The sequence below is a fragment of the Pyxicephalus adspersus genome, chromosome 1 (assembly GCF_032062135.1).
Source record: "Pyxicephalus adspersus chromosome 1, UCB_Pads_2.0, whole genome shotgun sequence".
NCBI classification, from domain to species: Eukaryota; Metazoa; Chordata; class Amphibia; order Anura; family Pyxicephalidae; genus Pyxicephalus; species Pyxicephalus adspersus.
The window spans coordinates 44,593,362-44,665,450 of NC_092858.1; the positions used below are offsets into that span (position 1 = coordinate 44,593,362).

A 72,089-nucleotide genomic window follows, 5' to 3' on the forward strand; every position below is an offset into this window, starting at 1 on the left:
CTATGTGTTCTTTAAGTAGACTGACTCAGAATGGACTATTTCTATGTACTTGTATTTTTGTATAGTGTTATATAGGACATGGATATGATTTATATCTATAAGAAACTCAAATCACTGCTCGCATGGACTCCATTAGATAGATTAATAAAGATGAGTCTGGGTTTGAGCTTAACTTGTTCTCAGAATAATTGAAAAAGGCAGTGCCTGCCATTGAAATGAAGTTGACTTCTATTAAAAGGATGATCTCCCTTCTCTTCCTCTTTTATTCTCCTATCTTATAGCAGATTACTGTAACAAGATTGTGCAGTCATCCAAATGTGGGCTGAAATAAAGAAGGGGTGGGAGTCTTACATACATCTTTCCGGCTCAGGTTTAACTTCAGCCTCCCCAATCCTAGTCAATGAAAAGAGCCACTCTGAATCTGTTAATCTGTTTCTAATTAAAGCCAGGGGAGGGAGTCCTGTAAATATGACTTGATGTCCTTGTCCATTCAGGGTGATCGCTGGGAAAGTGCATCTCCTATTCTGTATGTGTGGGAAGAGACACCACCTTAATAAGAGGAGATCAACACTATTTTGAACCATTTAATGTGTACTAATACATGGGTCAAGTCTTTAAATGAAAGGAAGTTTAACAAACACAATACATTTATTACAGAAATTAGAAACATTTTGTTTTAATGGAAAAAAATAATAATACAAGTTTTAAAAAGTTGAAAAAAGGTTTATCACTGTTTTGAATAAAATTATGAATACATATTGCAGTATGAATGATGCTTTTTAAATTAGCTATTATCTGCACATTAGCAATGATGTATGAAAATAAGAGATGATTGTTGCAAGCAGACACTGACGGGTAGGTACAGAGGTAGGTATGGAAGGGACAGTCAATGGTCACCACCGATTGGCAGAAATGGACTTCACAATATACACACTGTGCCACTCGAACTAAAAATTAGAGTACTATCTCTCTTGGTTTGCTAGTTTCAAAGTACCTTGTGGAACCCAATTGACATGGCATTCCAAACCACACATAGCTTTCTTGTTAGCAATAAAATAGACTTTTTTTTAATCAATGTATTCCACCAGTTGGGGGGGGGGGAATAGGTATTTACGATCGCGGAGTTTTGGCTTAACCTAGCGGGGCTTACAATGGCTGTGGAAAGGTGGATATGTCTATAATGTGGGATCGCCCGTAGCAACGGGTGGGGGTCATAATGTAGCAGTGAACAGACAGCAGGCTTGAAAATAGGGTTTAAAACAGGCTCGGGCCTGACTGTTTAATAACACAAATAAACCCAAAAAAAACTAATGGCTCGGCTGGTAGTCCCTCTCTGACTAACACAAGTACAGAGGTTTCCAGGAAACAATACGTGGCTGTCTTTATGGAAAAACAAAGAAACGTGTTCCACTCACATGAAACGCTTGTTTGTACATGGCAGGGCTCTATTCCCTCACATCTCTGGGAACCAACTGAGCAGCCTCCAGCTTTTTGCTGGCTTGCTAAATAATACACCTCTGCACCTTACACGGGTGAAAAACCTGGACGTGAATCTACTGGCTAAAGAAACCCATCCTTCCTTTTTCTTTGGCCCGGCTCCAGGACCCTTAAACGGTCTTTCACAAAGCCCTTTATACAAAATGCCTTAGTCTGGGTGCTACATATATCCCACCCAACACCTTCCCTGACAGGCACTGCAAGACCCTGTCACAATATATATATATATATATATATATATATATATATTGCCTCCCCCTTCTGCCGGAATGAGTTCTACGGCACAAGCCGTAAAATGATCAGCATTTTTGATGCACTCTGTGTGAGATGCCGACGTCTAAGGGCCCGAATTCATGTGGGTCGGGCAGCACAAGAGTGTCCTGTGGCTGTTCCTCTCATCCATAGATATTGGCCATAAATCAGAAAGGATAGAACCCCCTCTTGCGTATTCTCCTCTTCCTGATTAACAGACCCCTTTATCCCCAGCACACACATCTTGGGATTCTAGCCATGTCTCATGGGTGAAGTAGACAAAGAGTGTCTGTGATCTCCATATTTTCGATCACATGGTCCAGAACAGATCTCTTTCGAGTCAATACATAGCCCATGTGATTTTCTACCCATTGGCCATCAGATTCACTCTTACTCTGTTATGGATATGTGCCACCCCTACTCAGCATGACAGCAGGGAGCAGGGTAGGACAGCAGGTCTGTTTGCTGGGCCAAGTTTTATCCTCTACAGAACTGGTGAGGTCCTGGTCCTGGGGGGTTGCAGCTGTTCCTGACTTCTTTTTCTGACAGATGAGAACCTCCTGATACAACGGCTAACTAATGGCCACTATAATGGACTCTTGATTTCGGGCACCATGCTCCCTGTCCCAGAAGGTTGCTGTTGTGAAACTTCCTCTTCTTTTTTCTTGTCCTACAGTTCACTTTGCCATCCGTGACTTTATTCTGCGTTGGACCACAGATATCATATTCTACTGACTCGTTCCCCTGCCTAGACTCAATTGCACAGTGCCTGTCAGTGTCAGCTCTGCTTCTTGCTTAGGATGGACAGCATCATGTTTATGAAATGTAATCTTGCAAACTAAAAAGCCATAATAAAGCTTGTTGTGTTGAAGCTTATTGAGAAACCAATTCCCCCAATCCCCCACCAACTTCTTTGCCCATGTTTTACTTATACATTTTATTAATATAGGATGGCCACCAAGAATTGTGTTCTTTAATGTTTTATTTCACACAATGGTAATACAAAGTGGTTGTGACAAGTGACAAAGTAAATAAAACTTTTATAACTATACAAACTGTGTAAGTACGTTAGAACACACATAAAGCACAAAGTTGTGTATTTTTATTTTTTCTACAATGATGACATAATAGGGCTGATTTATTAATGTTCTCCAAGGCTAGAGAGGGTGCATCATCAGTGAGGCTGAGTGATCCAGAAAACCTGGAATGGATCTGGTCCAGGATTGAAAACATTTGCTAACCCCCCTGACAGTGATCCAGGGTGTGGTTCGGAGTGAATTTTACATACCAAAAGTGGTAACCCTAAACTACACTTGGGGTAGCATAAAAAAATACTACCTGCTCCCCTCGATCCAGCGGCGTCCTCTAGCGAACCCCGGCTGGCTTCTGCATCGCATCCTCGGCTCGATCGATGTGATCCGTGAAGAGTTAGTATGCTGGGCAGGCGTGGCCCGGCGGGAAATTTAAAAGCAGAATACATTGTAATCTGCTTTTAAAACATTGATGACAGTGCTAAAGTTATAAAAGATAAATCCAAATTATAAACAATAAATCCAAAAGTTTATCTATTATTGTACCCTTGTTTGGACAAATTAAAAAAAATATGTTTTTCCAAAAAATTATTTAATTATTTTTTATAATTATTATTTATAATTATTTATTATATTATAATTTATGATTTGTGTTTCAAATTTATCATACCCAGGAGTTATTCCTAAGAATTACAGGACTAAAATATTAAACAACAAATTTCCACGCAAAACAATGTACTACTTTTGACATAAAAATATGGACATAATCAGACAGTCAGGGAGGCTAACAAATAGCAAAAGACATTTTAAAAATCCATTCCAGGTTTGCTGGATCACCCAGCTTCACTGACTAAAGTGTATCCTCTCCAGCCTTGGAGAGCTTTAAAAAATCAGGGCCATTGTCGGAGGTGTTGATAACATTTTTTCAGGCTTGCATTTGCTTGATTACAATTTATATTGCCTCCTAACTAGCGCAACAAGTGTTCATGATCTGTTTTATGATTGAATGTCATCCTTTGCAGCACCAAACACTTTACAATTTGCTTCCAATATTCTTGGAATGAAATATGGCTACAGCTGGAGAAAATTGTGTCCGGCAGCTTTAGGAATGGTCTGGTGAATATACAGGAGGACTGACATTCTGAAATGTGTGTATCCAGCAATGTGCAGGGGGATCTCTAATAGAAGTTGTCACGCAAGGTGATCATAGAGAATAGATGGAATGATTCTCTCCTCCTCCGGTGTCACTGTCTGTCAATTACAACCCCAATTTAATGTACAGCGCTACGTAATATGTTGGCACTATATACTGTTTATTGATATTCATTTCATCCAGCAATGCACTGCCCCGATTATGTTATATAAAATGATACAAATCGGATCTCCAATGAAATGACAATGCACACTTTAATCTTTTTTGATGTTAATTGACAATTTCTGGATATAAGAATATTTATGTCCTGATATTTGTTTCATATTCCATAACTGGCTGTCAGGAGGTTTTCAGTTGCTGTAGGACATTCCCCCGAAATGCTGATGTACAGCACATGTAGGTTAATAAGAATACATTAGCTCTCCTCCCTCATGGATGTGTGGGTGACTGCTAGAGATCAGGGCTTCATGTGAGGACCAGGCCTCCTGCCCACTCATCCCTGCAGCAGAATGGAAGGAGAGCTGCTGCATCCGTTGCCGTGGAAACCAGGTCAAGTCTCGCGAGTCTGTCCCGCATCCCATAGAAAAGACTTGATGCGAGCAAGGAGATCCCGCGAGGTTTGAGCCGGGTGCTTCCGGTCGGAGAGGACAGAGGAGTCGCTGCGGTAGGCGAGGAAGAAGAAGAAGAAGAAGAAGAAGAAGAAGGTGAAGGTAGGTGAGAGAATTGATGGAGCTGAGAACTCGGCGGGTGCTCGGCGATATCATGTCCTCCTCGCTTCCATTACTCCCAATAGAAGCTGTTATCCATCCCGCCCACACATAAGTCACAAGCACCAACCTCCATCTTACGTTGGAATGAGGAGCACCTACCCCCACTCCATACTACATGGCTGAATGGAATGACTACCTCCATTACAGGGCACCCAGCATCAGGGAAACCAACCGAGTGTAGCATTACATCGAGTGATAGAGACGGCTCAGCTGGGGGTGACCGGCCCTTCACATCCCTCTGCCCCTCTCTATGATAATTCCCTTCCATCAAATACATCCACATATCATAGAGATCACAGCAAGGATGGACATCACTCACCTGGTGACACCAAAATACATACTGTCACATTGTAACATGCAATCATCCAAAGACATCCCATTTACATTGTAAACTCATACTGACACTGACACATTCACATTGTAACAGGCTGCCCACATGGTGACATTCACATTGTAACAGGCTGCCCACATGGTGACATTCACATTGTAACAGGCTGCCAATACTGATCTGACAACATCTGTTGTACATTGTGACATTTACATTGTCACACTGCCAACACTCATCTGATTACTTCAGTTGTACATTGTGATATTTACATGGCAGCAGGTTGCCAACATGGTGACAGTCACATTGTCACATTCTTCCAGCAATGACTGGGTGACACCATCTGTGCATAGTGACACTCACATTGTAACATGCTACCTAAGCTGGCCTGGTGATAAGACCCGTACAGTGACATTCATATTGTAACATGCTTCCAGCACTAGGACATCCACTGTACATAGGGAGCTCACAGTGTGACATCCTACCAGCACTGACCTGCTGACAATCACATTGTAACAAGCTGCCAATACTGTTTTGATAAAATTAATTGTACTTGGAGTGACATTCACCTTGTAACCTACTACTAATGCTAACCTAGTGACAACCTCTGTACAAGTAACAGTAACAAACAGCCAACACTGATCTTATAACATCAGTGGTATTAGTGACTGTCGCATTGTAATGAGCTGCCATACTGACATCGGTTGTGGATTCTGACGGTCACGTTGTAACATGCTGCCATCACTGACCTTGTGACACCACCTGTACATAGTAACATTAGACTTGCTGCAACCATGGAGCAGACTGACCTGAGGTGTTTCTCTGACATTTTGGTACCCGCTATTTTATCTAGATAACACAGATCAGACCATATGTACAGGGACACAATCACAACCTGTAGATTATGAAACTTACCTGCCATTGATATTGTTGGTAATATTTCCCATTATTTACTCCTACTATTAGCTCCTACTGTTGCCCCCCCTCTATTGCATCTTTGTACCTATATTCTGCCCGGTGCAGGAACAGTACGCCCATACACAACTTATAACAATGGTCGCCTTTCCCCCACGTGGCCAGTTAGCAGCCCCATGTAGAGTTGCTGAACGCACACTGACATGAGACACTTACTTCACTCTCAGACTCGCAGCTTTGTGGCCAAAAAGTTTCTGGAATTTTGATGAGGTGTTTAATTCATTCACATAGCAGACATCAGATTTCCAATCCATCCATGTGTCATAAAGTTACATAACTGTGAGTTAAACGCTGCTAATCCAGCCCAGGTCTGCTGCATGCCTGCATCACTTCCCAAGGACAGGAATGCCTCCTTGGAACGCCATGGCTTGTGTGATTCACTGGTCCTGCTGAATGAATGTGACTTTGATTGTGTGTACACAATGTAATGCCATGTGCGTGTTTCTCATTACAATGACAGATGTGGTAAGTGGAGTGCTTACCGAATAGTAACAGTCAGGATCATAGATATGGTATGTATGTATGGAAGAAAAGAGCATATATTGAACAAATGTAATATACAATGTATATCCCATTGAAAATCTTTGGTTTGTCCTGCAGAAGATGTTACATAGCAGTCTGATTCTCCCATCATCAAAACAAGATTTGGGCAAAAAATTATTCTAATTTTGTATGGAAATGAATGTGACATTATATAGGTTCCATAGTTTGTGAGTTTAGTGTGTATAACACAAGCTTTAGGTGACATTAGCTGCGTGTTGATTCAGTAATGTGTATTTTTCCTTTCCTATTCTAGCCAGTGACGGAAGCTGTCAGACAGGTGCTGCAGGTCATTCAGCCCCGCCCCTTATTGGTTCAACTCGTATGAATTACAAGTTAAATAAACATACCGCAATAGAAAACAGGGCAACCTGACATACAATTCAAATACTATTGTACACAGAAGGGCTCTGTAATTTGTGGATTATTCCATTGTAGGAAAATTCATATTTACTGTTACAAATTTTCTTATTTGATTTGTTCATTCTTCCAACCATGTAGAAGCACCTAAGGTTTGGGATATATGCTCATACAACTGTCAGATCATTAGGGGCTCCTTCACACCAAGATGTGGCCCTGCTCAGCTGGCAAACTGCTACTGTGTGACTGGGATTGGCAATCCACACAGCGGGTAACCGGATCAGCGTGCCACTCTGGTCTCATGTATGTCCTCAAACAACAACTTGGCCAAAAGCGACTTTTTGTAATCTTGATGCAATCTCCCACATGTAGCCATATGCAAAGAATAGAATAAAGAAGGTTGGGATTGCTGAGCTCATAGCAAAAGCTGCATCTCACTGTGGTTCTGGAATGACCATACCATTTTCTGTACTGTAGGATGTTTCAGGCCCCATACCCACTTCTGTATGTTTTTGTATATATAAACATAAGTAAACATAAACATAAGTATTTGCTGCTCTCTCAAACCACCCATCTACCAGCATAAAACATGTCAATTTCTTATCCCTCCCTGGCCTGTGACTGGACAATGAAAGTAGAAGCAGCTGAAGGATGAGCTCGCCTGTCTTTCACTGTACATAATAATATGCTCTTCATTGCTCCATATATCTAAACCAGTAATTGTTGAGTGGATTAGATTATGGAGTAGTAAAGGGCATCAGATTTTCTTTATATGAAAGACTTTATATAAAGTTCAGTGGGCCAATTAATATTTGGCATTGAATCTCTCCTATGATCACCTTGTCCCTTGTTAGCCTATGAACACTGGCTGCTTTGCCAATGTACCTTTTTCCATTTCCAAGGGGGTTCTGCTTTCCAATAAGTCTTTAAATTTAGTTTACATTTTTGAAAAGTGTTGTTTCCTATCATGCCATTCATTTGGCTTTAGTCTTTTCTGAGTCTTTGATCTAGAGCAATTATTCAGCCATAAAGTTGATCTGCATGTATTCAGCCAGTGATCTGCATATTTGTTCTGAGTCAATGATTTAGAAAGCAATAGGCCAATTGTATTTGTATGACAGCTGATTTCATAAGGAAGATTTAGTAGTTGCAGGTTATTCAATATGCTGTTTATTGTACTTTATAAAGGATTTCAACTCTTAAAATATATGTTGTTTTTTTGACAGATTCTTGTTTTTTGTTTTCTATCCTATGGATGTCTTCCAGCTTTCTAAACTGTGCATTGCAGGGCCGCTTGGCATGACAAAGCTTGCAGGTTGCAAGTGTCATTCATAGGAGCACAGCAGACATTGTTCAATGAATTCAGCATCTGAAAATAATGCTTCCCTCTTTATTCAGGTCCATACATAATTGAACACATGCCTAGATCTTTCTGGATCAGGGCACAATTCACACCATCTGTGCCAGAGCGTCATACATTAATAAGATACTGACCAACGAAGAAACTGTTTTCTAGAATTAAACTGCCACAGCGTTTTTGTCAGTTAAACAGCCAACTCAGAATAAGAATACAATTCCAAGGTAAGAGAGTTTTGTCACAATTATCAGATAAAGCAGCAAATAATTATTAAAAAATAGCAGTTAAATAGAAAAAAAGGAAATAGACGTTGGAATAAAAAATGAAATAAATTACTGTATACTAATTAGTTAGAAAGACAGATGCTGTGGAAAACGTAAAAGGAAGGAAGTTGGCAGCAGAGACAAAGCAATGTGATGTCCATGTGGCATCAAGAGACAACGGAGTAATGGCGCAGATGTTGAAGTTTACATCTGTACTGATAACCAACAATCAATGAGTATTTGCAAAACCTTATGAAACAGAATCTGATTATGTTTCGGGTTGGCATGGACTATATGGTATCAAGAGACAATGGAGTAATGGCATAGATTTTGCAGTTGACATCTATAACGGTAATCAGTGAATAATGGATATTCAAAAAAACCTATAGAAATAGTGACGTCATGGCAGGGAATAGTGAAAAAAAAATATCCCCAAGAGAAATATTTGGCATGAAATATGTATTTATTAAAATTATGCTTTTAGAACATTGCAAGCGTACTTGAACAGAAATGATATATAATTAGGGTAATTTTTTATTCATTCTTCTGTTCATTCAATCCTGAGATTCATACAGCTTTTCTGCACAGCACAGTCTTTCTTGGCAGGGAAGGAGACCTTTTTTCTCTGCTGTAATTTTATATTTACATACAGGTCTCCATTTCACTCCAAACCTGTAACTGGACAGTAAAAGGAGGAGCAGTAGAGTGATGAGCTCATTGCTCTGTCACTCTGCACTTTCCACTCTTTGAACAGCAATGCACCTGATCAGCTCCATGTGCTGCAAAATGCTGATGCCAGGTAAAATTCCGGTACTTGAAGAAATCATTAAGGGGTCTTTTTAGAAAGCTCTGACAAACTTTCTCTGGTGGAGAATTAATTACTGCCAATTAAAACACATTCATCTGGAAGATTTTCTGCCTTGAGTTTAGTTTAAAAAAAAAAAAAAATCCAATTAGGTAAAAAAACATTTTTCTTCTTCATTGTATCTAATTATTAAATTATTACACAGCTTGAAGCTTTCGGAAGAAGGAGGGTTCTTAAATACTGTGCATAGTGTAATAAATATATATCTATATTTATAAAATTGGATGTATGTGTGTATGTTCCACCATCACTCGATAGCGCATGGAGACATTTCAATCAAACTTGCCATACATAATGACTGCGTCTCGTGAGTGCACCAGTCATCTTTGTACAGTGCTGAGCTATATTTGGATGTATGTGTGTATGTCATCACTAGGAAACGCATGGAGACATTTAAACTAAAATTGCTAGACATATGACACCGCTGATCTTTGTACAGCTCTGTGGTTTATGTCAGAGATACATAAATGTATAATAAGTGTGTGACTGTGGGGGGACAATAGAGTGTAAGCTCCTCTGTACAGAGACTGATGGGTCTAGCTCAGTGTTTCATTGTACAGCACTATGGTATATGTCAGCGCTATATAAAATCTATATATATAAAATTGGATGTGTGTGTGTCTGTGTGTATGTATGTGAGTATGTTCCACCATCACTTGAAAACGCATGGAGACAATCTAACCAAACTTGCTATACATATGACTGAGACTTATGTGAGTGCACCAGTCATCTTTGTACAGCGCAGTGCTATATGTCAGAGCTATTTTTGGATGTATGTATATATCTGTGTATGTCATCACTAGGAAACGCATGGAGACATTTCAAACCAAACTTGCTATGTTCCACCATCATGTGAGTGCACTGCTGATCTTTGTACAGCGCTGTGGTATATGTCAGAGGTATATTTGCATGTATGTGTGTATGTATTGCTCAGTGATGCCTTTTGCTCATATTTTTACATACTTATTTTTGGACCCTTTACAAATTTCTGGCCTGTAATAATGCCTTTGTGAAAACGTAAGACAATTGGACGAGTGCAATCAAAGGCAAAAAAAATGAAACAACACCATGGACAAGAGAATCACTATAGCTTTATGTGATTCCTTTTCCTGTATAATATAGGATTGCAATGAATAAATATCCAGGCAACGCCGGGTTATCAGCTAGTATATAATATATATATATTTATTTAAAACATGAAGTCACAGAACATAAACAGTTAGTAGCAGTCACATATGTAGAAAAAACTGTATGTAAGGCATATGAGAATGGAAAAAGGTTGTCAGAAAATTAGGCCAAATAGAGAGAAATTGGGAATCGTGTAAATTACTAGTACTAATTGCTTAAGAGATGGAAATTTGGAAAGAGAGTGGAAAAGAAGGCAATAGGGGGTTGTGGTATAAGGAAGAAAAAAGGAAATGGGAATTGGGGATATCCTGCCTGTCAGTCACATAGAAATGAGGCTAGATGGAGGATTTTCAATAGGTTTTGGATGTCAAAAGAGTCAAAACAGAGACCAAGTCTGAATAAAAGTATCTTAGGCTTAAAGAATTTCCATTTTGCCAAGGTAGGTTCTATTTACAAGGGTGGGTGTATGTTGGGAGTGCCAGTGGCATTCACCTATTGTTGTAGTATTGTGGAGAAGATGTTACAGGATTCCTTTTCAAATATGATTTGAAGAGCAATATGAATGGCATTCCCAGTGATGGTTGATTTTTTTTAATGAAGAGCAGGGTTTTTGTACCCAGTTGATCAAAGCTAATAAAAGGTAGATATGATGGAACACACTGGGGGATTTGGACCGAGGGAGAAACTTTAAACTGGTTTCTTGGGCTTTAAGGGTTGAAAATGATCAATGGTGAAGAAGAAAGGCTTATTCTCATTCCTCCAGTGACAGTGGGATACCTAATTCTATAGACCATTGGTTTATTTAAACAGGGAGTAAAGCGTCATTATAAAATAGAGGAGAAATGATATGTTTGGGGAAAACCTTGGAGAAGCAAGTGAGGTAGAGCAACTTACCTGAATTTTTTGTGTTGTACCTTGAAAAAGACACCACATACCTGGGAATCGTGCCTGCATGCTTTTTCCCAGCATTCCTCTGCTTTTTATAAATTTGTGTCATTTACAGTTGTTCACGGTTGAGTTTCCAAAGCTAACACGAGACATCCCTGCTATGCCCTGGTCAGCCCATGGCATCATAGTTGTGACCCGCTGTCAGTAATTAGAGTAGATGAAGGTGCCCTTTGCCACAACAAATCTCAGCTTCTACCCCTTAATCTGGTTGATAATGTCCTTAGTATCAGTCACATTATCTATTGGCAAATATTATACAAATGATTTTGTACTGTGTAGTTAAGGTATTGTACAACTTAGAGGGTCCACAAACACTTTAACAGTTTTTGATGCTTCTAAAACTGTATAGAAAAGGCATTTTGTGAGACTGCGTGAGAAAACGCAAACAGTGTAAATTACTTTATTCATGCATTTTGCTTGTAATTTCACATGCATTTACCTGCATTATAAATGCACACGCTTGACCCAGCCCTAAACATTGCTGAGATTTAAATGTTACATGTATGCCAGTTTTTATTTTATTTCAAGAATTACAAGAATATATGGCATGGTTGGTGCCTTGCAGCATCTATATGGAATTACAAAAAGTGTAATTTTAACAACCATTATCAAGTAGTAGGGCGCCAACATATGTACACCAAGATTACACCTTCATTATAGACCCAGTTTACTTCTTATCCCAGTGATGTGGCAATGCAGTATTCAGTTTCTGTCAATTTTAGGGGCTTTGGATTCTGCTAAAGGCATAAATGAGCTTCAATGATGCCACCTTGCCTTGGCACTTACAGCTTGAAGCAGAAGCAGATCAAAAGAAATGGACATGGAAACAAACAATGAAAACTATTGACACTGTTACAGATAAGAATTATTCAATTAATTAAGCCGTGAAATATTGAATGGTTGTAAGTTATGTACATGATTTTCTAACCAGCGGGGGATCAGTTTTTGGATTATTTGACCACTTGACTGATCAAAAATGGCGGTATGAGTATATTGTAGGCTCATATTTACATGTGATCCAGTCATTGTATTTATAAAGACTAAATCTTAACATATTAGAGATATTATGGTTTTGTAGCAGTGTTGACACAGAGACACAGAACTTAGTGACACAAAACTCAGAACTCTAATTGTATGATACGACGTAGCATTATGAGATTCTGCCTTCTCTAGGTATGGCATGTCTGTAAGCATTGCATCAGGTTACTGTTGTCTGGGTGCCAAACTGTAAGTGCTGACTGGCTTATCTGACATCTTAAAGAACATTCTGTGCACCAACTTGTTCTATACATTGGGTTTGCATGCCAGACCACAGTTGCCTTAATAAAGACAAGTTGGAAATACTTATTTTGCCATATTATGAAATCTTTTTTTATGCTTACTGGATGATCTGTTTGCTGAGTGGATAATGATGCACACAAAGTAATACCATGTGGTCTGTTTGGCAAAAATGGGTGTCCGGTGTGTTCCTCTGTGTGCTTTGTTCCTTGTGGTATATGCCAAGTTTGATGTACCATTCCTTGTGTTCTGGTTATGAAATGTGTGTAGAGAAAAGTCTGCATTTGTGCCCACTTTGTTGGATATGGGTTGAAATTGTTTCTTCTGCCTTAAGGATGATATCCAAACCTATGTCCATCCACAACTAGGTCTACAGTTTTAAATATTGTATCTACAGCCATGTTCAGTGTTTTGGGTGTCGTGTTTGTGGTCTTGTCTAAAGTGTTTATTAGACTGGGTGTTGTAAATTCTGCTCTGTTCTCTGTCCATCATTTTGCTTTCACTGTTTTGCTGTGTCCATAGTGCTAGGTATTTGTTAAGCTGCTTGCCAGATGCAATGGTCCTGATTTATTAAGGATCTCCAAGACTGGAGAAGGTGGACAGATAGACAGATAGACAGATAGACAGATAGACAGATAGACAGATAGATAGATAGATAGATAGATAGATAGATAGATAGTAAACCTGATTTTTTCACACTAACTCTTATTGTATTTTCCTATATCTTGTAGAGATAAGAGCACAAGTTAACCATTTGCTACCCTAATTCACAAAGAACATCCAGAAAAGAAAGCAGCCATGGGAAACATCTTTGGAAATCTGTTGAAAAGTCTAATTGGGAAGAAGGAAATGCGGATACTCATGGTGGGGCTTGATGCTGCTGGAAAGACCACCATCTTGTACAAACTGAAACTTGGAGAAATCGTGACCACTATCCCCACAATAGGTATTTGAACACAACACCTTGTTGCTAACTCCCAATTTCTCCCTCTTTACTTTGCATAGTTCCTATTTCATAAACACTACAACATTTATGTTTAGGGCGCAGGTCAGGTTTTATCACATACTTTTTGCTAATTTTCTTCCTTCCTTCTTCCCTCTGCTTTTGTAGGTTGTTCTAACATTTTTTTACACAAGAGTCAGGGTAGAGTTGATTTGGTCCTCATGTCCAACATGTCCCATGGACCTCTACAAAAATGCTGGTGACATAGACAATTCTCTCTATCATAGCTATGTGCCAATTGGTGCTCTTTTAGTATACTTTAATCTTTAATAAAACCTTGCTCACTAGTATACATATAAGGATAATTGTTAATCCTTGTAGGCTCATACCATATTTGTAGACAGCATGGTAATACTGGAATATATCAAAAAATAACACAACGCTAGATCTTAAATCATACATAAAACAATACATTGTTCTTTCATAGAAATAATTTGAAAAAACTTGTTTAGGTTGATATCCAGCCTTTGCAGCACTGGGTCCTAGGTTCGAATCCCAGCCAGGACAGTATCTGCATGGAGTTTGCAGGTTCTCCCCGTGTCTGCGTGGGTTTCCTCCGGGTACTCCGGTTTCCTCCCACATCCCAAAAACATGCAGTTAAGTTAATTTTCTTCCCCCTAAATTGACCTTAGACTACATTAATGACATATGACTATAGTGGGGACATTAGATTGTGAGCTCCTTTGAGGGACAGTTAGTGACACAACTATGGACTTTGTACAGCGCTGCGTAATTTGATGGCGCTATATAAATACTGTATAATAATAATAATATCCAATAAATAGTAAGCATAGCTTTCTTTTATGCTTTCCACTTAACTTCCTTAGAGTTCAGTGTGGTACTAACATTTAAAATCTGTTTAAAATTTAACATATATCATATTATATCATAGGTAGCTTTTTGTTGTTTCTGTTACAGTGGAATACCTGTGACAAGCTTTGCTTGTGAAAGAACGTTCTAGGACAGTAATTGTGTTACTGACAGGATCAACAGGTGAAAATAAAGAGGGAGGGGGAAGAAAATATTTCTTCCTCTTTATCTTAGGGCTAGCAGGCTGCAATATATAATATTGCTACTGTTGGGTTTATAAACTTTAAGGTTTGAGCAGAAAAATCTTCTTTAGGGTAAATTCAGACTTCTGGTAAATAAACGCAGCACTTACTTCTCCTGGGCACTACCACTACAGGTAGCTACTAGGCATGTGCAAAGGCTTTTGCAAGTGTTGCATTTTTTCTTTAACTTCTACATGAAATGAAATAATTTTTGTGGTTTACTGCTCTTGGACATTGCTTGTAGAGCCTGAAAAATCTTGCGTGGATTCTTCTGCAAGCAAAGGCCTGAAATAAAAATAGGTGAATGAACAAATGTATTGGTTCCAATGTTAACTGTCTTAGGGGGCAACTAAATCTTCAACATTATCTTCAACAGTACCTCTTGACGAAAAGGCTAGTGTGAACTTGTTCTTAAATTATTATTATTATTATTTCATTTTATATTTTAGTCACCAGGATTTTCTGAAATGCAGTGTAGCTCTGTGCTACGATGGCTATAAACATTCATCTAAATGTCATTGCTGCTTACTGTGCTAGAAATGTCAACTCTATGTCATCACTGTGTTTAAAATGCTTCAATTATGTTCTGTTTATTTAAAGACCATCTTCTAAAAAATAGCAGTGTCAGAGTGTTTAGGAATCAGGAAAACCATTTATTAAGGGAACATAGCATCAGACTATAACTCTACAAACAATTGTTAATATGTCATAACCAGCTAAGATGGGTTAATATTTAATGTTTTGGAGAAATAGGGTGCAATGTGTTAATGTCTAACTGTAGTCAAAATGACAGCACATTTTATTGGCCCGGTTGTTATCCTGGTGAAAGGATCTAATGCTCTGGAAACTTGCTATCATTTCCTTTACAGCTGGCTGTCAACAAAACTGTCCTCAGTTACTTTCTCCAAATGTATGATTCTTGATCCATGTCTTTACAGTATTCTTACATTTGACTTATGACTGTATTATCTTCAGCAGGGTTCTCCCCAGGCCCTTTTAGCTGGGTGCACCACCCGGCACTTTTCAGCACCCACCCGGCTGTTTTTGGGTGGTTACTAAAGAGTTTGGTCACAATACAGAGGCTGCCACCCACCTACAATTTCTTCCCACCCGGCTTAAAAAGATTTCTGGGTTGAGCACTGTTCAGGTTTACATACACAGGCTGATAAAGTCAAGACAGCCAGCTTATGTTCATATGATTCCAGTTTGAGTTATGCTTCCAATATCTTTAAATTTACACTGACTTATAAGATTGTTTCCATCATTCTCACAGGCTTTAATGTAGAGACAGTAGAATACAAGAACATCAGCTTTACTGTGTGGGATGTTGGTGGCCAAGACAAGATCCGACCACTGTGGAGGCACTACTTTCAGAACACTCAGGGTACGTGTCTGCATTTTTAATGCATGGATTTTAATTGTATTTAATTCAAAAACATGTATATGTTCATGAATTTTAATATTCTATAATGGTCAGATTCACTCCACACCTAAGTTATCGGTTTTGATTGTGTTTGGTAAATGTTTAATGTTCACTGGTCTGGTTCTAAAGCTGAACATCAAAAAAAAAACACCCTTGCAGAGAGGCTCCCACATATACAGCAAGGTTAAATAGGTGTTTGTCAACCTTTTAGCATGGGGGGACCCCTTAAAATTACTCTCAGGTCTTCAGGGAACCCCTTCTATAATTATTATATCCACAGCGCACAGTATATTACTGTGGTGGTCAGTGGGAAGAATGCTTCTTACATGGCTGGACAGTGTAAAGAATGTCACCCTAACATATGGCCAAAAAGATCAATGGAGTCAGTTAAACCTACCTGAGAGTCACAAACTCCCACCAACCTCTGGAGGAAACTCTTGTTGGAAAACACTGGGTGAAATTCTCATTGTTGGTTATAGTACCAGTAAAAAGCGCTTTTATGTCTTCCTGTATGCTTTGCTTCCCTTAGAATTCAGAGCTCTCCTTTTCCTTTTTCATTGTGGGTTGTCAGTGGGCCTTTGGTGTCCTCACTTACTATGCAGGACTGCCGGTCCTTCATTGTACATGATGACATCTGAACCTGCAACCTTAGGACAGACTGAGTACCTTAGAAAAATAGGCGTTGGGTGACTGGTTGCTTAAGAGAATGTTGTCTGGAAAAGGGAGGAGTAAGGTAAGTAATGGCCAGTTTTAGATAATATTGAGCATTTAACCCCTGTGTAGAAGTAGATCTATTTCAGGGATTTTTTTTTTTTCCCCAGGTCAGCTTTAATAGGTTTCTATGACCCTGACATAAGAAGCTGCTGGTTTCTCTTCTTGTGTGTATGTGTGTGTATATATATATATATATATATATACATGAAGGGGTGCTGAGAAGTTCCTGGCTTTGCCCAGAAAGAAGAGAGCCAGAGTTATGAAATAACACCGTAGTTGCAGCTTTTCTAGACCATTAAAATAAAAGTCCTTTGGCTGGGCTGCAAACCAGCTCTCAGCAGCATCTTTGAGGTCAGAAATGTCCTCAAAACATTGCCCCTTCAGGTGTTTCTTCAAATTGGGGAACACATATTAGTCCGAAGGGGCCAGGTCAGGTTAGTAGGGGTTGTGGTGGACCAATTGGAAACCCAGGGTCTGTTTAATTTGGCAGCAACAATGCTGGACATGTGCGCAGGTGCATTATCCTGCAAAAAAGGATCCCTTTGGTCAACTTTTCATGGCGTTTCGTCTCAATTGCCTCCTTCAGCTGGTCCAGAAGGTTAGCATGATACTGTCCGGTGATACTAGAGCCATGAGGTAGGTAGTCCACCTGCAAAATACCTTTGTCCCATTGTCTTTGTCCCAGAAAACAGACGCCATTACTTTTTTGGCCGATTTCTTGGTTCGGAACTTCTTCGGCCGCGGGGACCCGCCGTGACACCATTCCTTTGACTGTTCCTTGGTTTCAGGATCATAGATATGGAGCCAGGTTTCATCCTCAGTCACTAACCTAGCCAAAAAATCCTGTGCAGCTTCAAAATGTGCCAAAATGGCTTTGGATGCTTAAACTTGTTCCTTCTTCTGATCAGTGATCTAACATTTTTTGCACCCACTTCGCTGAAAGCTTGCGCATGTATAGGATAATGGTGATAACAAACTAAACATGCTCCCGTGAGATGTCATGGATCTGGGCTGTCTTTTTTTGTTGATATTCTCCGGTCCTCAATATTCAGCTCATGGACAGCATCGTAGGTTGCTGGGACCCTAATGCTCGGGGGGGCGCCCACTACGGGGCTCATCTTCAACAGGGAAATGCCCAGTCTTGAAACGAGATATCCAGGTTTTGACAGTGCTGTAGAAAGGACACTTCTCCCCCAGTGTTTGTGACATCTCAGTGTGAATGTCCTTTGCTGACTTTCCCTGAAGAAACAAAAACTTCATGATGGCCCGTAACTCCAACAACGTGAAACTTGCTTGTGCCTCTGCTATCACAGCTTCGCACTAAAATAGTTTGAAGAATCGCAAAGACCTGATATTTGCACAGTTACATACTAATATATTAGGTGGTCATATGCCCTCACACTCATTTTTCTATTTCATCTGGAAGGGGGCAAAGCCAGGAACTTTTTAGCACCCCCTCGTGTATATATGCTCAATTTTCTATAAGAATAAAATAATTAAAACTGAACAGCAGTGATTGGAAAGACAGGTCCTGCATATATTATTCAATTATCGATTCCTCATTAACTATAGAGGTCTCCTTACACATATCATAATCAACAGATTATATATGTAAGACTATAAAATCAGCAATAAGGGTAGGAAAGTAAATGAGGATAAATTACAATATGAAGAAAGAGGACACATCCTTAAACCTGATTTTTGATTTAACTACCTATAGGAAAAGTTTTTCTTTTAATATAAATGTGTGCCATATTAAAGATCAGACAGGATATAAATCTCAAAAGTTTAAAGGAATAAAGAAGCATTTTATACTCACCTTTGGTACCTCTGATTCCAAAATCTGTACGCTGGCTGTTGTGTGAGCTCCAGCTAATTTTTAGGTCTGAGCAGGAAGCAGAAGGTGCACAGGCTATAGGAGTCATTACTTTGTTGATGCAGATGGGGAGCACAAACTTATTACAAATCAGCCTTTTTGTTTTTTAACAGCAAACGGAAAATTCTTCTTTTCCAAACTAGAGAAGACAAAATTATAGTGACAGAATGTGTCCAGTACTCCCCAGACCCCTAGGAAAGGGTTCTCTAACCAATAAAGCAATAGCAGGAGGCAGAATGTTTAGTGTTAAAACTTAAAAGATGTAAAATTTACTTTGCCATTGATTGTCCCCTTCTGATCACTGACTCGCCGGGTAACAGACTCTGTTAGGGCAGGGATCAGCAGCTTGCTTGTCCTTTGAAGTTACTTTCAGTTTCACTCTGCACTGTTGCCAGCATCGAGGAGTCACACAGAGGCACACAGTATCAGGTATCGGAGGATGTCTTATTTGCGGGGGGTGCTTTATTTTAATTGAGCAAAAATCAGGGGGTGGCTTATTTGATGGGGATGCCTTATCATCGGGGAAACACGGTAGCTGTATTTATGTCTATGGGGTAAAGGTGGTATTGCACAAATAAAGAATTCTGGTCTAACTGAAAGTGTGGCCTTAGCAAAAACTGAAATCTGGGGTGAACAACGATAGAGCACAGTGGGGGGAATCTACTTAAATAAAAGTTCTTGTGTCCTGGAATTCACCTTTAAATGACTAAATTTAGCCAATAAACTATTTCCTTGCTATAGGAGATGAGACAATGTGATGTTCAGACCTCATATTTCGGTTGATTTGTGTCTGTGTCTATATCCTCTACCACAGAGCTGGCAAAGCGCAATGTGAAACTGCTTAGCTGTAACATGCCGATTGCTCAAAAAAAGTTTGTAATTTTTAGGAAACATTTCCGAGCAAGGAAATCACTTGTTGCTTTTGTTAGTTTTGTATGTCATCCTAAGTGGAGTTGTGGAGCTACAATGTACTTTATTATTTATAAATGCCACAATATTTTACCTTTTGGCCCGTTGGTTAGATCCTAAAATTTCCTATATCTTTACATAATAATAAGTAAGGTAATAACTAGATGTGCAGAAGAGTTTTTGATTCTGTGATATGGTACATTTATGGTAATTTTTGGATTTTGACAGCACATGATACCTGTCCCACTAGCTGTGTGCATCAGATTCTATAGCTAACATCTGGGTTGACATTCAAAAGCATATTGATGCTACATTTATTAATTCCTTTTTTTTTTTCATTTTTTGTGCAGGACCTTCCTAATGCCATGAATGCAGCTGAGATTACAGACAAGCTGGGCCTTCATTCTCTGCGTCACCGCAACTGGTACATCCAGTCCACCTGTGCCACCAGTGGAGATGGTCTCTACGAGGGGCTGGACTGGCTAGCCAACCAACTAAAGAACAAGAAGTAACGGCTCCCATCCCTACCTCTGCCTCCCCAGTGTGCGCCTGACTCTTTCTCCCCAATCCCTTCCATCCAAAATACCCTCCTAAGCCAGAGCAGGATGGGGTCGGTTTCTGACACAGACCACCCCATCCCTTCTGGTCCCACACTCGCTTACTTTGCCGTTTTGGTTTGGGGTGTTCTTATCGGGTGCGGTGTTTCTTCTGACTCATCCAGCTGCTGTTACTTGCTCTTTATTTGTCCTTTTGGAGATTTTGGGTGGGGGAGGACTTGTGAATCTACCCCCTGTAGACAGGGTTGGTAAGGCAAGGATTCGGGAGCTGTGCTGTTTTGTGTCTGTATGTTCTGTGGAAGCTCCCTGTGATGAAGACTGAGAGATGTATTTGGCTTATTGTGTTTGTTTTTTAAAGCAGGTTGTTTCAATGCTTCATACAAGACAGTTTAGTGATGCAACCAAGTAAACTGTACTTTCCTTTGTTTTGAAGAAAGTGTTCATCAAGGTTGGGTCCTGTTATTAGATCAGCGTAACTTGAATTACCACTATAAGGCCATTGTATAACCTACCCACCTTTTTATTACAAGACTGGATAATCTGTAACTACTGAATATGGAACTCATTCCAGATATCTATCATGGTAAAAATCAGCACTGATTTTACAACGTAGTGCTGAAATGGAATCCCGCCATTTTTGCTTTCCACTTCTGTGGTACATGCAAGAGCTGGCTTTTATGCTTTGTTTGAATAGAGGTGTTAAAATGAAACGTATTGCAATAAAGATACAATGGTTGTTATCTAAACGAATCCAGTAATCTCTGAAGGTTACTGCTGACTGCAAAAGCCATAGTATTTCCTTAGCAACTGTCTTGAGCCAGTGGGAGAGTTAAATGTATATGAACTGTGCATGTGGATTGTGCTTTTAATTTCTAAACACCTGCTGTAATGAAATAAGAGGTTATTTCAGCACATTGTGCTCTAGTAGTTAAAGCCTCTCCACCCTTATTTATAATGACTGGAGCAGCTCCCAATGATGTCACTTTAGCAGGCTACACTCCTCCTGTCAGTTACATCACTGGGAGCCCATCCAGCTAGTAAAGAAAACACATGCATCTATTTGCATTAAATGTTACAAACATTTTGTATAATCTGCAATGACACTTCTATTCAAACTTGGTGGTTGAGAAATCCTCATTTTTCGTTTTTTTCTTATATGCTTTCTCATGATACTTTTACTGTATATGAAAAAAAGCAGAACATTATGCTCATGGTTTTAGGGTGAATTGATTCGCAACTTGTTAATCTCTGTAAAGCAAAAAGCATGACAGGGATTTAGTGTTAAGGTGATTCATCTTTACATCATAAATTTGAAACAGATTTTCCAAGTGACCTTTTTTCTATCTGCAGAATGTTTTCAGATTGAATAATTGGAATTTTTTCCTTGATGGGAACTGGGATTACAAAACAAATTTAATGTCAGCTTTGGTTCATTAAAATGAACCAAATACAATTCTAGATATTCTATAAAAGAAGAAGAAAGTTAGTGATCTTGCCTATAGCACCTATTGTGCTGTAACAAACCTGTCTGACCATTTCATTGTATTTGCTTGTATAAAATCTACATTAAAGAATCATTGTAAGACAGGTATACTGTATCAAGTAGATCTGGTACAAATATTAAAGTGATTTGCACTTTACCTTCCCACAAATAAATTAGGACACCCAAGCTAGCAATAGATGTACACTTTTTGATTTATTAGAATGTGGCTTCAGCACTGAGGAAGGAGGTAAAACTGAAGCCATTGCAAACCATGAAGATGGAATTGTGGGCTGATTCATAGGAAGAGGTTTCTTAGTATAGTACAGAAACATGTAAGCACCACACAATGCCTTCTGCTAGGAGTATTGTTCCTTCTTGCTTGTTAAACATTTTTTCGTTGATTCCCCTATAAAGTATTGCATAGCATTCATATCAATATTCCTGCATAGCTCACCCTCACCAGCCCAGCTAGTATGTTGGCTAGCATTATCATTAATACATCAGCCATGCGGCAATAGAAAAACAGAAGTCTGTCCTACCATGATATACATTTCAGAAAGGTAAAGTAATTGCAGTTTATACCTGTAGAAGATAGGAACACTTCATTATATGCTTCCTTCCATTCTGTTCATTCTACGGAGAACTATATAGGAGTCGGTTTCCTTTGGTTCGTATAATTATTCCTAATTGCATCTACACATTCCTGCAATCATGAAAATAAAAATTACATTGAAAATATCTCAAACTTTACAGTATTATGAAGTACTTGTCTCCAATTGTCTTTAGAATGTAGGTACATATTCCAATATATATGTCCATCCTGTGTTAATTTGAAGCCAGTATTACAAATGGCAAGATTAGACACACCATAGAAATCCAAAACTTTATAGCATTCCATTCTTGAACCATACTTTTTAGAAGTTGAAGTAACAATGTATTAAGATTGTCACACACCAACAGATCTGGATGCTGCATTGGACCAAATTTTCTTAATTTATTGGTATCTCAAGAGGTATAACCAAGTTCAGAAGGTGCTGTTGTCTGTTCAAGTACGTTTAGAATGTCAATTGGCTATTTAAGTTTATAGTAGAGTTCTTGTTGCCAGCCAACAATTTTCTCACTAATGTTCTGCAGTTAGAAAAGTAAAAGCATTTGATTTGTTGCTATCAGTAACAAAAATAGATCTAGCATAGAGGCATTATAAAATAAGTAAAGTGCCTGAATTTATTACCTCTGGCTAACATTCACTGGTTGGGTGCAGAAGGTAAAGAAGCAGATTTGAGTAAATTTAGGTAATTTACCTTATCAAATGGGCAAATATGCATGAACCAGACCAAGGATCAACAGTTCCCCATAGCATTCTGATGTGTCAGTTATTTATTGCTTAATCAATACAACCCAATGACCTGGTTTTTACAGATCTTCTGCCCTAAGAAATCTTTATTTTTGTTCTTAATGTGAACACTGCTTCATGTTCTCTTGTAGCTTTGTTTTACTTTTTTCATTTGCTTATTTTTCTAAACAACATGATAAGCAAGTGGAAGGTGTGTGGTGTTGGATCTCTCATTGCAGTGGATATTTCATTCATGTATTAAACAGTGTAGAGGTATTATTACCCTTAGACATGTTTACTAGATGTATTGATCAACTAAGGAGAGAACTAGGAATGTAAAGAAAGCACCAAAAACAGAAAGTATAAAATCCAGATTTATTTTTATTCAAAATCTCTAAAAAAAAAAAAAAAAAAATGTATTTTGGGAATTTAAATGGTCTCCCAAATATCATGATTTTTGTACATCTAGTTCCTTATCATGTAATGTCAGTTGTCTGTACTTCCTACAATTCATCTGACCTTAATTTGCCTCTACAACTGGTGCATGCCCTATGTTGCTGTTTCTGGTGGTAGATAAGCATGCAGAGGGGTTGACTACTGAGAATCTCTGTGTACTGTGGGGGCCTTTCTCTCTTCGGAACCCTTTAGTGTTTCCTCCATACTTACTTGCCACTCATAGAAGGGCAGTTTTCTGTATGTCTTACACTGTGCTTACATTTTATGTTCTGTTCATAAAATGCAGGCAACATTGCTGAGCTTGAGGTGTCCCATGGGGTTCCTTCTACATTGGTGGGAAGGCTGGTCACATGACTAGAATATATGGCCGGGTAATCCTTGTTCCAACATTTTTGGAAATCATAGCATTCTGCTTGTTTTGGAAGCCTGTGCTTTTAAAAAATGCCAGTATTTTTTTTTGGTTAAAACAGCTTTATGCCTCCAGTAAAGCAATGTAGCTGCTTTATAACCAGAAACCACCAACATAAACAGTGCAAACTAGGGCTTGCTGGGAATGAGCTTGTGAAGGCATGGAGTGTTAATGCCTATGCAATCTTTGGATAAGTTACAGCTATGTTCCCCTATTACTGTATCAGAATGAATCACTTTCCTAGGGGGGCTATCTATTGGCCCCTGAATATACTATATCCCTTTCTGCCCTGGTGTGTTAAAAACAAGTGGCATTTATAAACCTGAGCTGCCATTGTCCTCTTTAAGACTATGTAGTGCAATTTTTACATTAGGGACCATTTTATTTAATCCAGTGATGATTAATTTGATATTTATTGATATTGTTTGGTTGTAATCAGGTTATTTTCCATGTTTTTTTCTTCTCCTCAGTTAGTTGATGCTGTTCGCCTCAGTAGACTCTTTTCACTTGTGCTCTTCTCTATCTCTTTTACCTCTGGTCTGTGTGGTGTATAGTGGAACGTATGGTTCAAGCTGGGTATTTTTTTTGTTTGTATATTTTGGAATGTAAGCTGTATGTGTTTAAAATGAAAAGAATTAAAGCACTGGAAGCAAAAAAAAAAATGGTGTGACTTCTTTAATTTTGTTTTCTTATTCTGCGTGCATTCCAGGTATTCGAATTTAAAGAGCTGGAATACATGAACTATTATGCTCCACTAATTATAAACTTCAGACAGACCTATTTCTCGCTAACATGCCAATATAGTCAACATTACATTCCCTGGTGAAAAATCTGCCTAGTCCTTGTGTTTTCAATAGAAGTGGTTCATTCTCCACCAGGGAATTGTTTGGTAAATGTCAGATTCCCTGCTAGAGAATAAATGTGGGTAGCAAGGCCGCTCACTTCCACCAGCTGTAATATAGGCAAATTCTGGTTCAGTGCTACTGTGCAAGTGACTGAGCGGCTGGCAAGATGAAGGGCCAGCACAGGTAACAATATCAAGGAAGGATAAGAATGACCAAGGGAAGATGTTAACAGATTCTTTTAGTGCCTACTCTTAGGCTATGAACACACATTCAATAATTGTAGTTGGAAAGGATCCTTCAACAACTAAAGACTGAAAGATGCATGAATGAGTGTTGTACTCATAGCGCTGTTCTGCTCTATGTAGAAGGTATAACGACAGGCGGCAATCTGCTGCACTCTCTCCCCTTCACTTGTATTACCATAGTTTGTGGATCCATCAGGACGGATGGACGAGCACTGTACACACACCAGATTCTCCTTCTATACTAGCCCTGAAGCGATAAATGGACAAGAATAATCTGATGCGTTTACTTAGCTTTAGACCAGGGTTAGGACAGTGTAACATGGCTCATACATCACATTTACTAAGTCCATCTCAAAAATTATTAGTTACAGCCAAGTAAAATGAAGCTGCAAAAATATGGCCTGCACAGCTAGGCATTGATAATCCCTTCTCATAAAGAGTTGTGAAAGCTTCAGGTCCTTATCCAACCTCTTATAAAATATATGCGTCTAACAGCCAAAATATTTCTATTTCTCATATATAATACATACTGTTTTCATTCAATCTGTCATTGCATAGTCCCATGACCTCGATATGTGCTTTTGTTCTGTGTTTCTATCATGGTATAACCTATCAGTGTCAGGACACAAGACAATGAAGTGCTGCTCTTAGGCTTGGCACTAAAATGGCTGCAAAGAAAGAAGTGGATGAGAGAAGAGAGGAAGTGCATTTCCTACTTTTACAGACAAGATAACACAATGAATTCCATTTGGGGGAAATGTGCACTAATCATTGTTGATGGATGTCCAATGAGGTATTTTAATGCAGTGCACGCTACTGTGTTTACATTATGGGTTCAGGTGACTTTCAGTTCAGTGAGGTAAAATGAACTTGTGTTTACTTCAAACATCTCATCAAATTAAAAAAAGAAAACCTGTCTATTGCATAGCTAGATGTTTAAGGTAAACTTGTCGTAGGATTATTTTGGAGGCTGCTTTTACTGACCTCCTGCTGAATACACTCTCTGCCTGGTTGTAATGCTGAAATAGACACTGCCCTCTCTTACTTTAAAGCAGCGTTCCCTAACCAGTCTTTTCTTGTGTGACAGCTGGCACCAAAGTCCCCATTGTATGCTGGTGTCAGATCTGGGACCAGTGCGTTGAGAAGTCATATATTGCCAATGAACATATATGTAGCCCACACAGGGAAGGTGCGTTGCTGTGTTGCTTTTAAGGCAGGTTGCCTCGATGCACAGGTATAAATAGGGCTTTTAGGAAAAAGCAAATCTACCTTCAATAGAACCCCTACCCCCCAAAAAACTTTTCAAATAATTTTTGCAGTTTATCTGCGTTCTTTTACTAAGCTATAACTCAAAGTTTGATTAGAGACCGATTCACTTTCGCAGCCAAACAGCAATGTCAGCCTCCTTGTTTTTTTTATTAACTTTTAATTGAATTGAAATTTGTCCTACCTAATTGGACTTTTTTTATTCAAAATGTATTCTTTTTGTTTTTGGAACTTCACACACAGTTCCATCCTTTACATATGCACTTGGTGTTTCAGCAGTGTTTACAATGGATTCATGGAATCCGCAATGGAAGCGTATATAAGAGGATTTGCCATTTGAATGAAATCTGCATGGTATGCATGATTAGTGTAAGATATTGTTTAGGACAATGGTACATTATCTTTTCTTACAAACAGTGCATCTCGAACAAAAGTCAAGACATAAATTAGTTTATCTATATTCTTCTTTATTGAAATTGTGCTTGCCAGCCGCATTCCCACCACAGGACAGATCAATCTGGTGCTTACATACCTGTTATCAGGTAGGAGATAGGATGAGGATGTGTGTGTGTATGTGTATATATATATAGGAAACCTTCACAGCAATGTCATACTGTATCTATATGTGAAAAAATGACTTGTGTGGCCTTACATAAACTGTGTATGGGTAAAGTAACTTTCCAGCATGCCACACTTAAAAGCTTGTGAAGCATAGTAAAGAAGGTTTAGACAAGTGATGATTTGCAGTCAGTACATGCCGTTCAAATGTAACTCTGCAGGGTGTATTAGTGCCTGGGGTGGTGTGTGCTCATGCAGTGACCTGCCTGACACATTATTAAAAGTGTGTGTTATGAAGGTGGTGGTGGTGGAGGGGGGGGGGGGTATTGCATGTTTTATTTTATTTTTCTCGTAACTAATGTTAATCAACGTTCTCATCTCCAGATGTCTGGGCTCTGAATCTTTATGACAGATGTGCTGTGAGTTCAGTGACCAGACTGATTTAGGTTCTTGCAGACAGAGTGTGGTTTAGCCGCAGGCAGAGGGCATTATAATAAGGGCAGGACAGGCTAGACCTGCACTTTATAATTTAGGGACATGTGTTAACCTTATTTAACCTCATGTATTCTCTGCTGTATTAAGACACACTATTACTTAAGATCTGTCTTTCAAATCATTGACCTAATCATGGCAATTAAACTTTTATTTTGAAACTAAAATATATATCAGAAGAAAGGGGAAGGATTTAATCGGAACTAGTTGGAGCTTACACCCTACAAACTGGTGGTGAAAGGGCACTCTATGGGCATCAGATAACTTAAAGGATTTCATACCAGTACAAAAATTACCTGTTCATTCTCAACATAAGCCTTCCCCTCTTCCACGCTACATGGGTAGATTATTCAGCCAGTTGGTTACATATTCAAAAAAAGAGCCGAAGCAACTTACTTGTCAGTGAACTGTAAAAAAAAAAAAAGCAAATTAAAAGCCCTTAAAAATATGAACACACATTATTTTTATATCTTCCTACTAGCTACATTTGTTTTAACAGAAAGGACAGAGTATTCTTATTGGTTCTATATTACCTGCATATATTTCCATGTATAGCAGATGAAGCCATATGAGTGTGATATGGTCACATATTATAAAAAAACAAATACAATCTGCACTCGTATATAACAGATATGTTCTATATAGTACTGATGTTTTAGTTAAACATCTTGTTAACAAATGTTCTAAAACAGCATTCCAATATTTCAATGTATTAATCTAAAAAAAAAGCCTACATTGGTATTGTTATCCTTTAAATATAAAAATAATTTAGCGTCACAAGGTGAAATTCCTGTAACATTGTGTAAGCTGTGTTTTCTGCTCCATCCATTGCCAAACTGGTTCCAAAAGGAAATGTGGCTTTCTTATGGATTACTTATAAGCCAATATCCCAGAATATTGTGTCCTCCAGCATATGATAGGTGATACATTCCTGTCCCCATTTTTAGTCTTAATTCTGAGGAAGCTACAGAGTATAGTCAGGTTCCTGTTATTTTACGTTTGGGCTGACAGTCAGTGACCGGGGCATTTCCTGAATGTCTGTCCTATGTGCCAGCAATGACCTAATAGCAGCTATTTTCACTAAAGACGATCACTGGGTCCATATGGAGGATTTGTCTGGTATCCATGATAAAAATGTAGATGTGCATGACAGGACTAAAAACGATAGGTAACTGGAAATGATTCCAAAATGTGTTTTTAAATTTGAATGGTAAGAAGTCGGACTAAGTCTTCTCTGGGTTCATACTGCTGTCCATAACCCCTGCATTGAAATGCAACCCCCCCCAGCACTTGGCGCCAAGTGTCTGCTGAAAACTGAAATGTTTTCTTTCCAAATATTTCTGGGATGCATCCACTGAAGGGGGATTATTACATGACCACTATTGGAATATAAGGGAACATTGTAAACACATATGTTGGAGGAGGGTTGTACTGAGGGCATTGACCTGTCTCAAAGCTTGGAAAATCCGTCCACCATGATGAACTCTCACCCAAGCAAGCTTAGATAAACAACATTGGTCTGGGTCTTGGAAGTGCCTACAGGTAAAGAAAAGTTCCCCAAATTTAGTATAAATAGCCAAATTAGGTGAACCTCGGTAAATATCTATGGGCTCCTTTACCTAAAGTTCCACTTTAAAAATTTGACATACGTCCCTGATTACCCAGCTGTCAAAATTGGATGCACAGCTAGGCGTTGATTGTCTGGATGGATATCCAGCAATCCCTGCTTCCTTTTCTGGTGCCGGTACTGAATGCAGGTGCGTAGGAGTTACGTCATCCAGGCCCAGCCAATCAAGATGGCCGAAGATCAGAATATGGAAAAATAGAAGATAACAGTGGCCATGGCCAGTTGTATACGGGGACAGGTGAATAACTTCTGGGTTTAGTTCCCTTTTAGGGACATGAGACTGGGGATGAGGATGGATGAAAAGTAAAAATGTTGTCAGACATAAACATGGAAAGAACAAAAATGTGTCATCACTATACCTGTACTGTAATAAAATAATCTGCTTACCAGTCAGATGTTTGACAGTATTCTGCACACCATTCCAACTTGTAGCTGCCTTAGATTTTTTATCAGGATTTGTTTTTGTATTTTTCTTTTTATTCACCTGGTCATTCTGCCAGTGACAATTTCTTTCCTAGGGTGACAACTGTCTGGGCTCTATTTATAAAACAGGGAATCTGACTTTCCTTCTACCATGGGAATCATTTACTGCCATTGAAACACATGGACCTGGAAGATTCGCACAAAGGAAATGTATGATTCCTTGTTTTATAAATAGAGCACGCTTTATCTATGGGGGAATAGAGACGTCACCCTAGAACAGGATGTTGAGATTACAGAACACCTCTCCTCATTTCAAATAAATGAGGGAAGTGTTCCGTAGCGTACAGGAGTGAACTGGGGAGGGCTGACAGTGCAAGTATTATTAATTGGATACAACAAAACACTATTGGTGCTATATTTAAGAGACCAAAAGAGACCAAAAAAGAGTCATTTTTTGTTGGGTTGTACATAACCGCTAACTGTAAATTAGCCATTTCTACCTGGGGCAATACTTTATAGTTGGAAGAAATATTAGGTACAGGTGGATTTCAACTTTGTAATCATTTTGTTAAAGTTTTGTAATATATCAGCCTAAAAGAAATGAATGTGTATTTGGGTAAAAGATTGTATGCAGTACAAAATTTCAGCGTTGAAATGTTTAAGGAGAGCTGCACACGGAATCCACCCCTAATAAAATATTTTATTATTGCCCATGTGTCTGGTAATGCTGTGGGGTCACCTTCGCTGGATGGGTTTTGTCTTTCTACATTTACATTGATGCTGTAACCTGTACTTGCTGCCAAAACACTGCTAACACTGTAATAAATCTGTAAGGTTATCCCAGCAATGAGCACAGAGCATGTTATGGGATTCCAGCCTACCCGGCTTGTTATGCTGACAAAATACTGCTTGGTTTTCTTACCTAATAAAATGTTTTGTCGATTGTCAGCAACCCTTCTGTTTGGGATTTTAAAACGCCATGTTAAAGGTTTAGGTAAAATATTCCACTAGGGAAAACAGTGCTATTAACTAGTAAAACTGTTTGGCACAGAAGCACTAATCAAAAGTGATTGCAACCTGCTGTCTGTTGAGCTTGAGATAGCGGCCAAGTATATACCATACAGTAGGAGATGTGTGAATTATATTACATACAGCAGAGTACATACTGTGGTGTGTAGATGGTAAAACATAGTGTACAAGGTGGAATGGTGTGCAGCAAACTGTCCTACATAGTGAAAAGAATGGATGGTATACAGAACATCAAGGTCAGTATTCTGAGTGGATTTGCATGCTTGCTTTGCAGAACAAATTTCCCTTAAATCCCTGAAACAGGATGTAAACTGTGTTACGCTGTTTCCCGTAAAATCTACAATATAGAATATATATATATATACACAAAGCTTTATCTATAGGCTTTTTTTTTTTGCATCAAACCTGCCTTTCTCGTAATACACATATAAGGGACTGAAAAGCACCTTGAAACAGGAAGAACATAGGTCAGAGGAGGTTAGCAGTAGGTCAAACCTTCACCTGCAATCAATTCTTGTCTAAATCAAGCTGCATTTTCCAATCAACAAAAGCCCAAAGCCTGTCGAAATAGGCTTTAACACTGTATGCCAAAGAGTATGCATTAGGCACAATCAAGAACTATTGGCCTGATATATTAAAGCTCTCCAAGGCTGGATAAGATACTTATTCATCAGTGAAGCTGGGTGATCCAGCAAACCTGCAATGGATTTCTAAAAAAGTAATTTGCTATTTGTTAGCAAATGTTTTCAATGCTGGACCAGATCCATTCCTGGTTTGCTAGATCACCCAGGTTCACTGAAAGTGTATCTTCTCCAGCCTTAAAGAGATTTAATAAGTCAGGGCCATTGTCATTAAATGGAGCTGTTTCCAGGAATCAGACAAAGAAGCCTCTAGTACTGGATAGGAGGTGGCAGATAACAATGTTCATTTCATGTTTGCAGAAGTGTTTGCCTTTTATACAATAGTGGTTCTTTTAGGCTTCTCTGTGTGTATAGCTGTCTCCAAAAAACACCATATTATTATGTTCAAAGTGTATAGCAACATCAACCTATCAGAACTTATCATCCACAATCACTGTTATCTGAAACAAAAACCACTGGTAACTGGAGATACCCAGACAACAAGGTAAGATTCTTTATTGAACAGCAGCATTGTTACTTGTTTGGCTGTTAATTTTATTTTAATGTTTACCTTTACAAACTTTTATGCTGACGTTTATTATCTGCATTTATTTACCTGAATAAAACAAAGAATAAGTACTTTTCTAAATTGTATTTCATAGTCCTGACCATAATAAAACATTATGCACATATTTCTTTTATTATTATTTATTCATAGCTTACTTACTCATGGTAGATGTACTTTAGACAGTTAAATTGTAAAGTAGTAAAATATCTATTTAAAAGTTTCATCAGTATTACATATTAAACATATTAACTACTGTAATTAAATCGGCAATGTATAAAATTTGTTTTTGTTTTGTATAGAACATCAACGATGTAAAAGCAAGTTATGGATATTGGGGAATGTTCTTTAAATTCCTGTCCCTGAGACCCAATAGTAAGCTAGAAAAAATCTCCCAAAGTAATTTGTCCCTGGAACAGATGTCCCCAATGGAAGATTTGACCTTAAATTTGTTCCAAGGACAACCTTAACATTGTGGATTTCCCATCAATTTTGGTCCGGGGACAATGGTCACTAGTAAAAACAGAAAGGTAAATCTCCTATACACAGCAATAGAACATTTGCTGAGATTATAATTTATCTTTATAAAAGCAAACTTTCTGGCTATGCAAAAACTTTACAAAAAGATATAATAAAAGAGTAGAGATACAGGTGCACGTTGTAGATCATTTTCCAATAAATAATAAATAACAATAAAGAACTAACTTTCTGACAGTTGACCTGTCAGCCTAATAAACTTATATAGGAGGTTCTGTCTAGGAGCAGGCTTCACAACCTTTCAGGTATTACCTGTTTTAGCCTATGAGGTATCTTTTTATTGTCTGAACCATCAGAACCAAGTACCGTCTCCCTCTGTCTAATTAAAATAGGGGGAAGATGGGTGGGTGGGGTACTGATTTCAGGTCTGGGTTACAGTCTTGAAATCAACAAAAACAAGACCTTGGTAATAAAAAACAAAAATACTTTTGCAAAGTGATTTTACACATATCAAAACTATCTTCTTTATTGTATACCTAGACTGTGGTTGTGCACAAAGGGTATAATTAAATTAAGAGTTTATCTTGGACGCAATGTGGTCAAGCAGGTGTCAAAGAACCTCACCCTGCAATTGTGCACAGCTTCAGAAAAATAACATTTTGCACTATATGGTAGGCCTCTGTGTGATGATAACATCATGAGATGTAAAATGTTCACAATGATCAATACCTAGCAGAAGCCTTGCATTTGCCGGAATGGACATATTTTCTTAGCAGAATATGTCATCAGCATCAATATTCTGACTTTCTGAAGGATGAAAATACTACAGAAAATTCATCTAAAATATGTTTTTATTTAAGTATACAAACTCCAATAAATTAGGCTCCTGGTTACATTCTGTACGACGTCCTGGGCTAAATCTGTTATCGGGTCAGTAGGTATTAGAAAGCAGGGGTCCTGGAGTTAAACAAACGGAGTACACCAAGGCCAGAATTAATTCCACATGTACAAGTTCCAAATGTTTTTGAAAAGGAAAGTTCAGTAAGGAAAATTCCATCCTTTCACAGGAAATATACTCATCATATGAATATCTACTGTAATTCCATTAAAGGCATGAGATGCCACGGTGTCTAAACCAAGGGTTATAATCCCTTCTCTTCAGCCACTATATCAATATCCAGAGATACGTGTTCATCAGAACTACAGAGTCCACTAATGTTGGTAATATAGAATTTGATATAGATGTTCTTTAGGTGGTCTTCTTGTATCATGGACAAGAACAAGTCATGTGGCAAGTTCTTTTGCGACTTTAGGACAGATGTGTATCCTATCCAGAAATACATTTTCAGTGCTAAGAAAGAATAAATTAATTGCTAACAAACAAAATTAGATATTTTTAAGTTTCTTCACTTGCAGACATTGACCCACTGCGTGACGCGGCACTCCTCACAGATAACATAGCAACACCAGTGAAAGCGGCAGTTGCAACGCTCCCGGCGGGTCTGCATGAGGATATTATGACCCCTGCCACAGCAAAGGCTGGCACAGCTGTCCATCTGGTGGCTTGTCTTGTTGCATACCCGCCCCTGAGTGCCTGGGGAGTCTACCAGAGGATCCTTTTCACAAAAGTCTGGAGATTTCTCAAAGTAGACAAGCTCACGAGCCAGTCTTTTTTTGTTGAGGCGTGGATGGAAAGCACCACTGTTCTTATTACGGGAGTTCACGAAGACAGCCCGCTGGAACTTTTCCCGTAGAAGCGTACTAACAGCTCGAAAATCAGGAGTTACATGCCAACAAGTCTTAAACTGGCAGCTCCCAGATGTTCCATGGCATTTGCATCTGCGCTTCATGTTTTCAGTCACCGCCTGGACAGACAACAAGAAACAGTTAATATTATGAAAGAGCTCACTTAAAACTTTACATTGAAGCAATATGAGAGCTAAGCTGTATTTTAGAACACACTGAACTGGATAAAAGTGATAAAAGTGTTGGCAATCTTGGTAATTTATATATGAGATCATCGGATACTGATCACAACATTACATGCAGCTGTTATAGTACAATATACATATTTTATAAACATAAACATTGATTTAAACTAAACTATTCACAAATTGGTCAAAGCATTTTTAGCATGTGAACAAAACAGATGAGCAAACTAAACGTCAAAACATTTTGTAGACCCAAACATACGGTATAATTATGGTAGTTTTTGTTAAAGTCAGGCTTGGTCCTGTCCCCTCCCACGCTCCCTTGGTCCATAAGCTGCTCAACACATTATAGCACCAAGAAGAAGACACAAAAGGATTTGGAGAGCTACCTGGAGAAGTAGCTGTACCTGGACACATAGAGTGCTAGCATCTTCCTGTTTTTTTCCTTTGGTTCATCTGTGCTTTCCCCACTTCTCTACCTTAATCATTTACCCACCAATAATTCAGGGCAAAGCTTTGGGATGAATGAGCAAAGCCCTGTTCTACCAATATGGCCAATTTCACAAAGAATCAGAGCGAGGAACAAGGCAGTAATGGAGAAAAGATCCTATAGGCAGGACTGGTAATTAGTTTTCTATTTTGGCAGAACTTTCACAGTACAGGTCATCCTTCAGGTGGTTCTTATCAAAGAAATCTATACTGTGGCATTACATCCCCAATATAATCAGACTCTCTGCACTGCTGATTTCACTAGTAATAATAATAACAGCTGGATTTTTCTACATGATATGGTTTCTAGATAATGTGATGTGACTTAATATTTTTGAGATGTAAGGGCTCTGTCTACTAATCCACAGTACATTGTGATTGGTGATATCCATTACATATTACTGGCAGGAAGCCACTGAGTATTCTGATTGGCAGGGGGCCATTGTGCATTGTTTTTATGAATGAGCCCCTGTGTTCTGTGAATGGCATCAAGCCACTGTTTACTGTACTGGTAGTGAGTGACTGAGCCTGGTGAAGAATAGTGTGCACTATGACTGCTGCATATTGTAATGCTGTACATTGTGATTGCAGATAAATGGCTGTGCACTCTGACTGCTGATAAACCACTGTTCACTATGATTTATGGACCACGGTGCAGTGCATTGGCAAAAAAATAAACACAGAGCAACATGACTGCTAAAAAAATGTAAATTGCAGTGTGGTACTGTGCATTTTAATTAGCCATATTCTGTTGTTCATTGTGAATAGTAAAATACAATGTGCATTGTAATTGGCAAACAGACCCCTGCATGGGCTTTGATATTAAATGGAATTGGACCCCTGCGCTTCATTACATGTGCTACTTGCATTGTGATTAGCAATGGACCACTGTGTAAGTGCACTGTAGGTAATAATAATCTGATGTGCATTGTGTTTAGCAATATATGACTGTACATTGTGACTAGTAATGAATCAATGTACATTATAACAGCACGGAGCAGCCATATTTTGTGACAATATCAATGCTATTTGACTAGTGCCAATGCTAGTGACATATAACCTTTCAGTCCATTTGAACCTCTTTATCTGATGTTCTGATCATTTTAATGATGAACAATGATTACCAAAAACAAAGCAACCTACTGTTAATAAGTTTGACAGAGTAGCAAACTTTAATCAGTTTTATGAAATGATTACATTAACCAAAAGTATAAAGTGATCAAATAAAATCAACAGAAAACTGAAAGCCAACCAACTAAACTAATAGAAAGAGAAATTATTTTCTTATGGGTTTTGTCCAGCTGGATTCCTCCACCTGTTCATCAAACTCTTTATGAATGTATGAAAATATATATATATATTGGGTGGGAAATCACTTGAAGTCTGATAGTCATCATTCCAATAATATCCCATGTCAAACTAGTAAAATCATCTAATCCCCATATCTTCTGCTACCTGCAGGGATTGCTGTTTTTATATTTACAAATTTCCCTTCTACTGACTTGAAAATCTTCCAAATGGAGTTTGTGTGACCTGCAGCTTCCTCCTGGTCTTTTATATATTAAAGTGAATGGTGTATGCACTGCCAACACTGGCACACTGGCTGATCCCACACCTTCTCTAGTACACACATATTAGGAGATAGAGCCATTATTGCCTATGGACTGCATTCTGGGTTTATCAAGAATGGGCATCATTCTTGGAAGTGGCAGCTATTTTGTGTATTCCTACAGGGAATAGTGTCAAGGAGATAGAGAGAACTGCAGCAAAATTTGCATTTTTGAATGTTATTTTTAGTTGGGCCAACTTTTTTTCATGGTAACTACAGGGCTCTGTACAATGCTGTATAGCTGCTGTGTTGTCAGCAAGAGTTCAGCCAGTTGGCAGGACAGCAGCTCTTAGCCCTCAGAACGGCCTCTCACTATTGACTTTTATCTCCGGGAGTTCTACCCTGAGACATTTAACTAACAGCAAATAAGTGGGTAAAAAAAAATCTTTTATTTGCAAATCTGTAGAATTATAATTTGAGAAGGGACTGAATTATAGTAGAGTAGATATTGTATGTATGACTATGTAGGCACATATTACCGTGTATTCCTATATTATTCATAATTTTTGGGCCACAGGCTGGAAAATTCTCTTTGCTTAATACTGATTTTTTGTATAATATTGAATACTGTATTGTATAATACTGTATAATACTTTATTGTTTCCATTAACTAACCCAAATCCAGTAGAGCACAGAGTACCTTTTAAAGCATTGCTTTGTTCTTTAAAAATGTGTTTGTTTTTTAGCTTTTACTTAGTTTTCTATGTATGTCAGATTTTTGCAGGGGCCGGGTCATGACTGCTCCTCTCCTGCTGCTACAGGCAAGATATTTTATTTGTATGTGTATAGATGCATTACACCAGTATACCCCCCAATGTCATACATATAACATAATTTGTGCAAAATATGTTTTAGTGACCAGCTGAGAAAATCCAACTACCTGTTATCTACTTTGTCAAGATTAACCTATTTTCTGCTGTACTTTATGCAAGTTTGCAATGAATTACTAGTAAAGCAAACATTAGGGAGAAGAAGATGGACTGGTAAAAACTATCTAATTTATGTCTTCAGCTTCCCACCACTGAAAATGATGGTTTGCTCCAATTTAACAAAACCCTTCTGCCAGAGCTTTCTATCCAATGTAGACATCCAAAAAAGCCCTGAAACTGCTGCTGGGTGTCCCCATCTTGGATGTAATGTCAGATGCCATAAAAGGTAGAAATATCTCTCAAATGAAACTTTTTAGCATTCTAATTCATGGCATTTGGCAGCCAAATGAAAGTTGAGAGTATAGCAGATGCCAGGCCAGGCCAAGTATGTAATTTTTGATGTTGGTGACAGGGTTTAGGGTAGTTACATGCATTAGCTAAATGTACAAAGTTGTTATTTATGAGTACACCTTACCTAAAAATATCTACAAAAAGTTTATCTTTGTAAAAAAAGTGAACACATTACTTGCAGAAGCTTTAAAAAAAAAATAAAGCTGTAAGACTCAAAATTTTGAAATATTATTGTTACACTTTTTAATAAAGCCACGATTATTATACATTTCAATATGCTTTTTCTAGCATATACGGAACCCCACGCAAACAGCAAAAACACCTCAAGAAGCTGAACTATTTTACCTACTAAAGGATTTTTTGTTTTCAGATTCAGGCAGAATGCCCAACAGCAGATCCAGGTCCTAGACCTCCCTGTAGACTGCCTCCAGCTAAACAATACATCTTGGTCTAGGACTCATCCCAGTCCATGATTTGGCAATGAAGGAACAACAGATGACTGTTGAGGGCATTCCTCTACTCTCTTTTACTTTCTCTGTCTGGAGACACCCAATATCAGATCAGCAGTATTCTGTAATAGTTGACTTACAGTGTTGCTTCTTCTTCAATCTGAATACTACTGAACAGTGGAATGCAGAAGTCTAATATTTAGATTTGGGTATGTATATATGGTAGAAATGTACAAATAACTAATAATTTAACACGTCAAAAATACACTTGTATTTAGTATATCTATCTGAAGTTTAGGTTTAATTGCTCTTTTAATTAATATTTATATTATGATCATTCAGTACCTGCCTCCCCACGCGGTTGTTATGTATCCTCATTCTTGCTTGAATGTCCCTTGGTGACTCCCTGGAGTCTAGAAAATCTTTGGAGAATTTTTCTCCAAATTCCAGCTCATGCTTGCAGCCTCCCCATTCCCAAGTGTCCTGAGGACTGGGCTCTGGTGTCTCTCGGAGCAGAGGAGTCAAGTCGCTTGGGAGACCCCTCACTTTAGATAAAGCTTGGAGCTGCAACTGGTTTAGCTTTAGGCGAATCTTCTCCTCATTTCCCCGACGTTTCCATTCACATCCACATCCTTGCAACTTGCCCAGACTACAAGCTGTAGCAACTGAATGCATGACGCCTGCTGCCAGCAGTGAAAAAGTAAAGGCACTTTCACGGAAACCTGTTGGAGGTAAAAAAAACAAAAATCAATTACAAAAAAAGAAAATTTTCCCTGGTACAACTGTAACCTTAATAATTTATTAGAACTATGCTGATTTATAAGAATAACCATAAATTATATAGTTACATTGACAGTGACATATACTCTAGACTGAACACCTAGTAGTTTCCCCAGTCATAGGAAGGTCCATCTTCAAACATACCATGCCTCCCACACACTATATTATTACTAACATTGATGCTCTGTAGGTTACACTGTATGTAAAGCCAACATTTTAATTTTTAATTTTTTGTTTTAGATGTGGGGCGGAATTATAATACCTGCCAGGTTTTAATTGCCATGTGTGTCTCTGCTATGAAAATTTTTGTCCTGGTGACCATTGTCTCCAGTATTGAAAGTAAAAAGACATCCAAGATTTTTGAATTATCATAGGAACAGGAGGTGAGGGGAAATCTTCCAATGGGGGACATCTGTACTGGAAATGGACTTAACTGAACTAAAACAAACTAAATCTGTTCTATTGAGAAAGGAGATGGCATGATAAGCTAGTGACAGCTAGGAAGCTTTCCTACATGCTTCCCATTAGGAAACCATGCCTGTTGGGCCAGTAGTGATCTTCCAGGATGGATCACTAAACAACATTGAGGAACAGCCGTACAGATGCTAGATTTGTGTCAACAAAATTCCTGCATCCTTATGCAGCCTTAGAGAGGATATTCCCCTGCTTTGGAGAGATCTCCTCCTACGTCCTAATTTCTAGCACAGAAAGTGGAGGAAATTCTCGCTGACAGATCATGGACAGAAAAGCCCTGAAGAAGTCCTAAACATTCATTACTCCATCCAAAACTATAAAAAAATGTTGAGGCTTTACATACACTGTAATACTTATATACAAGTGTTTCAAACTTATGTCTACGTTAAACCTAATGATTATGGTTTTTATAGTCCTTCTACCAGCTACTGCCAATATCTATATTGGGTACCACTGCTACAGCCCCTTTCCCCAAAATAATGCTTTTCAAATGCATATCTTTATATCCTGTATATTGAAAGGTCTCTAAGCATGGAGAGAGATTGCAGTGGGCATACAATGGCTTGCAGGGTTGGAGTTGAGTTGGCAGGGTAACACCATGGCACCATGGTTTGCTGGGTTCTTCAACAAAGTAATGTAATTTCATAGAACACAAAATAATAAAATAAAAAGAGTTAAACTGACTTGATCTGACTGTTTCTCCTAAAGCAGCTCCCAAGTCCTCCAGGGAGCCAGAACCCCATTGCTTACAAAGTTAATGCCTGCATATACTGGGGAATTTCCCAGGAGAAACAGCTGTAATAGTAAGCTCCAACATTGTTTTATACACTTTGCCTTCCTAGCTCTGTCCTTGATGGCCCTCAGGCTGCTTATGATGATAGTAACATGTGGCACTACTCCAAAGTGGAATGGATAAAGTTGCCTTTATTGTGGGGAAGTTTGCTCACACATTTAAAGCTACTCTGCTTTCTGATTACATCTATATTTTATTGTAGGCTTATATAACAACACAGTACAAAGTAAAATGGTGTACAATAGCCTGCGGTAAACTTTTACCATTATGACTAATGACTGCTAATATCCCAAAGATTGCTCTAGTTTCTTGAACAATATATGATATACTGGAAATAACAAAACTTAGCTTGATAAAAGTCTTAACTGAATCAAGAACACTGAATTGGAACAGCTAAAATATGTTTAATGTGATACTGTGATAGGGTTAGATTCTTTTTTGAGTTTTGTTGGTCTCTAGGTTTCCATTGGGGAGATTTTCCCCTTTGTCGACTTTTGAGACTGAGAAAGAAATAAAGGATGAGTCCAAAATTTTAGAGTTGTTCCCAGAACAGTTGAGAAGGTGACACCTGCTTCATGGACAACTCCCCGAGAGAGGAATTCCCCTCAATGGGATTCTCTTCTAACGTCCTATTACATTTCTGTCACAGTAACTGATGGAAAACTTCCCTAATAGTACAAAGACTGCCAAAAATAAACTGGCAGATCTTTATAACTCTTTCCAAAACTAAAAAGAAGGTTTTGGCTATGCATACAATAAAGGGACAGCAAATGAAAAAGTAAGCTTTGTCTGATGGTATAATCACTTGTATATATTGAGCCTTTTCTTTTTTTTAGAAAACCTAAGTGACTATGCTAAGGTTGAAATGCTGTTACTAATTATCATTTTTTTATGAAAAGATCCAGTATAAATTAGGAATAAATAAAACATTATCTAGTAAAACAGATATTATCCATATTAGAAAGTAAAACTTTGCATCAGGGGAAGATGACTTTATTAGAGGCAGAGCAGTTACTAATCCTAAAGCGTGGATCTAGGGGCCATTGTGGCAACTAACCATAATTTGGCACCATTTAATTTGGTGTTCAATAAAGTAAAGTTTTCAAAACGGTACATTTTAGTAGAAACACTTTATTTTGCATATTGGGAATATGTTTGCAAATTAACTATTACTTTGCCAATAAACCCCCCCGACCTAAAAGATTGCATACAGTCAAGATTGGTTACCTCTCTTTAAGATGACACTGTCATGTGGAACCTTCCCACTGGTCTCCAAAGTGGAGCAGTTCCAACGCTGGCCCTTCAATTGGTGCTGACATTCATGGATGGCAATTTGGATTCCCTGGAGGGCCGAAGCTGTCACATCAGGGTTCCGCACACAGAGTCCCATCTGGCGTTTACTTAGGCCAGGCAATGTCAGGCAGACGGTGTTGGGAGTCAATATGGGGTCATTGGGTAGCCTCAATCCCAAAATATCGTTGCACAGGACTCTAAAGAGTATAGGAAAAAACATTACTATTGTACTATGCACAGAAAATCTGCTCAATATTTTATCAAAATTGTCCAGACACTGACATCCATGTGCACTAACCTAAGGTTAAAACATTAATATGATTTTCATTCTTTATTAGCTGTGCATCACATATATCCTACATTTGTAGATAATTCATCAATAAGCATAGGAAGAAAAGATTCAGCCTTAACATTTCTTTATATATAGAATTATGTATGGCATGTAATCTTGGAAAGACAAAAAGTGGGCGGTATGGTGGCTCATGTGCTTAGTACCTCACCTGGAGTCCCAGGTTAGAATCTCAGCCAGGACACTATCTGCAAAAAGTATCCATTGCCACCTATGTGCGTTTCTCTGAGCAATTTGTTTTCACGCCTCCAAAAATACATGGGTAGGGTAGTTTGCTCCCCCAGAAATTGTTTTTGATACATGTGGAAAATAAGCAGCTATATTAACGTGCTGACTGCTGGCTGCTGAGCATGATAATGATAATAAAAAAATACAATTAAACAAAGAATTTCTAAAATCTGGAAAAGTAATGGTGATTTACAAGATCTAATAACAATACATATAATATATAATAATAATAATAATACAATGTGCAGTAATATATATGAGAAGATACAGAGGTTAGCATAGAACATGAAGAAACCTGCCATAGGAAAAATAATGGGGCTAACATTTCTGACTTCCTGACCTGGAACAAGTATACAGATTGGGAAGTTGGAGGAAGCCACAATTTCTTATCAGTCTCTATGTTCTTGGTCAGTGTTTCAAAGTATTGAATTAAAGCTCAGTTCAAGCCAAAACATTTTATTTTGCATCGGGTATATGGCAAAGGATAAAGCCATGTACAGTTGTCAGATTACTGTCACTGGAAACAATCTATTGTCATTGTTTCCAGTGATAGCTGCATAAATATGGTGCGCACTGTTCTACGGGGAGGGGAGTAAGGAATGAGTGAGTAGCACCTTGCTGTGCTCTCCTCAATAGGAAGGAACGGTGATTGAATCCTGTTGGTTATTTACCAATCCACCAGGGTTGATCAGTAATGGGGCACCATGTTAAATACTCCTGACCTGCTGCAAGATGCCCTTAAAAATACTTTGTGGATGGCCAAATATTGTGTGCTTTCAATTGTATATTGCCTATATTTGGGGTCAGTTTAGGATGATTTGAGTGCCTTTGCAGGTGCATCAAAGGATAATTCTTTAGCCAACCTAAACATGCTGAACAGTCCATATATTGATCTGTCTGGTTAGTGCCCTACATGGGTAACTTAATATGTTACATACCAGATAATTATTTTCCCCTCCATTTGTTGTTGCATAACTAAGTACGTGTGATTTGTTATGTATCACATTCAGTAGGGTGGATGGCCCACAAACAGACTGGATTGTGATGCTACAATCCTAACTATCTGATCTGAATTGTGAATGCAATGTGCTGATGTTTTCCCAAATATCTCTTAGTGGAGAACATATCATGCACTGGCACTCAGCTACAAGTAACTTCTATTAAGATTACAAAGCTAAATTACATCCATGTTTAGCAGATGTAGATGAAACCATTAGGAGCAGGATAGGACCTGTCAAATACATTGGTAATCAATAAAAATGCAAGGCCTGAAGAAATTTACATTCCAGTGTATGTTCTCTTCCATAACTCTAGGCACTTGTTTTATTTGCTACTGTCTGATCCTAGAGACATGTGAGGAAAGGTGTGAAGAATGACTGGCATTGCACATTACAGTATAACATTTTGGGTGGGGCAGAGGTGACCCATCTCTCCCATAGTTGTGGCTGTTTAGGAGTTAAACCACGTCTGCTCATCTTGCCCTGGGTGGGGACAGAAGACTGGCCTCTGTCAGAAACTCTGTGGGACGCTCCCTGCAGGGTGGGAATATATTTGTCTTCACTTTGGAGCTAGGGCTCAGCAATTTCTCTTTAGCTGTAGGAGGGGCAGGAAAACAGAATTCTGAGCCAAGGGACCAAACGACAGATCAAAACATGCCCATGCTGAAGGGAAAATAATTCATGTTTTATAACCTCAGCAATAAAAAGGAGATTTTTTCCAAAACAGCAAATAAGAAAGTAATAAAACATACATAGCTATACATTACCAAATGTGTAATCCAATAGAGGGAAAAAATGTGCACGTGACAAGATGGGGCTTTAAATGTCAAAGTATAACTGATGTGACATAGTTCAAAGACAGTCACACAAAAATGTTATCATTCCAACTATTGACTGATTGTTTTCACAGTGCATCTCCATATAAAGAGAACCTGTCATTATGTTATTACACACTTAGAGTAAAAATGAAACCCCTATTCATGCAGAACCCTATTATGGATGAAGAAAGAGTTGATTGAGAATCTTTATTATGTAGAAATCTTGTGTGCAGATCTATCATCCTTCTATGTCTTTACTGTGCAGAATTACTTGCTCCTATCCTCTATCAGTGAACTGGAAATTCCAAGGACCATTCTTTTTCCAAGTCCACAATAAAAGTTCTTATCACCTTCCTTCTGCTGGAACCTATAACTCCCTATAACTTCATAATACATAGTCACTGCTCATAGCAAGTGCGGAGCTGCTGACTTTAGGAATGGCTAAGACTGCACATTCTACAGGTCTGCTAATTGCCCAAATTCTTCTTCCACCTTTCAGTAGTCAATTTTACTATATTATTTTTAAATCATGTGAATTTAATGGATTATTATTATCCTTTATTTATTATATGCCAACATATTACATAGTGATGTTCATAAATACAGGAAATGGAACTGTAATTTGTTTAAATAACAGAAAAAAGGTCAATGGATGGGTGAAAAAGATGTAGAGACAATAAATGTAGGTAGGCTGTGGTCAGAAAGGGGAAATGCTGGGTTGCTGATGTTGGTACAAAGTTTAGAGAATAGAACATATATGCTAAAGATAGAAAATACATGTTTAAGCCTGGAAAACGGAGGAGTTGTTGGGTCATCAATTTCAATGTTGAAGTCTGCAAGGATTGGAGTGGACAAATCATAAGCGAGAATGTGTAGGAGCCAAGAGTTGTCTAGCATTTAGGAGCCTAGATCAGGGGATGATAGAAAACCGCAACAAAATGAGGAAGGAAGCAAAAAAGATAGATGAGATCTATGAAATAGAACTTTAAATGTCATCAATAAAATAATTATAGGTAATAAATACATTGTTTAATGCCTGTGTAAGAAAATCATGTAATGGTGAAGTCCCCAGGTATCTGGCCAAACTGTGAACATCCCTACAGTAATACTAATCTTAGTACCTGAAATAATGTCTCCTATGCAGAGGAATGGGTGAGTTCCTATCATGTGGATCTTTAATTGTTGTAGGGTTGTATTTAATAGAGATCATGATAATGACTATGGAATACACAGGGGGAATCAAGTATATACAGCATTAGGCAATGTAAATATGTTACAAGGTGGCAAATCAAAAAGAGTCATGAGTAGAGTGGGAAAGATATCCGTCGCCACTATGGAGGAATCCATATGCACAATTTAATGTTGATTCACAAGATATCACTTGTTAGCAGGCACACTACATGGATGGGAGAAACATTAACCAACAAGAACAGATGGACCAATCATGCTGCTTGCTACTTGGTTTGGCACTGAACTAGCATATTACTCTTACACTTCTGGCCACCAGCCCCTATGGCCTTCCAAGTTAAGTTTAAAGCCCCTCCTAATGCCCAATATGGCCCTACTGGAGAGCAGCACTTTTCACATGTTGTCACTTTAAGATAGAACCTAACATCAGACTATAGGAATAAAACAAATGAATAGCTAGGCAGCAGTGACTAAAGATGGCAGACGCTGATGTACTAGTTAGTTAAACTGCAAGAGACTTCTTACAATGCCAGCAAGCACCACCGGGCATTTTCAAGAAGCACTTTACTATAGACAACCACATACCATAGAAAAACCACAGATGTTGCTGCAGCTAGGGGACTAACTGCAATCTCTTTGCTGTGGTGCTACCAGGCAATAGTGGCTGCAGGAAGAATGGTGCAGTACAGAAATGCCTGGATGGAAACCTGAACTACTCAGCTGGTGGATTAGGCATCTTGTATGCATTTTACATTGTATTTCTTAGTTTTGATTTGATGTTATGAAAGGAATGAGGCTTATAGGCTTTTCAACACATGTACTACATGTCTGACTATTTATATGCTTTCTCCAGCATGTTTTATATACATAAGTGTGCTGAAAAAACAACTAATGAAGAGGTTTTTGTATTTGCTGGCAGGCACGTATAATATATGTTTAACAGGTGCCAACACATATAGAAGACTTTTATCTTTAGATCTGTGTGAGAATTTTGCTTTGTTAAAACATGTTCTTTAGGGATCTCAGATTTAGTGCATTGCTATGCTATAATATATTTTTACTATAAAGAAAACACACCATGCTTGTTGTTCTGCAAACAGGATGACAATATTTAGTTTTAGTACTTTGTCCTAGGATTTGTTTTAGTAGAAATGTAGAACTACATATGATTTAGATGTGAACAACCAAATTTTACACTAAATGTCCCCGTTTGAGGAAGGTCATCTCATGACCCCTGCCCCCAAAATATGGAGAATGTTATAATGTATTAATAGGGACAATCATGGTATCAATCATCTGCTGTAATTAAATCATTGGTATACAAGAGATTTTTGCCCTTACATATAGTTTCTCTGCAGTTTCTGAAATGTTTATTACCTATTTGTATCCCTCCCTCACCTATACACCACCACTTATTTTCTGGTGAAAGGTGAATACTTTTAACACGCATGGTAAAAGACTTTCATAAATCCTATCTTGACAGCATGCCTAAACTTTCAGGTACTTCATTGCCATAGGGAATAATGGTTGACATGCCCATCCAACAGCCCACAGTCAGAAAGTAGACACCTGCTAAAGGTTAACAGGCTGTGATTTATACATCTATGCTATCATCATAAATGTCAAATTTAATTGCTATAGCCTAATAAAGTAGTGTGTTATCCCAAGCTGTGCAATATAGCTGACAAAAACCCACCTAAAGCTAACTGCTAGTATAAATTAAAGGAGAACCCCACTGATTTATAGAGAAGCATTTTGTAAGACAAATAAAATAACTTGCACAGATTTAAGCAAAACAATAAAAGGATTGTGGGGTTACTGGGGCATATGGAAGGAGGGAAACCCACAGAACTGGCTGAAAAATGTCTTAGGGAGATTATTAGTTCAGATAACTTGTTTAGCCTTTTGTTGCTGACTCCTTCTGTGCTGAATGTTAGGCTACGTACACATGTGCGACAATTAATTGCTGGAAACGAACAATTAACAACCAATCGTCCAATAATCGTTAACAAAAAAGTGAACAACGACTGACCAACGATGACGAGGAATTTCGCTGGAAATGAACAACCTTTTGGCGGATCTGATTGGGCAACGATTGTTCACTATCTATTGTACGGTGGTTCTGTGATCGTGGATTGTTCTGCGGTACACTTTCTCCAGTACACGTCACTTCCTGCATCGTTCAAACGATCGTATCTAGTGTGTACATTATTGGTGGTACATAATTGGTATTCCTCAGTTCAACTATACAATTGGAAAGGCAGTTTGGGATGTTTTCATGGTTGCAGACTAACTGGGACAAATCAACAAATGTGATGCACATAATGGTGCTATTGATTTGTTTTTGAATATCTTGTTTTGAAGCTGTAATTAAAAAGATTTTGGATAGTGCTTTTAGGGAAAATTCATGAGGTGTTTAGGGTAGATATTGACATGAACCGACAAATATGTTGGTGTTGTGGGAGTGAAGTAGAAACGTAGGATAGTTTTTTGTTTTTTAGTTTACTCTATTTGGTACATTGGTTGTGTTATTTTTTGTATGGTTGTAAATTAATTAAATAAATACAAACATATGGGGCTAACTAACTCTTTTATTTACAACCCCCGAAGTAGTGTCCATTATAGAGCTCAGATAAACAGGCGGCCATATCTACAGGTTATAGCCCGTGGTGGCTCAGGCGGCTCTTCTGCCCCCTTCATTGTGCTGAACACGCATGGCCTTCTTACTGCAGACCCATTGTGGTGAAGATGTCTACTTGGAAAGCTTGCAACTACCATGAATACCACAGATCTAAGTGTGAAGAAGGTCCATTTAAGAGTTATGAATATGTATGGACCTATACAAAAAGTTCTAATATAGCAATTTAAATGGTTTCTCTATCACACCAACATTTTTTTCCCTGTGGCTGCCTGGGGAAGGGGGTCTCTGATTTGGGAATTAAAGGTGAAGACCACCAAAGTAATTATGGTTCTAATTCCAACCATGGCCTCTGCTGCCTTTTTTTCTACTAATACACCATTATACCGGTCCAGTCCTAGTAAACTAAAGGGTGAAACTATAAGATTTCATTATTGAGAATGTTCCCAAAATTCAAAGTGAAAAACACTGTGTGTATATTTCTATATAATGAATAGTTTGTTTCATATTACAATCCAACTACAGTATTATTGTTACATAATGAAGAAGGTTTTAATGCATCCCAAGACACCTACTTTAAAAACACATCAATTAAAAGACAAACAAATGGATGTACTGCCAAAGCAATCACATTCCATCATGGATTAAATTAAAAAGTGAAAAAAAGGGGAAACCAAAATTTTTTTACCACATACCAGCGACCCATCTCATTTATAGCCAACACCTAGGGGTGTGCTACTTAACCGAAATGTGTTCAAAGAAGCAACATTTTAAAACTCCAAGCTGATCTCTTTTACCTAAATATCTAAAGTATCATAAAATAACAATACATTACCATTTATATCACATTTGTTTAAATAACCCGAAAAAGGGACAATGAAAAAGTTCCAGGAACAGATAGATTTGGAACCAAAAACAGGAACACATAAAAGCTGTGCAACTGTCCTGATGAAAAGATGTTATTGTCACATAGAATTGGTGATTCTTTTACCGGCTGCAGAGCCATATGGCGATGGTAAGAATCCAGGGCCAGGTTTCTGTGTGAGTGTCCCAGGCCATCCTCTGACCTTTCAATGGACGGCTGTGTCAGATGGTGAGGCTCCTTCTTCATCTCCTGGCCCAGGAGCTCCCTCTTTTGTAGTCTTGCTGTGTCTGGTAAAGACAAGAATAAAGAGTATAACATTGAGAACTCTGTCTGGACCTTTCAGTTTAGTTTTCAGATATAATTCATCTTAATATTTCATGTGTAAGCCTCCTAAAATGCTGAGAAATTATTGCCGAAGAATCAGTTGTAGAAAAGGTCGGTAAGGCCTTTTAGTTTATATTTGCAGCTACAGAACGCTTTCTGGTGCCAGACAACACATGGCAAGGAGGAATAGGCAACCTGGGCTGCAGGAGTGGGGGCAGCACAGGCCAGGGTAGGATGACTCTACTGCGGGTATTGGAGCTGTACAGCAAGATGACTTGTCGGACTGTGCACTTCCTGTGGTGTGTAGCAAATGAATAAGCCTTACTTTTAAAAATAATACTTTGTGCTGAGGTGTCTTAAAAACTTTTATTTGTTGTATAATAATCAAAGAAGTTTTTCCATGGCCCAGATGACTAAATTACCTTCAAACTTGTACAGTTGTACAGGATTCTCTTCTGTACCGGAAATGCATATACTGATTTTACTGTATACTGTAAGCACCTCATAGTGTGCATTAGAAGCTGCAGTACAAAAGGTATCATCTAGTCCAGGGGTAGGCAAACTTTTATGGCAACTGGGCCATTTCAGGGGTGGGCGGAAGAACACTAGGCCTGACTCTGAGTCCCGCCCTAATGGCTTCGCCCTACCAGGGAATGCCCCTGAAGTGAAATCCCTCTCCTCCATATGCATTGCAGGGAGCTTTCCCTATTTACCGCGGCGACAAAAGTATCAGGCCTGCCGCAGTAAATAGGGGAACCACAGCAAGGAGCTCCAGTAGTTCCTAACTCCCCCTGGCAGATTCAGCCAGCAACCCGCAGCTCCGGAGCATTAGGCCAGATCAGCAAGGGGCGTTAGGCAGAAACCAACTACCGACTAGGCCGTATCTGGCCTAAAGGCCGGAGTTTGCCCACCCCTGTTTTAGTCTATCCATCTTGGGTTTTACTGTCCCTGGCCCACCTCTTTTTTGTAATGGCTTTCAATCCATTGTGGGGGTTTAGCTTCACATGCTAGTGTCTCTTTTGTATAGAGAATGACAACAATCCAGTAATGTCACATGGTTTCAAAAGGGGCAATGTGAATGTAAATGTTTTATTCATTCATTTTATTAGCGTAATATTGATGGAGGAACGATTAAACTTTAGCTTTAAAATATACTGTTACAACCCTTCTATCACTGGAAAAGTACAAAGATTTCTTTTGATTAACATATGATAACACACCCACATAATTTATGGATTATTACCTATACAGATCAGACTAAAGTGTATATAAAGCAATAAATTTACCTTGCTGTCTGTGTCCCTTCTACGAACATTTGCCCTGATGACCATTATCACTGAGACAAAAAGTAATGAATAATCATTTCTTCATAATTCATTTTCTACTAATCTATTTCTAGGGTTCCCTCAACACACTTACCTTTAGAAGGTAAGGAACTTTATGTATGTAAAACAAGAACTGGTGAGAATCTCCCAAAATATTGGACTGAAGAACTGACATCTCTGATATGAATCTAAAATATCTTTAAATGTTAAAAAATAATAACAGTTATATGTATTCCTAATGTTTTTAGAACCCAAACTCTTCAAAATGATGGCATAGATATGTTTTCTTTCTCTGCATTTAATTCTCATGGGCTGACTAGGGCAGCTTACCTTCAGGGCAGGATTACTATTAAATTTCTGGAACACTTTTATGGAGCCTTTCCAATGAACAATTAGTGCCAAAGCTATGTATAAAGGAAACATATAGTTACAGAGTAAAATACCTATGAAAGGTACATGATGTTATACATATTATAAGGCATATGCAAGGTAACAGACACGCAGCATTTTGGATTTAGGGAGATTTCCCTGGAGTTTAATTAATTTAAATGTCCCACAATTAAACCATTTTTTATATGTTGGCCACAAGATGGCACACCACTATTTATCTTTCCTAGAGAAAGCCTTATCAAAGACCCCACAAGACCCACTTATTAATTGTTTCATAGGGTATAAAAAAAGCTGATATGTCCTTTTTATGCTTTAAACTTGTTTTCACTGCACGGCAGAATTTAGGTCTCAGCTAAATAAGATTAAGACCTCACAATCCACAAAAGCCTCATAAAATTTAATTCAATAAATATTTTAAGATTTAAGTATTTTTCCAACATCTCCTATATTATAATCTATTGGGGAATCCACATCAGCCAAGGCATCCAAGTAAATATTCATGCATTTGCAAAAAAAAAAAAATTTTTAGTTTTGATGCCAATTAATTAAAAATCATACAGCTATATATGTTTCAAATGTTGCTGGTGACCTTTGGTGTTGTCTTGGTACGAGTCTTTGTAAGAACGTCTGGTGTAATTTTATATTAGTGGTCCATGAGAGAAGGAGCTTTTTAAACTGATGATCAGTGGGAATATCCCCTTATGTTAGTGGTTTATGATTGAATAATAATTTGAAACGAACAATCAAAACAGCGGGAAAAGAAAAATAGCCAGTGAATATTATAGTGACGTCTTACATTGGTGTTTAGTGGAGGAATGTCCCCTTACATGGTGTTTACTGGAAAAGTGATTTCATGCTTTAGTTGTCAGTGGGAGAGAGAACCCTTCATTATTGGTAACAAGAGATGGAATGCTCCAACATCTCATGGAGCTAAGCCTGTTACAGGATCAGCAGTTGTTGCTAGTTTTCAGATTATTGCATGGAGTCAAGGTATGACTGACGATTAGTTGGAAATAAAATCAGGACTATATATTAGTGGCTTCTAATTTCTTAATATTCTAAGTAATATACACTTCTCTAGTCCTGCAAATGTATAGAAAAAAACTATAGTATAATATCATCCAATATTACTTAAAACAATATCTAGAAACATATACATAGGATGAATGGGCCAATTTAAACAGAATAATATAGAATTATATTTAGATGAGCAATCCCCAAACCCCTGCTGGTCTAGATGTTGGGTTTAAAAATTAAACACCATGAGCTAGTTAACAGTGTTGCTGAATCCATTAGAACTATTAAATGATGTATATTTCTATTTTATGGATCCAAGCTACTGCTTTAACCCAAGGGCAATTAGGGTTTTCCAGGTGGTCTCTAGAACTGGTTGTTCAGCTAAGGGTGCCCAACCAGAATACAAGATGAAAAAGAGAAGCTTCATCCTTATTCGAAAACCCAAGGTATGGAAATTTGTAATGAAAAGAAAAATCATTAGGTGGAGAAGATACATGACTACCTGGAAAACCTTTGAACACTACAGGTCAGGAGAGGAGAGAAAATCATTATCCTAATACTGCAGAAGGTCAGTTACATGGACAACCTATAGATAACACGTGTATCAATTCTTTTGGAACAACGCAGATCAAACACTACCCTGCAGCTATGCTAATTACTATCACACGATCCCCCTCCTGTTCACAGAATTTGGGCAGACAGAGCAAAACGGTGGAGGGTTCCTCAGGCTGTACACAGAATAGAAAAAATGTTCCTACAAACAATCCTTACTCCAAAGCTTCTTGGTCTTTGCCAAAGGAAGTAATGGTATAGTTGGAGTCTGTTTAGTCAGCAACCTCTAAAAGCCAAAAGTCCGTTACTAGGTAGTTGAATAATGGAAGTAAGGTATCAGTGGTCAAAGTTGAGAAAAAAGTGGGTCAGTAGCAGTGGATCAGACAGGTTAAGCTAAGTGACCCCACACAATGACTAAACGGGTACTAAAAAAGCAAGAACTAAGGGTTGGACCTTCCTCAAAAGTATACGCAACCATTGATAAGTCATGCATTTATGTGGTAATGCACTCTTAATGACTTCACATAGGTAAGTTTCATATAGGTAGTATTTTAAACCCTGCATGTGTCATATTTACTCATTACCTAAGTATTCAAATCCTTAACAGCAAGGCTCAGAATGTTTAAGGCATCATTTCTAAGTTTGGCACCAACCTACCAAAGCAGCATTAAAACACAATCCTCATCATTGTCATTCAAAGTTCAGTTTCACTGCTCCCAATTACAGACATTTCAGCCTCTACTTTGTAAAAACTTCAAGGGGTAAATATCTTGCTTCTTATGCAGTGCTTCCTCATAAGATCTAGTAGAAGGGGGGCACCTAATGAGTGAAGGGGTAAGGTGATCATATCTGAACCTGGCATTGTCTTTGGACAATCATGTAGTAGAAATGAGACGTGAAGAGGACAAGAGACTCAATAATGATGGTGGGATGCACAGCTGGGAACTTTGTTGAAGCAATTTCCCAAGAATGATAAAAATCAGTGACTAACTCAGTTCACCAATATACATCCATAAATGGAAAATGACTGGGCAGACTTAGCATTCAAAACAGGAAATTTATTGAAATTGTGAGAATTCTATAAATGATGATTAACTAACCCGAAAAAAATGCATATTTACACACATTTTGTGGTGTGGTTTTCATGAAGGATACCTTCTGTCTATGCGTTTGTACAATGATGAAAATTCTGAATTACTAATTGCTGATCAAAGTACTGTCTCAGGAGTTTTGAATCCTGTTGTTGTCGGGGTTCTGGCTCTGCAGGTCTGGTGTCCATGATTTATGATTCACTAATTAGTACGGATACCCACCCTCCCTCTTATGTAGATAGATAGGAAGCAGATTTAGGTTCTGTATTGGAAGTAGAAAAGTGGCAGAAGATATGGCGCACCATAGCTAGCTGCTCTCCAAATGTACTAATGCTGGAAAATGCATACAAAGTGCTGTTTAGGTGGTACTTAACACCAGTAAGAATCGCCAAATTTGCAAATGGGAGCGACCCGTGCTGTTTCAGAGGCTGTAAGGACCTCGGCACTTTTCGCAACATATGGTGGGATTGTCCAGTGATCAAAAAACTCTGTATACGGGTTTTCAACTACACACGATCGGTTCTGCATGTGTCTATTAGGAGGGACCCTTGGACTGCACTGCTCCACAAACTAGGTCCTACCTTTTCTAAAAGTCAGTGCAAACTGATCTCCTTTATTTTTCTAGCCACATGTCAGGTGATAGCAGAAGCATGGCGGAAACCCTCTTTAAGTTTTCAAGCAGTGCTGTCTAGGTTGTCGGATACCATGGTCTTAGAAAAAATGTCTGCTGTTGCCAGTGATTCTCTGCACAAATTTTATAAAGTTTGGACACCTTGGTTGGACCATCATACCGCCCCTGACATAGACCGTAGGGTCTTTCAATTATGATAAATGATTGTTTTTATTTGTCATGGTAGTTTCTAGTACATTTCTTTGTTTATTTTTTTGGCTAGTTTTAGTTTATGTTGTTTGTTTTTATATTTTAAGTTTCTACAAATATCATGAACAATATTGGTATTGTTTTCTTTTTCATATTGTTTTTTTTTTTTGCTTTTTGTATACTTTGAAAAATTTCAATAACAATTATTAAAGAAAAAAAATGCATTACACATAGTGAAAATAAAGCTATTTCCCAAAAATTTAAAATACCAGTAAAAAAACCTAGAAAGATAAAGGGGAAGTTAGGGAGAAGGCAAAGCTGAAAAAAAGGTGTCTGGATGGGCAGGGAGCAAGAGGCTGGCAGAAAATAACGTACTTGGTGTGTGACAGCAGCAAGGCTGGGTGTAAAAGCAACTAGAGAAAGCTAAGGATATAACGTTGCACTAAATAATACTAAGCTAAAAGTGAAAAGAGGTGGGCAAAAAATAAAGCAACTAGTCAGAGGGTGAAAGCAGCTGGGCAAAGCTGTACAAGGTAAGTAGTAACTGGGTATAGTTGATCCTTTTTGCGCCTATAACCTAATCTAAAATGTAATGTAATGTAATCTTCAAACCATTGAACAGTGATATCACATGGTATAGGGTGCATTTGCTGAGATGATACCTGTGACCCTTAAACTCATGTTCACTACATGGTTTAACCATCAAACAGCACATACCGCAAGTTACAAAGAAGTTATACATTGCTGTATCAGTTTTGATCATTTCAGGTTTTGTTTACATTGCATAAGTCATATATCAAGTTAAATTGATTCTTTAATATATATAAAAAATTTGAATGTTTCAAAAAACAGAAGCACTTTTTTCTCTATGACATAAGTTTTACCAAAATTTGCCACCGAATTGTGCAATTTAGAATGCCAAAATAATTGTACCCCTGTAAAAATAGATGCAATGTGAACTATATGTACTATAAAACAGCAGTTTCTGTGACATCCATATATCCTTCGGCACAGGATTAACTTTTCACAAAGAGGATCCTGAGAGGGTTAGGGGTCACAAGAAATGTTTGTGAGATGGCAGCCTTGGGGTAGGGCATCTCTGGCAGGAGCTTAGGGCTGATCTTCAGGCACAGAACTCTGTAGTAATGTGTAGGAATAACACTCATGTGGCCTAAGAATGGGTAGTAAAGAAGTTTATAGACATATATGAGAATCATATCTACAGACTTTAAGAGACCACTTACATTACAAGAATCCCGACTCAATGGTTCTACTCAATATTATATTAAACCTAACTGATAATGCAGTTATGAGAAAAGTTCCCAGGTTCAGTAATGGGGAGATGACTTTTGTTTTTATACAAGGTGACCACAGACTTCACAAGAATCTGGAATAATAAATACATGTATGCTTTAGTAACTGCTGTTGCTCCGCTATACCCTCAACAACTTCCATATGCCTTACTAGTCCTACAAAGGCATGCCTGCACTGCTTAGATAAAACAAGCAATCCGATCTATAAATTGAGAGTATTGGTTTGATTTTGTTAGTTTTAACTGCAAATATGAAAAAAAAAAATATTCTTTAAGTACCTAGTAAAAATGATAATCTAGCTAATTATCAGTGCCAATAATTATTGAGAGGGATGTAAGAGTCATGTATGGCTAAATTTTTGACCCTTTGAAATAACTTTTTCATCACAAGACCTGATTATCACTAAAGGCAATGTAGTATCAGATATCTAACCTTTGTGATTTCTGGATGGGAATTTTATGTATTTGTTGGCAAACATTGTAACAAACAGTGTGCAATAAACAGAAGCCAAGGATGTAAGCTTGTATTTCCATGGTGGCAGCCTAGATGTGGGAAACACTTACACGCTGATATAATTAAACGGTGCTCTGTGGGGTCCATTGGTAAAAGTAAATAGGGCTCAGCATGACTATAAAAGTTAAGTAATACTAAACCACTGATTAAGCCTATGAAAGACTTAATACTAAACTGTACCCTGCATGCTTCACTAGAGACACTGCATGTGGTTACTGAAAAGCCAATGTACTGGGACTGAACAGTACCCTCTGCAGGTGTCTCTGCTTGTCTGGTTAGCTGGAAGTTTGGGTAATCCTTTGCAGGTATCATTAGAGCAGGTTTAATCTTGTTATATGTTTATTGTAATAGGACATGCTCATTTACTATTAGGAATTAAAGCAAAAGTGGAGCAATTTTTGGGTTGGATAATTACATCACATAATCAAAGGAACACAAGAAATGAAAACAGTTTGATAGTTCTTTGAGGCATTCTGCATACGGCAGTCTTCTGATCTCTAAAAGCTTCCAAGTTTACACTGATACAAGGGAGGGTGTGTAGAGACTTCAGCTGTGTTCCAAAACTGACTTGTTTCTCACAAGGTGTTTAGTTACAGTTTGTGTCCCCAAAAACCGTAAGCCTCTTAGGGAGTGGTTATATAAAGTCTCACAAATGTTTTCCTGCAAGTGAGCCTAGATAAGAATAGTTATAATATATGTGGGAAAATAGAAATATTTAGTGACATGACTATGGACTTTGTAAAGTGCTCTAATATGTTGACACTATATAAAGATGAAATAATAATAACAATAATCAATAGGTTGCCCCTGGAAATACAAAACATGAATGTAAGTTAAAATGACTTTATTATGTTTTGTAATGCATTATAACAGTACACCATTTTGTGAAGTTAATTGGAAAATGCCGGTCAATGAAAGCAAGAAATACACAATGAGGGATTCTTCTAAAACACAGGCCCTGTTTAGGACATTGGATTTCCTAATGAATTTTTTGCACTGGAAAATGCAACCAAATCTATGGCTTGAATGAGCCCACATGCTCGATGGTGGTCAGATCAGTGAAATGGTGATGTTGTGCCATGAATGCAGTGATCAATGTCCCTGTAAATATTAAGTAATATATATATATATATTTAGTTATGTAATAAGCACATGAACCAATTATACATCAGATGACCTAAAGCTGTCATTTGGGTTATATTTACATTTGATCTATTAGATTAGTAACATTTACCAATAAGTATGTGGTCACCAACAATGATGGGTTCCATTTATATTTAGCCAGACAGGCCACTGATCTATATAGTTACAGATCAGATTTAGGTAAACTTGAACAAATACAGTAAGTGGTTTGCCACAATGAAAGGATTTGACCACTGAAAGATCATTCGAACAAAATATCCTTCCATGAACAAGCATAATCATTTGTGCCGACACTCCTGGCTGACCTATCTCAGAAAGGATAACTGATCAGTTTTAAGGATAAAACACTCCTTCACACATATACAATTTTTGGGAATCCCTTCACCCCAGATTTGAGACATGAGCCTCAATTCACAATGAAACATGACTGTTGATGTAAAACATAACTGGACGCGCTGAGAATCTCTGTTACATTTAGGTAATAGGGATCCTAATCTTGGTGTTTTACCTTTCTAAATTTAACCTGGTGTTTTGTTATGTGATGATAGCTTACAATTCTAGTAGAAAGCAAATGTTATAGTCCCATGCTCATTCAAGGCGTGTTGCTCAGAATTTGCTGCTGGTTTACATTAATAACTTTTATGTATAAAGCTCAAACATGCAATGCAGCACTGTACAATAAAATGAGCAGCAGATGACAAACCTGCATACAAAACAAGTGCAAACTATGACATCACTATGACACAAAAGGAGAAGATGGCCCTGCCCAATTGAGTGTATAATCCGTGAAATTTTTGCCCCAACTCTAATAAAGTTTTGTATTTGGATACTTAGGATAACCAGCCGTATTGAAGGCACATTACATAGCTTAGTTTGAAACTTTCTACTTGTCTGGTTACACCCTGCGTAATATGTAACATACACAGGGCTGATATTGATGATTAACCCACAAACACCATAATTTCCTTTGTACTGATTATAATAATAGTACTGTCTGTGTTGGCAATAGAGGCATCTTGTAAATCAGTGTTAGAATAGAGTTTAATGATAATACATACTATCAGATTGTGGGAGCTGTATGTTGCAATAACAATTATTAGTCACTAGAAACTAGATAGTCACAGAAGTGGTATAGACATACATGTTCTATCCTGAAAATGTGCAGATACTTCACAATTCTGGGGCAGAAACAGATCATTCAGAAGTATTGCACTATAACATAAATATGGTGCATGGTCTAGTTCCTAAAATCACCTACCTATTCATAGATCAGTGAAACTTCTGTAATGCCCCTCCAGACTCTGTACTGATTGACTGATTTGTTGCATTAGGACAGTGAAGAATTTGATGTGAAGAACAGTATTTAATAGTTGTAACCTAAAAATGAATGCACTTTATATAGTGCACATGATAACATTGTTATGTCAAGAGATACCAACTAATTCCATGTGAACTGATAACTGGATATATTGTAATAACAATAGTTTTATATATTGTTTGTGATAACACCATCAGGTCAAGATGACAAATTTACTGATTTCATATGATCCATTTATTAAAATTTAAAATGTAGGATTTTATTAAAAATTAGTTTTAGTTTCCATTTAAATATGATGTTCGGGGACAGACATAGTAAATAAAATCTAAAGATCTCAAATTAGATTTGTCAATGAAAACCTGAGTTTATCAGGCTGAATTCATTGTGTTGTAGCCAAGAATTCTATATCTGTCACAGTAATCTCTGAGAGAGTTAATGAATCAGAAACCATTACAATGCTCACACCTATTCGCCTCTGTGTGTGCCAACTTGCCAAGGCCATGGGACTGGGAGGATCCGAGGTGTGACTATATTAAGGGGTGTATTTCCCTATTTAATTGCTGGTCTATATCAAACTATGATGTGAATTTCATAATATAATCCTTGCAATAATTTATATTTAAATCAAAAGCATGTTTAATCATAGACAGATAGATAGATTGATAGATAGATAGATAGATAGATAGATAGATAGATAGATAGATAGATAGATAGATCAATTGATCAATCGATAGATAGACTTCTTTATTAGGTGGGTTATTTGTTTTGGTAAACACATTAATTTTTTTTTAATCTATTACATGGTTAACCATTCCATGTGCAGACACTGTTGTAGTATGACAGCAGAAAACTTTCTATCAACAGAGTTTATCAAAACTCCAGAACATTTCCCCTACTGTATGTCAGTTTTCTGATATTGCACTTTCTATTGACACTTAATTTCCAATATATATATTATAATGGCAGAGGGTTTATATTGGATGCAAATGCAGGAACCTTTTTCCTAAATGCTTATGTTTTTGCCACCTTTACCCCAACTGAACATGAACTGCTTTTACTGACACATCAACTGCCATCCCAACCAATCTCTACAAATCGACAGAGCAGTAATATATCTCATAGTTACATTTTATTAATATGTAACATCACCTCTGCATATATTGTGCCTCAATTCATTTACTTCTAATACTGATTAAGTACATACTTAGCTAACTGTCTGTGAGTACCTGGCTCGGCTTGCAAATGCTTCTCCTGAAAATGTCCAAAAAGCAACCATTCGGCCCCAATCGTATTGGGTTAGTATCTCCTATCAAATTAATGTCCTCTGGATTTTTAGGTCTACGTTTATTAAATTGCAGCATTTATGAAAAACACATTCCAAATTACCAAACATGAAATATTTTTCTTTTTTTACGGTTTTGTAGTTTTATGTGCAGCTTTGACAAGGAAATTAGGGCGATATAGGTTTAGGTAAAGCAATCGAGTGTCCCTGGACATAATTTTAAAACAATGATAATGAAGAAGGCTGCAATTGAGCAGTTGCTAGCATCCTACCCCTTATCCTATCCTACTCATTAGTGCCATTGTTATCATTTTATTAACAATACAAATATTACTGTTACTAAGCTATGCGGACATAGAATGAAAGGTAGCATCTTTGTTATTCTAGCTCAGCAACAATGTCCCTGGAAATGATTAAAAAAATGGTGACCACATGTGTATGAAATGTTGAGACATGTCTTTGTAATGCCATTGGCAAGCAGAAACATTTTATATTACATAATGTCATAGCAATGTATTGTAGGACAATATTATTAAAAATCATCAGTAAATGTAAAGCTTTGAGAATTTTTTTTTTAGCGGCTTTTGTTATTTTGACCTCAGAATGCCCCTATGTGCCCTTTATTGTCCTACCTTTGGCTCCAGTGTTTGTTCCTTGCTTATGTGCTGTAGATGTTTCCTCTGAGCTTATCAGTGTGTCCCATGATGAATGGAATCCTTTAGGTCCAGCTATCCTCGCCTGTTCTTCCAGTGCATCTCTCTGTGACGTTGTCCCGGTCACCTGGTCACAAAAATTCCAGGATGGGATGACAGGAGAGCCTAAAGCAGATTCTTCAGAGATGTCTCTGGCAGAATCTCTTCTCTGTGTCTGTAGTGGATCTGGATAGTGCATGCACAGCCACTCCCTGAAGTCACTTTCCACTCCCCCCTCTATCCATCCACAGGATTCACCTCTTTTACTCAACTTTCCTATCATTCACTCCTCTCTATGTTCCTCAGGATTTCCCTGTGTAAGGTGCTGCTTCCCTTTGAAAGTTTGCTGCTTTGGGGGATAAGTGAGTGAGGGATCACAGGTCAAAGTTGAACATCAATTTGCTAAGCTATAAGTGGCAACTACTACCTAAAGAGATCACAAACATGATACGTGTAAAGTGAAATATGCAATGTACAGAATTGAAACACATAATATTACACCCAAAAAAAAGTTCATCACTCTTTTTTATTACAGACAACAAATAGTATGTACAGATCACTTTTTCAGCTTAAATGTTTTAATTATTTCTGTTACAGTCATTTTTGTGAGTTTTACAAGGTTACAAGGTATAACAACAAAACGATACGATGAAAATGACGTAACATGACATAATACAATTTAAGTTATAATGTAAAAGAAAAATTAATGCATATAATGTAATAAAGATGACTTATAAGACAGAGATAATTCAAAAAATAGGTAAAAGGGAAGAGGAAAATAAAATGAAATATTCTTTCAGGGGAGATATATATACCTGTATTATATATAAAGAGTGTCTATAATAAATTTAGTATAGTTTACCCGCCGGTCCCAGAAAAAGTTAGTTTCTCATTTAGTTTCTTGTTAGTTTCTTATTTAACATAATATTACTATTTTCTGAATTACTATTTTATAAATGTTCCAATTACTTCCTTATTATGGCCATTGATTGCTGCTGTTTACATAGTAGGTGAGCTATATGGTTAGCATTCAATATTTGGTGCTTCGGTGTCACAAGGCCAACAACCAAAAGCATAGAATTAAGCACTGCAATGGGATTTGCCTTTTTATTGCAGGTTACTATTCTAATATCACTGTCTTGTGTAAAGATTTTGATTTTATTTAAAAAATGTTAAATGGTAACAAGTACTCCAATCATTATTGACTATGCATCAGTTGTGTGTCAAACAATTGGAATTTGCAAAAAAAGATAGTTTACATCTATTGTGTATACACTACATAAAAAACACAAATTTAAAAAAAATCATGGTATGTAGGGGTGATATGGGTGTCAGCTAATAGAAGTAAAAAATAAGGAGGACATAAACTGACAATACTTTTTTTTACTTATACCCCATTAGCATTAGATGGATTTTAATTATTTATAATAAGCACAAGAAGAACATTAGACTATAATTGCTGTATACAGCATAAAGGTAAATAGTTATTTACCAGTCTCAGGGCATTCCTCTGTTAAAAGGTGATTTAAAGCGGACCATTCACACAAGATTCTGATCATATCTTAACAAGAAGACCTTTTCCTGATTACCCTTTTGCCTAATGATCAGTATTCAATATATGTTAGTCAATTTGCCCTTATGTCTGTTATCAGCACAGAAAATAGAATGCATGTTCACCCTATCATGTCTTATGACAAGGATGGGCCACAGACATAAGAGCTTACTAGACCTATGAAAGGACTTTGCATAAAAGTTCTATTTTACACCGAAATGATAAGGAGCCAGGTAAGATTGAAATGATGCTTCCAGATAAAGAAATGAGATATGTATGCATTCTGTGTATAAATTATTAACTGACTATGGATCCCTTTTATTGTATGAATTATGGTAAAAAAAAAAATCAGCTCTACAGATCAAAAATCCACAAAAGATATTTCCTATAAACAAGCATTTGAAATATTTTAGGTCAAATTTTTTTCTTTTGATATTGGTCTCCTATGTGAACATTTTTCTTTACTCAGGAGCATTATTAGTTGTATCATATTGTATCATGTGACAATATCTTCTGGAGAATGGCCTCTTTTCTATATAAACATTTATTACATATTGTTTCTTTGTATAATTCATTGCCTTTTTTTTTTGCAACAAAATACATTAAATTTCTTTAACTGGATTTGCATAACACTGTTTTAAGAGACATTTCAAGAAAAAAAAAACCTGCATTATGTATAGCCTCAGGGAAAAAAGGCCATTGACGATCATTAGCTTTTGTGCTCTTTATCAATAGGCTGTAAACGTGTCAGCTATCAGAGGGTTTATGTCCTAAAGCAGCCTACTTCAACATTTTCACCACACAGGAACCCTTGAAATATTTTTTAGGTCTCAGAGAACCATTGCAAAAGAATAATTAAAACTACAGCTTTAGTAGCACAATCAGTAGGTTTAGAAAAGTTTTTAAAAAAGAATAACTATCCTGGTCTTCCTAGTATATTTGACACCAAGATTCGTTTATAATCTATATATAATCGATATAATCTAGTTATATGCTTGCAAATGTTTTCTGCGTATGTTTATAGAGTGTGGGGGGTTACAAAAAGCAATGGGGGGTGGCAACCGTGTATAGCAGATTTTCGTTTATCATGCATGATTTTGGAACAGAACCCCCTGCGATAAAATATCATTGTGTCCTCTTACATAAGTGATCAGGGTAAATCCCACCACTTACATTGGTACTCAATGGACTAATTCCTTTTTCATTGGTGGTCAGTGAAAGATTGATTACAGTCTGTCTAAAGTGGTCTTTCCACATCTGTTCTTTTTTTTTTTTAATGCGCTTACCTTCAGAGAAATCTTCAATAAATACAATCACCATCACCAGACAATTCCAAGTTGTTTTCCTCTTATTCGTCTTGCCACTGCTTTCCTCTCATGTCCCATGCCACCATTTATATATCTGGCATCATTGGGAGCCAATTGCCTTATCCTGGATTTCTGAGAAGAATGGCACCTGCTACTTCCAGTATATGTGACTTGGATATCCCAGAAGATTGCAAGATTTGCTGGTCCATCAGCATTGCTAAGGTGAGAAACAGGAAAAGCAGACAGTAAAAAAACCTAAAACAATATTTTTTTCTGATAGATTCATAATAAGGAACCACTAGCACCCTCAGAAGGTTAAATGGTTAAAATATGTGCTTCTTCTTAAAACATGCTTGTTGGAGGGGTCATCTTTGCACACCCCTAGATGTATCTGTAATATCTGTAATGACAATGTATTCACAGAGACATCAGTATAAATAGTAAAACAATCACATATTTACATGCAACATTATGTACATTAGTTGTAGCTCTAATTCACATTTATTGAACCCATTACCTTAAATCTGATCAAATGGCAACACCATGGTGCATGACACTGTCTTTGCGTTCGCTGACAAAATTCAGGTAAAATGGTACAACACAGTGAAAAACAATGTATCAGGTAAAGTTACAAAAGTCATACCCTGTTCCTTGTACACAGCTAGGACTAAGTGGTAACTAGAGTTGTTTTCTTAATTAACACTAAAATGATTGTATTAAAAATAATATTTCTTGCAAAGAAAACATTGGATAATAATGTCGCCTGCTTCCAATGTCTGCCAAAGGTAAAATGCATCTGTATCCAGACTATGAACATTAGACAGCAGAGCCACAAAAGCACATGGCTCTGATACAATGGTGATTATATATGCAGCTCTTCAAGTTCAACCTGATTTGCAAAGAAGCAGCAAAGCTTCGTATTGCCATTCCTTTGATGTATATTTAGGACCAATGGAAAAATCCATTGGATACATCTTTTGCATGATCCAGAAGAAAATGTCTCAAGGGTAATAAACATAAACATCTGGATGTTAACAGCATGCAAGTGTATATACACAGCACTCAATGAAAAGTTTATTTAACAATTGGATTGTGTGTGCATGATCTGACCACTGAAAATGTAAATCCAGTACTATACTACAGTACAGTACACAGAAGGAAACAAAATGGAAATGAGTAAAATGCTATACTTGTTGGCCCCATCAAAGTAAAGAAGAAATGTGCTGGCCTACATTTTCAGATCCTGCTGTTTTAAAGGATGAGGCCAATCATACAAATGGTACCTTGTTTTGAGGCTGGGTTCATAGTGAAGTCTACCAGTTTGTTGATATATATGACATGGCTACATATATCATACACAAAAGAGATATTTACAGTCATTTTATGTACCCCAGTGATTTCTGCCCACTACTAATGTAACTGAGGCCAATTTTCTACATTTTCTAGTCTATATTAGATATGCATGTGAAATAAAAGAAATAGCCAAACAGTATCTCAGAGCCAAGAGGTTCAGTTGTGAAAGACCAGACCGAAAATTGATTGTTGGTGTAAGGTGTGGTAGTTGCAATCTCAGAATGTGCTGTCTTTCTGGGAATGGGTGGATAAAGGTTGTACCTTATGTTATGTGCATTAGTTTATCAGAAACTGGATGTGAACTAAAAACAAAAATTCTAATAAGTGCTCGGAGACCAGCATTAAAGTGTATGTAATCCCTAATATGTCACACTTACTGCTGCTTGTGTGTCCCATCACCAGGCGTCTTGTATATTCCAGGGCTGAGCTCCCACTGTGGCACACAGTCACTGGCACTTCCAGGGTAATGCAGCAAACAAGTCAAATTAGAGATCTCCTGATTGCTGCAATCATTAAAGGCATAGTAATGTGGTGCTCAGAATTTAGGCAACACCCTTCTACACTTATACAGTTCCTCTCTACTCCAATAACTGTATGCTTTGCAGTGGCCCCTGTCCTTTCCTGCATTCATTGAGCCTCCTGTGATGCCATGTATCCCAGCTTCCCCTCCTGTGTTATTTGTCTCCCAGTGTTTCCTCATACTGCTTTTCTTACTTTTTCCTGCCTATTCCTGTTTTACTGCCCATCCTGGCTTGCTGGCCTATTTCTTACCCAAAGATTGTCTGTCCTCCTGGTATTTAGCTTCTTGGCTGCCTGCAATTAGGGATGCGAGAGAACTTAAAACTCGACCGCGCAGCGAATTCGGAAGTTCTCGCTTACCGAATTTTAAGTGAGAACGGCCAATGTAAATTTGCCTATCAAGATCGAATTTTAAATTTTAAAAAAACCCCACTTTTTAGAACAGTGTGAGATCCGCGGCACTACAGGTTAATGCCAATATGCATGTGCCAGAGCTACCCACTGTACACCAATGATGTACTGGTTGGTTTAAGCTGAATTACATACTAGAAAACCTTTAGTTATTCGCAGACTTACCACTAGCTGTAAACATTCATCCGTATGTACAAATATGTTTAGAAGATATATGTTACATTTGATTGATAAAAAACACCTAATCAGGTTTTTCATACAGAGTAACCCAAGTGAATGATCTATTTAATACAGTCCAATGATCCATACTTCAGTCAGCATAATGTTCTTTTTAAATTATAATGAAACATTTCTTGAACACACATCGGAAATCATAATTGCACTATAAAGCAAATTTAATCTATGTCAATCATCAATCTTCCCAGAAGCAAATATCAGCAAAAAGAAGGATGATTGTCGCAGGCGATACATTTTTTGGCTAAATGACTACATTTATTTACAGATGCAAGCTTTCAAAGCAATTTAAATTCCCTGTCTTCAGGCAATGTTGTACAAATAAAATAAAAAATCACAATCTTTTATAGACACACAGAAGCGCAGCGCACATGAAGGAGAGATATTAATCAGAATCCTGCAACTGTAAATATATTTACTTAACTAATAAAAGGTATTGCCTGAGACAACCACACTTCTTTTTTATCCAATGTCTATGGCTAACACGGTACCGAATACTACTACGGAAGCAAACATCATCATTGGAGAGATAAATATAAAAATGTTTTTCCATTGTATCCTATCTCCACCTATTTCAGCTAACTTTTCCAACAGATAAACGAAATGGAAACTGCAAAAGCATTCAATGACAATACAATCCAAAAAGATAAAATAATACTGTAAAAAAGAAGACAGTTTGGGGTAAGTGTATCAATGTTTTCAAAATAGCTGCTGAGTAATATAATCCGGTATCTGGTATGTACTGTATCTGTTCTTTCATGTTTATTGAAATATGCATCTGTGGATGTGTTTTTTACATACCATTTTCTATTTCCAATCGCAGACTCAATACAGTTTGGGTCTAATTGTAATTTGTGAATCAGAACCACAGAGGTTATGGCTAATTTAGGAAAGAAGTTTAGAAACCTTCAGACAATCAACGCTGAGTCAGATTAGAGTTGTAGTCAGTGGCCATGGACCTCCTAACATTGCTAGGGGTGGATACATTACTTGTTCAGATTGTGTAAATGTACAAGGTTCTTCTTGGACTTACAGACCTAATCGAGTATTTCACTAACCCGACTCTCTCCTCTCCGATCTATTATACTGCAGCCAGACTCATCCATACTTTACACCGCTCCTCTTCTTTTGCATCTCTTTGTAGTTCTCTTCACTGGCTTTCATTTCACCTTAAAATTTAAATTTAAGCTCCTGTGCTTTGCCTTCAAATTCTCCCCCAGACGCTCTCTCCGTTCCTCCAATGACCTACTACTGACTTACTCACTCATAACCTCATCACACGCACGGCTCCAAGACTTTTCTAGAGCTTCCCCAGCTCTCTGGAATGGTATTCCTCATCCTATTCGGCTTGCTCCTACCTTCTGCTCATTTAAAAGAGCACTCAAAACCAATCTTTTCAAACTTCCCTACCCATCTTCTTCTGTCTTTTAACCATCAATATTTCCCACCACTACATATCTCCCCTCCTATTGTGTGCTACTTCCCCACCTCTTAGATTGTAAGCTATTCGGGCAGGGTCCTCTATTCCTCCTGTGTCACTGTCTGTATTTGTCTGTCATTTGCTACCCCTATTTATTGTCCAGAGCTGCGTATTATGTTGGCAATATATAAATCCTGTTTAATAATATTAATAATAATAACAACAATAATAATAATCACAAGGGAAATTGGTCAGTGGGGTGCTGGGATCTTGAGGCAGGTAGGAAGCTTAATGCTCTAACCATTTCCCCAAAATATGATGATATGGCAAAAAAAATGTTCTTAAATGGGCTCAGTGCTTACTATGTCCATCACTCTGACCTCATGCTGGTTAAAGCTCAATGGGATTCTTGCACATTTTACTGACCTGTACAAAGACAAAAGAAGACAGAGACAATGCAAACAAAATATCAGCACAGATGTGTGTTCACTCATTGGGTTGGATTTATTAAAGCTCTCCAAGGCTAAAGAAGAAACACTTTCGTCAGTGAAGCTGGGCGGTCCAGCAAACCTGGAATGGATCTGGTCCACAATTCAAAACATTTGCTAGCAAATAGCAAATGACTTTGAAGAAATCCATTTCAGGTTTGCTGGATCACCCAGCTTCACTAATGAAAGTGTATCCTCCCAGCCTTAGAGTGCTTTAATAAACCAGGCCAAATATATCCATGTAGGGTTGGGGTTCGATTTCTACTCCGTGGTTTGTTGGACCTGAATGTTTGCAATTTCTGCAGACGCATGTGTTGTTATAATTCTTCTGATTACTGGTATATAAATGAAATATTTTTGATTTGAATTTGTTTCACATCATTATCTGTTCTGTCTACAGAAAAAATTGTTAGGAATGACTCCAACTGTTATTCATATATAGCATACACAGGTGAACTACATAAACGACTCTAAGTGGATGCACCAATGGCCTGCAGCAGAGACGAGATGTGCTAAAAGACTGATTGCAATGAATGTTTTTGAAGATGCGTCTTAGCAGCTTGAATCCAAGGCAAATAGCCCACAGCACATACAGTGGACGCAGCCTGCAGATGAAGACTCCTGACATGGAGACAGGCTGAGACAGATCCATATGATGGCTATGAAGTCACAGTGGAGAAGGGACAGGTATAATTGTTAAAAAGGGTATTGCTGTGGGCAACGTCCTAAACGTCAACTTAAAGTGCTATCAAAGTCAAACTGTCAAGCCACAACAGAAGAAAAAAATGAAAAAATGTCCAATGATTTTAACAGCAATAATGCACATCAAAATAACTGTGCCACATGTCAGTGAAGGGCTGGAGGCAATTACGATGTGTGCAGCCAGAAAATTTCTACACTGTCAAGTAAATGTACAGAAGGTCCACATAGAGCTAGCTACACAATTTAATGCATCTGTAATCATTGTGTAGTTCCTCTAGGTCTGTAAAACCTTCCAATAGTTTTACTTGTCCTAATACTAGTCATATTGTAGTACATAGAGCAATATATTTACAGCAAAGCAATAGAACTAGGCTACATAGTGTTACCCCCAGACCATTATTACACTTTATGTTGTTTTGACTCTGCTCAAACTCAATAATGAGTCCTGTGCTTAATTCCTGCTACATTACATTTTACTGGGTCATCATGTATTTTTTTACTGGTGGCTGATTTCCTAAATTCAAATCCTAACACCCCCCCCCAAAAAAAATGGAAATTCCCCTTTCGCTAGCTATGCTGCTATTGCTAGTAATATTATGTAGTGAGCATAACAGGTGATTGTCTACAGTGCTAATTATCTGAAGTTGTTAGAGATGTATATTTGTTATATTTGTGTGTATTTATATATATTTGTTAAATATACACTTAGATCAGGGCCGCTTTCTGATTTAGTTCTAAATTGTTACTGAAATCCACCAATAACCACCTCCGTGTTCAGTTTAGATACCTTCATTGTGAATAATGGACAGGGAACTAGCAGTTACCAATTCTTAACTGGTAAGTCAGGACAAATTTGGTTCTTGAACTAAAGTTCATCTTAATAAGAGATGTAACATTACATTTTAAAAGGAATAAATTGAATGTCCTTCAATTAGGGGTCTTCTTGGGGCAGTAGTCAAGCTTTAATGGTGCTCAAACATTGCAACATTGTCACATCTGAGCATCATACTATTTAGCAGTATAGGATGAAAAGAAAATGTCAGCAATATAAAAAACTCAAGTTTTAAAGTTTACTTTTGAGGAACAGAATGTTTAAATGTATTACCTACATCTGAGATCAAGTAAACCCCTAGGGAAAACAGGATACATGCACAATTCTATAGTCAACCTACCTCTATATCTCTCTTTTCCATGTGGACAATTGACAGCCTGCTCATGTTATAGAGCTTTACCTCAGAACCAATGTATTAGGACCGGGTCTCCTCAGTTCATTTTAAAGGTTTTAACTAGAAGCTATAGAGTTCAATTGAAGTTTGTAGAAATTGGCTACATCAAGACTGTGATAAAAACAGATATAATAATTTGCTAAGAAGATAGGATCTGTTGAAGTTTTAGAACATTAGGAACAGGAAAGGTAAAAACTGAGACCCAATATGTACCTATAAATTTTAAACTTTAAAGAAATCAACAAGGTTTTTCACAGATTTGCATTTGCAGCATGGAAATGTAACCTGAAAAAAGGATATTTACCCCTGGGATTTATTTTACAGCCATTATCACTTAGCCTATTTCAAAGTAGAAATAAAAAAGATGGTTGAACTAAAGTGACATGCACAGGTGTGGATCTGCTGGTTGTGATTTAGTTGTGACAGTTTAGTTGTTGCCCATATCATGTGTTCATATACCAATGCTCATTCTTTTCACATCAAACAACTTGATAATTGATACATGAGATCTGTGATTTAAGTTATCTTGTGTGTGACAAAGTTATATGCAGTGTGTGGAAAGGTCAATCAGATCGTTATGTCATCGCTCTGTTGGTCGTACTTTTATAATTATAACCAATACCAATATAAGGCAGCAAAATATTTTGTCAATAGATAGAAAAAAGATAAAAAACATATGAGGATCTGAGAGTTCATAGAAGGAATCGATAACCCTATTAGAGGAGGGTGTTGTTTGTTCCTGCAGAATATAAATCTATTGAATCTTTACTTAAGAAATATTCAGTCACAGGGGTATTATTTTAAAAGGAATGTCTTTCATTTGGTCTGCATTTTTTTAAATAAAATTTATTTCCCTTTCTACTTCTTCTTTGTTTTTAACAAGTGATAATAATTTTCCATTGTTAAAGGTATGAATTTGTAATTCCACTAATGAAAGATACTCTATATTGTACAGCATATTTACATTAGATTTTTTATATCTCTTTATGGTTTATAGTACATTATTTTAATTTGTTGTATAAATAGTTATTACCTCCTGCTTCCCTTTGCATCTATAACTTAATCCATAGATTTATCCATAGAAACAGGGTGAACTGTTTCACAGTAGGGAGGTCCCAGATTGGGTTTCTATTCTCTTGCTTTCCGGAATGATAACATTGTATTGAATGCCAAGATAATCAGCGATGTAGATATATGTGTAAAAGTTTGGATGAGCTCCTTTTGATGTCTACACCTTTTAGGCAGTTTAGACACCAGCATCAAGCAAATAGTTTGAAAACAATAAAAATTAAAGTCAATTTAGATTTCAAGCAAAACCATTCAAATGCAGCATTTTGCATTTGAGGGCACGTATTTGAGCAATGACAACATTAACAACACCGATCAACATAAGACATAAAAGGAGCCAAAAGTTGGGTAGATTGCATGCTATTATGTAATGCTATAATGTATTGACCTGGTCAAACGGAAAAATATTTTACATTTTTATTTTTTGAAGAACGAAAGAGGAGTACAGAGATGCAAGCCTACGCATTTCTTTTATACAAGTACCTTCTTCATGTTCTAGGACTTTTTACAGAAAATACAAAATCTTAGCACTAAAAACAACTAGATCAAAAGTGAATATTGATTGGAGAGTCCCAGTAGCCTGAATTAAATACGCTTGACAGGATGGATAAATTAAGTGTGATTGTCAAAACTGATGACCTCACCGAATAGATACATTTATTGGAAAAAAACAGACACAGTTAACCTTTGGATTTGCCTGGCCCCCAGACACTCAGTAAGCTGTTAGCTACCTGAATAGGATTTGGCATTTGAAAAGGAAGAATTGATGGAACATTCAGGACTCAAAGTGATAGTGTTTTATGAGGATGAACTCTGATTATTTGCCAGCATTGTTGAAGAAAGACATTTAGTACAGAGTACATGCAAGCTAAAGACAAGCACACTTAAGAGTATTTTGTCCATATTTTGCAATAAAATGGTCTAAGATACAAATGCAGCACCCACTAAAACCTTACCCTAAATCAACAGAGAGCTTGGAAAATCAGTAAGGCTGGGTGATCCAGCAAACCTGGAGTGGATTTCTTCAAAGACATTTGCTAGCAAATGTTTTGAATCCTGGACCAGATCTATTCCAGGTTTGCTGGATCACCCAGCTTCACTGATGAAAGTGTATCCTCCCCAGCCTTGGAGAACTTTAATAAATCAGGCCTAATATGTAAATATATGAAAGGATCTGTGGAATAAGAAAACAACATTTTGTACGGTATTTAGTCAGAGTGTGCATATGCCCCAGCGCCGGAGTTACAAAGGATGATGATCCAGAAATAAGACATTGGGCCTGATTTTTTAAGAAGATAGACTATCATGAGAGAACCTAAATGATCAAGAAAACCTGGAATAGATCTGGTCCAGGATTGAAAACATTTGCCACAAGCACATGAATTTTAAAAGGTCTATTCCAGGTTTGCAGGATCATCCAGCTTCACCCATGATAGTCTATCTTCTCCAGTCCTAGAGAACTTTAATAAATCAGGCCTATTGCAGTAACTTACAAGCCAGGTAGTGATTTCAGTTGCTAATATTACACTAAGAATAAAGCATTTAAGACTCCAGTGAATTTCATTTGATCCCATTTTCCTATTTAGGATAAGAAAATTAAAACAATGAAAAGTCAAATAGCTAATAGCTCTCAACCTCTAACAATAAAGAAGAATTATTTTAAATAACTGACCAAAGGGAAATTAATAATGTCCTCCGACAAAATAAAGAAGTGCATCGATTACTTAGCTTGGACGTTGGAGTCTGAACATGGTGAAGTAGGGAGCTCCCTTTAAGTGGCGTTCTGAAGGTTAACAGCTGCAA

The 72,089-nt window shown here is 37.6% G+C and overlaps 2 protein-coding genes across 2 annotated transcripts; one reads left to right on the forward strand and one right to left on the reverse strand.

The window, feature by feature from the left end:
• Positions 1 to 4,422: 4,422 nt before the first annotated feature.
• On the forward strand, positions 4,423 to 21,026 carry ARF3 (ARF GTPase 3). The gene is made up of 5 exons (XM_072399479.1): positions 4,423 to 4,643; positions 13,474 to 13,688; positions 16,071 to 16,187; positions 18,696 to 18,793; positions 20,070 to 21,026. Exons 2-5 carry the CDS (start codon positions 13,541 to 13,543, stop codon positions 20,229 to 20,231), a joined length of 525 nt encoding a protein of 174 aa, XP_072255580.1. The 5' UTR covers positions 4,423 to 4,643; positions 13,474 to 13,540; the 3' UTR covers positions 20,232 to 21,026.
• A 10,773-nt stretch (positions 21,027 to 31,799) lies between these two features.
• On the reverse strand, positions 31,800 to 60,149 carry WNT10B (Wnt family member 10B). The gene is made up of 5 exons (XM_072398475.1): positions 59,947 to 60,149; positions 48,353 to 48,513; positions 41,077 to 41,339; positions 38,148 to 38,524; positions 31,800 to 33,969 (listed from the first exon to the last, which is right to left on the reverse strand). The coding sequence occupies exons 2-5, from the start codon at positions 48,418 to 48,420 to the stop codon at positions 33,511 to 33,513; spliced, it is 1,167 nt and encodes a 388-aa protein (XP_072254576.1). The 5' UTR covers positions 48,421 to 48,513; positions 59,947 to 60,149; the 3' UTR covers positions 31,800 to 33,510.
• Positions 60,150 to 72,089: the final 11,940 nt, after the last annotated feature.

Bases quoted from the DNA above. Each gene is read 5' to 3' on its own strand.
- ARF3 (XM_072399479.1), top strand. From the start codon at position 13,541: ATGGGAAACATCTTTGGAAATCTGTTGAAAAGTCTAATTGGGAAGAAG. The intron at 16,188-18,695 runs GTCTGCATTTTT...GCCATATTAAAG, and splicing joins TCAGAACACTCAGGGTACGT to ATCAGACAGGATATAAATCT. The intron at 18,794-20,069 runs GTGTGAGCTCCA...TTTTTTGTGCAG, and splicing joins AAATCTGTACGCTGGCTGTT to GACCTTCCTAATGCCATGAA.
- WNT10B (XM_072398475.1), bottom strand. From the start codon at position 48,420: ATGGCCTGGGACACTCACACAGAAACCTGGCCCTGGATTCTTACCATC. The intron at 41,340-48,352 runs GTAAAAGAATCA...TATACTCTTTAG, and splicing joins GCCATATGGCTCTGCAGCCG to AGTCCTGTGCAACGATATTT. The intron at 38,525-41,076 runs GTAACCAATCTT...TACCTCCAACAG, and splicing joins CAGTGTCATCTTAAAGAGAG to GTTTCCGTGAAAGTGCCTTT.